General features: G+C 39.3%; 2 protein-coding genes and 1 pseudogene across 3 annotated transcripts in view; 2 read left to right on the forward strand and 1 right to left on the reverse strand.

The window, feature by feature from the left end:
- Positions 1-5,268, forward strand: part of prkag1 (protein kinase, AMP-activated, gamma 1 non-catalytic subunit) — a 12,248-nt gene extending 6,980 nt beyond the window's left edge. Inside the window, exons 12-13 of the mRNA XM_081381814.1 lie at positions 1-86; positions 3,119-5,268. The exon at positions 1-86 is cut by the window's left edge and continues 14 nt beyond it. Of these exons, the coding sequence (XP_081237940.1) occupies positions 1-86; positions 3,119-3,129 (97 nt within the window). The 3' untranslated portion in view covers positions 3,130-5,268. The remainder of the gene's footprint in view (positions 87-3,118) is intronic.
- A 9,376-nt stretch (positions 5,269-14,644) lies between these two features.
- On the forward strand, positions 14,645-21,151 carry LOC308699092 (E3 ubiquitin-protein ligase TRIM35-like; annotated as a pseudogene). Its single transcript has 6 exons — positions 14,645-15,043; positions 15,154-15,249; positions 16,026-16,256; positions 16,383-16,405; positions 16,478-16,596; positions 20,651-21,151. The product of its transcript is annotated as an E3 ubiquitin-protein ligase TRIM35-like (transcript).
- A 1,782-nt stretch (positions 21,152-22,933) lies between these two features.
- On the reverse strand, positions 22,934-47,506 carry acvr1bb (activin A receptor type 1Bb). The gene is made up of 9 exons (XM_081381779.1): positions 47,407-47,506; positions 35,095-35,340; positions 34,415-34,654; positions 30,985-31,215; positions 29,070-29,237; positions 28,054-28,210; positions 27,146-27,270; positions 26,922-27,052; positions 22,934-25,864 (listed from the first exon to the last, which is right to left on the reverse strand). Exons 1-9 carry the CDS (start codon positions 47,468-47,470, stop codon positions 25,739-25,741), a joined length of 1,488 nt encoding a protein of 495 aa, XP_081237905.1. The 5' UTR covers positions 47,471-47,506; the 3' UTR covers positions 22,934-25,738.
- Positions 47,507-72,089: the final 24,583 nt, after the last annotated feature.

Raw genomic sequence — 72,089 nt, forward strand, 5'->3', positions numbered from 1 at the left:
GATCGTGGATGAGCAGGAAGTGGTGAAAGGCATCGTCTCTCTGTCTGATATCTTGCAGTCTTTGGTGCTCACCAGTGGAGACGACGGTAACACTCAACATACTAAATAATATTCATGCAAATTAAATTCATTTTCCAAATGACAGTTCATCATTTTACATTCATTTATATAGCACTTAATAGACTACACTATTGATGGGAGACATGAAGCCGTTTTGAATCAGTTAAATCAGTTGCTTCACAAAATGTAATGTGATGATGTAAATTGAGTAAAGTGCAGCACTGTGTTCATTTTCAGTTTTGATTCGTGTTTGAGTTTGCGTTTGGGAACACAACATGCATCAACCATCTTCCCAGATTTGTAATGAGAATCATTTAACAGTATTTTTGGTTTCAGCATATTCACACATGATCTCTCACCGGTAATAAAAGACTGTATGTGTGAAAGGGGCTTGTGTTACTGTGATCAAATTCATTTATGAAACTAATTCAATTTCAGCTGTAAAGCAGCTCTTCAGAAGACAATAAGTGTCATTTTTCAGCTTAGTTTAGTGCCACTTATTCAATATTACTGAATATTAAAGGGTTACTCTCGCCAAAATTGAACCTAGGCTCTTTTTGTTAATCTACCCGAGACAAACTTTTGTGTAAAAGCATAATTAGAATGGAAACGCCACTTATAAGTTTGACCGTATTTTCGTTTTCGGTCAGATTGCCTTTTGAATGGGAGTGCTTGGGGCACGACTATGATAGCATCAAAATCTCTATTTTTAAAACACTAATGCGGCTCGACACAACATGAAACTGTGCTGAAGTATCACCAGAGGCTCTACACATGAACTCCAGCATTGAGAACAGTGTTTGTGTACACAGATCGACTACTTTTGACTGACAAAATTCCAGCCACCGGAAACACTGAGTCGTACAAAACATTTCTTTTTAGTAAACTCTGTGTACACAAACACTAACACTAACACAAACACAAACACACAATTCGTAGACACTTTTTCTCTTGCGACCCTCAGACAATTTGTAAAAACCCGGTGAGAACGGCGAGCTTCAATGAATGGCTGAAACCGTAGCTCACCACACATATACACCTGAAAGTGAAAACTACCTAGGTCGAGCACGTCCGACGGCCTTACGTAAACATATCACCAGAATGATTGACAACTAGGAGGACCAATAGTCTTGATGATCCAGCCGGAAAAAGAAAATCCTCCACTATAGACGAATCCGACGAGCGTTCTGTGTAGGCTGCCATCTTGTGGCGACGCCATTACTGAGCTGTTACTAGTATATAAACAAACCTCCGTGATAACGCAAACGCACCCTCGATGTATGGAAGTATGACTTGTTGGGTTGATGATGTTAGACAGTGGCCTCCAGTCACAGATGAAGGTACAAACGATCTTACTGATTATTTATGAAAATAGCTTGGCAATAAGTATGCTAGCTAGGCAAGCTAACGAGGAAACTATTAAAAGATCTGTCCATTTTGCAACAATAAATAAATGAATGATATCAAATAAACGAATTCATGTTTTTCATTTGTGACTATTATTTATCTCATTTTCACATTTCAAAAGGAAAGGGTAAGGTACAGCTAACTGCTAGCGTTGTTGGTTCTCAGAGTGAGAGTCACAGTCAAGCAAATAACGTTACAGTAATGTTACTACTGCCCCAACGCGCCCCTTCGGTTGTTTTAAATGTATTTTCTCCTTCGCCTGGCATCCGATGATCAACAAAATGCCAACTACAGGTCACTGATAGAGGGTCAAAAAAATTATCTGAGCTCCGTATGGGTTGGTCAAATAATGCACACTCTACCAGATGATAAATACATAGTTCTTAAAGGACCTGTCCGATTTTCACAGACCATTAACAACACTTATACTGTTCAAATAACTCTGCAGAGGAAGAATAGTAAAGTTGTAGATGTAACGTTAGTGACAGTCGTAAATCGCGGGCTGTTTATTCCAGTGGACGCAACCAAACCAATAGGAGGCAATGGCGCAACGCTACCCAGCAACAGCTCAGTAATGGCGCCCGCTTACTTCCGGTAGTTTCGCCGGATTCGTCTATACTAGAGATGCACCGATTACAATTTTCTGGGCCGATTCCGATTTCCGATTTTTCATTAAGTTTGACCTGCCGATACCGATTTTGGCCGATTCCGATTTCATTTTTTCTAACCACTTTACAGCACACACAAATATTTATTTTATATAATTTCTGTAATAGAACATTTTACAATTTGCATAGTTCACACACATCTAAAGTGCAGTGTTGTGGAAAAACCATTTCCTTTTCACATTCAATATCCAATAATTTTATATAGCCTATATATGTATTTAGCAAACGAAACGTCTGTATGAAAACAGGGAATGGCAATAAAATAATATATAAATACAAAATAAAATAAATATAGCCTTGCAGTATAAAGATATTTCTCAAAGCACACACACACAGGCCTATTGCAATCACTTGTACAAACTGAATAATAAAACAAGTTTAAATGGGTACATTTTCTATAAATATTAGTCTTTGTTTTCTTTTCTGACATAGCCTACTCCAGTTCTTGTTAAAACACGCAAATTCTGTGCGTTTTGGGCACTTTTTTTGTGAAACCCTATTTGGGCTATTTTCCATCAAAAGTGTGCTTTCCCTTTAATTGAGCGTGAGCAGTGCAGCAAATAGACTCGGCGCAGAAACACGCGCTTCACTGCTCGCGACGCTCCTGCTTGACGCTCGCGCTGCACCTGCTTCCGTTGTGAATGCACTCATTGATTAACATATGCACGCCGAAAAAAAATATGCGCTTGCGGTCTGAACGGACGTAATTCACGAGGTTTTCTACATGTGCTCCGTGTGCACGTGTGATGCTGATGTTGCGCGATGTTAATTATGCGGCGCCCGAGTGCATTTGACCGGCATAAAATCGGCATTTGTCAGACTGACCGGCCGGTCGCCGGTTATGGCCGATCACGTGAAAATCGGCCAATTCCGGTCACCAGCCGATCAATCGGTGCATCTCTAGTCTATACCTTTAATTTATGTGTGATTTTGATGATTTTGCTCTATTGACATCCTGGTGTTTTCTCCTGTGTTCCCCTCAGGCAGTGCTTGATGGACGATGAGTGGAAGAGTTTCCTTCTCTCTCAATAAGCTGGAAGGTGCTACAGAAAAAGAAAAACATCCATGATATGCAACCATCTCAAAAACAGGAGTTGATGAAGCACCACAGATTTATTAACGGAGATCCGGCTGCTCTCGTCAAGAAAGAGACATGCTCAGAAATGCAATTGCTTTTCTAAGAAGAAACTCGTTTAATAATTGAGCCCTTTGTACCACTTCAGGCAGTGGGAAAGGAAATATCATTTTAGCTTCAAATTATTTTAGTTATGTCGCTCGGCACACTGTTTCTGCTGAAGAGACATCCGTCTTTCACGTCATTCTCTTCGGTCCTCACAGAAGGAAAGCACATGGAAATGCAGATGAGATTGAGGTGGAGATGTGATTGTCTGCAGAAATGAACCGGGAAATAGTCATTCTCGTTTTGCAGGAGTTTTAAGTGTCGGTGGAGAAGAAAACAAGTATGTTGATTCATATTGAGAGACTGAAACATTCCGTTATTGTCCCGGACGCGGTTTTGCAGGGTTATATAGTGTGTTTTTTCCTAATTCATGGGCATTTGATATTGAAGAGGTTTGTTCTCTAAAGCCAGATCAAATCTACACTACACACTGAGTGTTCGGGGAGTTTCATCGCTTCAGTCTGAACCATGTGAACATTGAGCAAAGGAAGGGAAAGCTTTGATAAAATGTTTTGATATTAATCACTGAATATTTATATCATTGGAAAAACAATTACTCAATATTATTTTCATCATGTTTATTATCATAGATAAATTTAGTTCTTTATCTTTGTGGCCAGACTCTTGTTTTTATGCCTGATGCAGACGTGCGTTTCTTTTCTAGTTTATATTGCTACTGATTTTACTCTGCTTAGTTGTTTTAAGGTCCATTTATAGACCATTTATGAATTATAAGCCCCACACACACTTTCATAACCCAAAATGAGAATATCAGACAGCATCTCGACGACTCACACTTTTGTTGTTTTTATTGTAGCTCGTCTCGCTACAGAAAGTCTTTTGATTGTAATGGATTTTGCTGGTATTGCTCTCTCTGTAATCATTTTTATGCCACACGTAATAGATATGTAAATACACCTGAACTGTTTTCTAATTTTCTCATGTCAAAGATGTTTTATTGAAGGCACAAGAAAAATAAAAATGTATTCATTTTAGAAGTCGGTGCAGTTCTTATGTTAGAAGGTAAACTAAGCAAGATCACTAATATTATTTGGCATCTAAGGATGTGCAAATTTAAAAGTGTTTTTTTTTTTTTTTTTTTTGTAGTTTAAGAATAATACAGCCATGTCTAAAAATGTCTTATAAATTTGGATTCCCTCATTAACAACTAATAATAGACCATGATTCACAGCAGCGCCATCTTTGATTTTTAGCAGGAATGAAGCGAGCCTGTGAGGGATGGATATGCATCTCTTCAGTGGGTTGTACTGTTATTTAATGTGTTTTTGGATTGTTCTGCTGACAAAACACTGCAAAATATCTTTCCAAGAAATTTCAGTAGACAAAAAACACCTGACAATATGAGCTGGATGATGGAAGATTGATGGAAAATTATAAGTGATGACAGTGATCTGACGACTTTGAAAATCGTGCAATGTGAACTCTGCAGTACAGTGTTTTCAGTGGCATCTGCTGTGAAAAAGTTCCTAGATCACTTATATCGTTCACTCGAGTGACAACCATGCAGGGTGCATTACCAAAGACACGATCTGAGACAATGTGTTATTTTCACTCTGCACAACTATCTGGGGTATCATTCAGTTGCTGCTGTGTGCACATTGCACAATGTATCGGCAACAGGGGCGAGTTCACACAGCACGATCGTAGGCCCAATTTTTACTCGCTGACAGATTTTGCGAAATTGGAGGCAAATTTAGTTTTTTATAAAGTTTAGTTGGATTAACTCCATGAAAGGTGAACTTTTTAAAGTTTTCAATACCAAAGTTCATGTCCATTTCACCTAAATTTGGTTTATTTTCTTCAACCAAATAATTATTTCATTTCAATTAGTAAATAATTCTTTTATTTCAAATGTTTCAGTCATGTTGACAACTTTTTTCATTCCTCTTAATTAATTTCTACTGCAAATAAAAAGCGATCTGATGTCAACCTATTGGTGATTAGTGACCTTTGACTTTTGTTAAACTAATTCTTTTTCAACATTTGTAATAGTGTTTCATTGAGAACACTTGTGCATTGACAAAGTATCAGCTGAAGTTGTCTGCAATTACAACATTCAAATGCTTGTTATGCAGTGGAGTTGGGAGGGGGAATCTTTTGTGCAACAATTTCAAACACGTTTAGATACAATTAGACATCAACACTCATCATACAAACTTCAACAACGGTGATAAAACAAGCTACTAAAGTTTATGACCTTTTTTTTTTATTATCAATATTTGTTTTTTCATTGCTCTTTTGTGTTTGATTCAATGTTGCATTATGCAATTCATTCAGTTTGTTGAAATTTAACCTGAAGAAATCCTGATGTTGTTCTTTGACCTGTTTAAACACACCCAAAGTTGATCATAATCTCCACCCTCCTACAACACTAACCAGGAAGAAACTGACTTGTTATTTCTCCTTTCTGTCATACTGATAAAAGCAAAAAGGATCATCGATCAATGAAGGAAGAGAAACACTTTCAAGAAGGATTTTTGTAAAGCTGGTTTCTGAACAGAGCAGATCTTTGTGATTCTCGTGGTTATTAGGGCCCAAGCCCTGAAGGGGCGAAGGCCCTATTGTTTTCGGTAGGATTATTATTATTATTATTATTATTATTATTATTATTATTATTATTATTTTGTCAACCTTTCAGGCACTTTTGGGGCCCTTAACATGCTCGAAAACTCTTGAAATTTTGCACACAGGTCAGAACCCGCGGCCATCAGGGCCGGACTGAAGCTGGTACCCGGGCGTGGCAGGGGGGCTCGACAGCGCCCCCTGGAACGGGATCCGAACACTTGTCCATAAATCAGACACGCTTGCATGTAATAATATGAAACTCGGTACACATATAGATCTCATCGGGCCGAACAACTTTCGTGCTCTAAGTTTTACGCCAGCCCAACAGGAAGTCGGCTATTTAGGGTTGTTTGGAAACGCATGCTGTGGAATTTAATGTACTCCTCCTAGGGAATTCATCGATTCGCCTCCAAACTCGGTGTGCATGAAGTCAAGACATTGAGGATGCTAAATTGCGGACGGATTTTTGATATCTCGAACGGTTTGGCCGTGGCGAGGAAACAAATTTATGGCGAAAAAATGAAACAGGAAGTGTGTTATAACTTCTGCATACATTAACTGATCTTGATGAAACTTCAGCAGTGTGTTCGTTGTAAGAGGCCGATCACATGGATGTGACTATTGTGAGTCAAAGTTATAGCGCCACCAACAGGCAGCAGGAAGTACATCACTTTCAAAATGCTTTGAAATCAGTGTCTTATTTTTACCCGATTTGCTTCAAACTTTATGTGTACAATGTAGACACACGGCAGATGTAAACCTGTGAAAGGATTATTGATATCTTAGATACTGTTGCCGTGGCAACGCATCAAACTTTAATATTCTTTTTTTATGCTTTTGAGACTCTTAACATACTTGAAATTGCATGAAACTCGACAGACACATCACATTTATTATCCAGTAGACATGTGCAAAGTTTCAGAAACGGGCGTGGTGGAATGGCTCAGTAGCGCCACCTTTAGTCATAAGTGGGGGGGTTAGTTTTATCAACAGCAACAAAACTTGGTATGTGTATTGTTCTCATCAAGACGGACAACTTTCTAATTTACATGAACCATCTCCGACCAACAGGAAGAGAGATATTTTGGTTTGAATGTGGATTTTCTGAAGAATTTTCTCTCCCTCTCTCTGTGTCTGTGTGTGTGTGAGGGGAGGGGGGGATTTGACTATTGCTTTTATATTGTTAATCAAGGTTTCAGGGGCTTTTGGGGTCCTTAACGTGCTCAAAAACTCTTGAAACTTTGCACACAGGTCAGAACCCACGGCCATCAGGGCCGGGCTGAAGCTGGTACCCGGGCGTGGTAGGGGGGCTCAACAGCGCCCCCTTGAACGGGGTTCTAAAACTTGATCCATATATCAAACACGCTCGCATGAATAAATATGAAACTCGGTACACATATAGATCTCATCGGGCCGAACAACTTTACCCCGGTCAAGTTTTACGCCAGCCCAACAGGAAGTCGGCTATTATGGGTTGTTTGGAAAACACTTGCTGTGGAATGTGAAATACTCCTCCTAGAAAATTCACTGTGTCCCCTTCAAACTCGGTGTGCATGTAGTCAAGACTTTGAGGATGCTAAATTGCGGACGGATTTTTGATATCTCGAACGGTTTGGCTGTGGCGAGGAATCGAATTTATGGCGAGAAAAGAGAAACACGGAAGTGGAATAACTTCTGCATACATTAACTGATCTTGATGAAACTTCAGCAGTGTGTTCGTGGTAAGAGGCCGATCAGATGGATGTAGCTATTGTGAGTCAAAGTTATAGCGCCACCAACTGGCAGCAGGAAGTGTGTCACTTTCAACATGCTTTTGACAAAATTTACATTCAATAGCTCTGGCCATCAGGAAGTCAGATATTTTGGTCTGAATGTGAATTTTTTTGCAAAATCAGCCTCTGAATTTTTAGCCACTCCTCTTAAACTATTTATTTTATTCGTACCAAACTTTTTTGATGAAACTACATTAAATATGCTAAATTGTGAATGGATAATAAATATCTCAAACGGTTTTGCTATGGCGAGGGATTAAATAATGTCCAAAAAGGAAACACTTAAAATCTTCTAAAAATGTAATTATATACCATTTATTTCTATATAAAAGTATACAAATATCACAACTAAACCCATTTTATTCTGTTTTTGCAATTCAAGAAGAATGAAAAAGTTAAAACAGGCTATTTAGTGCTATTTGGTTCAACAAAAAAGCAAACATAGGGCTATACTGCCCTCTTGTGTCCAAAAGGATATCAAAATAGTATATAAAACTTTTTACCAGGTAGGCCAATATTGTATTTAAATATACATGTATTAGGTATGTGTCTGAGGATATTTTCCCACCGGTTAATCGACGTGTGACACGAGTGGGTGCTTTTAAATCGCTAATATAATAGTGTAAGAAAAATAATGATAATGTTGCACACACAAATCACACACAAGTGGGAAAGAATGATGCTTTTAAACAACACTAAACCGCCATTAGGTGTCGCCAGGCATCCATCTTAATAAGCGAGTCATTGACTCATTCGTTCAAACGATTCGTTCGAATGAGTCGATCATGAATAAGACAGATGTTTCTGGGTTGATCATTCAATCTTTGAGTCAACCGATTCGTTAAAAATGCTGAATCGTTCAGTTATGAGAAAACACGTGATGCGTGATGGTTCTGCCGTGATCTTTGTTTAACTATTTTCGCTGCTGAAACAGAACAAAAACAGTCAACATTGCATCTAAAATGTAAGTGACTTAATTGTAACTGTTTATTAACCTGTTGTATGAAATCTAGGGGTGGGAGAAAAAATGTATTCTTAGATGCATCGCGATGCGGACGTGGACGATTCTGAATCGATTCACAAATGTCAAAAAATCGATTCTCTAAAAAAAATTTTTTCTAATAACGTAATATTGACGGAAGGCAAAAGGCGGAACTCTAAGCGGACGTGCGTGCAGTCTGTGGCGCTGTAGGATTGAGTGCGAAACAAACACAAATGAATCTTCCAGGTGAATTGTTCAAACATAATTTCTCACAGAACTGAACATTCCAGACACCACATCACCAACCCCAGAGCCATAAAAGAAGGCTCCAGCCAGCCAGTCTCCGTTGACCAACGAAAACCCCCAGCTAAGAACTTTATGGCCATGCAAGCTTCAAAGAAGATGAGCCTAACTAAAGAAAGAACTGGTCAATGTAAGATAGCTTGGAAAAGAATGATTGGCTCAGAGATAGCACAATTCAGCCCGATCAAGATAACAGCAGAAGCTGCTCGAGCCCACAACATTCCAGACTACCCCCTCCGTAAGGACCTCTGATAGACCTCAGGGTGTAAAATCGTTTCAAACCACAGAGCTGAGATTTTACCTATAACATAAATAAAATCATTCAAGAACAATTTTCAATGGACTTATAGATCAAGCATCATGCAACGACATGATTCTATATTGTTCCTACAATAGATGGGTGTATCTGATATGCTTAGATGCCATACAATTCATGTAATTGTTATAATTGTTAGATTTTTGAATGAAAATGTGTTGTGTTTCATATCGATGTGATCATATGTTCTTAATTCAAAGGATGGCTTGATTGAAATCTGTGGAAAATGTTTCGGATTCTTATAATAGTAATAATGTCTTAGCTGTGGCCTCTGTACTCTTTGCTAGAGCTTAGAGAGTAAGGAGAGCACAGATAAGCTTGATTTATGATAAGAAGTGAAGAGAACGCCACCTCCTAAACAAAGACAGTGTCTAATTGGTTAGAACTGATCCAGGAGGCTGGGCGGACATTTGAGTTTAAAATCTTAACACCAGAACAAAGTTTAGAGTTTCAGTGCAGAACCAAAAATGCAGCGGGAGATGAAGATCTAAGACAGACAAGTAACCATGTAAAACGCGCAGACGAAATAACCCAAATCAAGATCTGAAGAACATGGGTTAAGCTTCATTCAAGCCATCATCTACTCTTCTCAATTTCCTTTCTTTTCTTAGTTTCCTTTCTTTTCCGTTGTGAGTCTCGGTTCTAAGTTAAGTTTTGCGACAAGATTTCGAGCCACGTTTCTTCTGCAAAGCCAGCTTCAAACAAAGACTTTCATTCCGCCAGCACGCCACGTGACTGACCACGTGACCCAGACATCAGGCACGGAGACCAGCCAACAAACGGACCGGGAAAACCCTTTACACGCAACAAAAAGGGAATCCCCAAAAGCAAAGACAAGCAAGTAGAGCTTAGATTCTCTGCCCGAGCCCGAGCCCGGACTCGACCCGACCCGACCCGCGGGCCGGGTCGGGCTGATATTTCCCGCCACTGTATTCGGGCCGGGTCGGGTCGGGCCCTTGATAGGCTAAAGCACGTTACGTGTCATGCGCAGCGTCTCGTCCACTCTCACGCCCGTTTCACACATACTCCGTTTGCAGTGCGTATGCGGTGCGTATTTTTTTCCGTACCCATGTTAACAGGTTAGAGCTTTCACACTGCTCACGGATGCAGTCCGGCGATCCGTTCCAGTTGCGGTGTGTGTGTACAGCAGTGCAGCGATCGTTTCCGCACCGAGTCTATTTTTGCTGTGCTGCACGCGCTGAATTAAAGTGACAGTGCATGTTTCGTGGTCAAAATGAACAGATTGACCTAAAAATGTAGCAATTTCACCATAAATGCGATTAATTAAATAAAATGTAGTAATCTCAACATAAATGTATTTAAATACTTTTTTTTTTTTTCACTTTAAGACCGGGGTAAAGCAAGGAAAGCTACAATTTACCTCAACAAGGTGACATAATGAACAACACTTGTCTCATTCGTGGAGGTGGAAAAACAAGTTCTTTGTGATATGCAAGATTGATATTGTATTCAAATTTAAATGAAAAAGAAAAGGCATGAGAGTCAGCTGTTTTTGTCAATTTTAAGTTTTAATTTAAAATGTTTGCGATTTAATATAAAGTACATGGTTAAATATTTGCCCACTTGCTTGAGCAACTTAATATAAGTAAAAGTAATCCATTGAATAATAGGCTGACGTTGTTTAAATTGTGTTTAAACGGGCATACGTCTGTTAAAGAGTGTATATGCGTACAGAGACAATCGGAATGCTGAGACGTTAAGACCGGGGTAAATCAAGGGAAAATACCATTTACTTCAACAAGACAACATAATGAACAACACTCGTCTCATTCGTGGAGGTGGAAAAACAAGTTATTAGTCACATGCAAGATTTATTGTATAAAGATTTAAATTATGCAAAAAAAGGCAAGGGTATGAGTCTGCTGTTTTTGTCAATTTTAAGTTTTAATTTAAAATGTAGGCTATGCGATTTTAATAGTATAGCCTACATGGTAAAATATTTTTACCACTTATTGCTTGAGCAACTTAATATATAATTATATAGAAGTAATGCATTTAATAATATGTTGTTTAAATTGTGTTTAAACGTGAATACGTCTATTAAACAGTGTATATGTGTACAAAGAGAATCGCAATGCTGACAAAAAAAACTTTTTTTAAAATAAAAGTTGCTGATAACTTCTGGATTTGAAATACAAATAGTGAGTATGTATTTGTGGTATAACAGCAGCGAATCAGTTACGCACTGCAAACGCAGCATATGTGAAAGCACTATTGCGCCTGCTGCTCCTGCACTGCATACGCACTGCAACACGCACCGCATATGCACTGCACACGGAGTATGTGTGAAACGGGCGTTACTCGCAGTCTCGCACGCGTGACGCATCACACCTGCTGTGCGTGCTGTAGGCTACTATTCTGCTGCTTAAGTGCAACATGGAGCTTGAAGAAGCAAAGAAAAAAATTTAAACAGAAGAAATAACTTTGAGCAAGTTTGGAGGAAAATCGGAGGTATGGAAACATTTTAAACTAGTCGTGCGGAGTGACAATATGTGTTGGCTTTGTCTCGTGCATTAAATGCGGCACGCTGCTCGCCTATGACAGCAAAAAAAACGGGGACTTCGACGATGAACAGACACATGAAGCAGTCTTGCCATGGCAGAAATTATGATAGTAGTCAGCCTCAGGCCTCAATGTCCTCTTTTGTTACTTTTCCGATCCATTCAATTATTTCCGAATAAACAATGTTTACATGCTTCTTCCTTGTCGCATTATTCATACGATAATTAATAAATGCACGCACATGAACTTGATAAATGTTACTGATATGTTTACTATGCACAAACAAATGCCTTTCCTTTACATGTGCAAAATTCAGAATTAAATGAATGTGCTGCAATTTGTACAAAAAGAGTGTCTGTAGTAACCTACGTGTTTTAGCTATTAAATAAGCACATTTAGTTTAAAGTTTGTTAAGTTTCGTTTTGAAGAAAGCTTTTCTTTAAAGTGAATTTCGTTTTGTATAAATTGTATCTTAATTTTAATACATTCCAATTGCCTGGATTTAATACATAAAAAGCAATAGGCCTATAGCAGACAAATTAATATAATCATGACATGCAATCGCCGGCGCGTCGCCGTCACTTAGCCTACAGTACACCATTTGAAACTCGTAACACACGCTGTCACCGAATTTACAAATCTTGCTTGTTGCTCACACACATATTATGTTGAAATAACAATATGTTGTAGTAACATTATTAATCTTTAAGAATATTTGATTGAATGCTGAATGTTGTGTTTGTTCAATTTAATAAAATTAAAACTTTAATTGTGATAATTAAAATAACTGAATATTTAATATTGAGTGGGCAATTTTTGCTCATTTATTAATAGTATTTATATAATATATATAACTGCGCAGCTCCCCCCTGTAGCTTAAATGATCTAGCACAGCAGCACCTGCGTTAAAAAATATTTTGGCGCCGCCCCTGGTAATAACGGCCCACATATGGTCGGGTTTAAATCGGGCTCGGGCTCATAATTACAGTGAATGTGTCGGGCCGGGCCGGGCTCGGACACAACGTGCTCGGGCTCGGGTAGGGTCGGGCTTGATTTGTTGGGCCCGATCTAAGCTCTACAAGCAAGTACTGCCTCCAGACTCTTAAACTGAACTGGTGTATTTGATACTGATTTAATAACCTAGGAAACGATAAAAGGGTTAAACTAATGATTGATGGTTCATTCAGGTTGTGTTTTATAAGTGCATAGAAACTTGGGACTACATCATCTCACTCTTAAACTCACTCTTAAAACTTAATCTTTCCTTACTCTCTTTCTTTCTGCAACGCGTATGAATGTGTGTGTCTGTGTTAGATATTAGTTGTATGTGTTAGAATAATCAATAAAGTCTTGTTTGTATTTTAAAGAGAAATATTACTTGTGTTACTGTGCTTACAAATTTAATGTCTTAAACTTCTGATCTAAGTTACCTTGCTAACTATATAGTGTTTCACTATAGTTCGGATATTTATATCCGTTGCAGAGTTGATAATTGCAGCCAGTTCAAATGAACCGCGAACGAGTCATTTGCTCGGTTGTAATAAGTGACTCTTTTGAATTCCCTATAAATTAATTAATAATTCCTTTGAGCTAAATTGTAATCACTAAAAATTACAAATATCTTACAGCGCGCACATAACAGAGAAGTTTCTTCTGCTCACCAAGGCTGCATTTATTTGATTAAAAATACAAACAAAAACAGTAATATTGTAAAATATTATTCCAATTTAAAACAGCTGCTTTCTATTTTAATATATTTTAAACTGTTATTTATTCCTGTGATCAAAGCTGAGTTTTCAGCATCATTACTCCAGTCGTCACTGTCACATGATCCTTCAGAAATTATTCTAATATGATGATTGATACTCAAGAAACATTCATTATTATTTTAAATATCGAAAATAGTTGTGTACAGTCTTTGATGAATAGAAAGTTCAAAAGAACAGCATTTATCTGAAATCTAAAGCTTTTGTAACGTTAAACACTACCGCTCAAAAGTTTTGGGTTAGTAATAATTAAAATTTTATTTTTTGGGGAAATAAATAAAATAAATCAGTACTTTTATTTATGAAGGATGAGTTAAACTGATCAACAGTTATTGAGACATTTATAATGTTAAAAATATATATATTTGAAATATATGCTGTTCTTTTGAACTTTACATTCATCAAAGCATTTTGAAAAAAAAAAAATCTGTACACAACTGTTTTCAACATTGAAAATAATAATGAATATTTATTGAGCATCAATCATCATATTAGTATGATTTCTGAAGGATCATGTGACACTGAAGACTGGAGTAATGATGCTGAAAACTCAACTTTGATCACAGAAATGAATTACTATGTAAAATATTTAAAAAATGAAAACAGCTGTTTTAAATTGGAATAATATTTCACAATATTACTGTTTTTGTTTGTATTTTTAATCAATAAATGCAGCCTTGGTGAGCAGAAGAGACTTCTCCTAAAAACATTAAAAATCTTACTGACCCCAAACTTTTGAACAATAATAAATATATATATATATATATATATATATATATATATATATATATATATATATATATATATATATATATATGTATGTGTGTGTATGTATGTATGTATATATATATATATATGTATATATATATATATATATATATATATATATAAATATAGCTGCGAGCAGCGATGGAGGGCCAAAGCCGGCGGTACCGCCACCCCGGTGCCTTTAGGTAACTAAAGGCACCGGGGTTGCGGTGCCACCGGCTTGGGCCCGTAATCGCTGCTCGCAGCTATATTTATATATATATATATATTTTGTTGTTGAAACCATCATTCAGAAAGTGAAAGTAAAACAGTGAAAATGGCATCACTATCTGAAGATGATTTTTCTTGCCCTGTGTGTCATGAAATCTTCAAATCTCCTGTTCTTCTGTCATGCAGTCACAGTGTCTGTAAAGAGTGTCTTCTACAGTTCTGGAGAACCAAGGAAACTCAGGAGTGTCCTGTCTGCAGGAGAAGATCCTCAAAAGATCCTCCTCCACTTAATCTTGCCTTACAAAACGTGTGTGAGTCGTTCCTGAAGGAGAGAAATGAGAGGTGTTCATCTGGGTCTGAAGAGGTTTGCAGTTTACACAGTGAGAAACTCAAACTCTTCTGTCTGGAGGACAAACAGCCTGCGTGTGTAGTGTGCTTTACTTCACAGACACATGATAATCACAAATTCAGACCAATAAGTGAAGTGGTTTCATCATATAAGGTAAGACGGATTTACATACGAGGATAAACATGTTTAAGCTCATTTTATGCATTACATATATGAACATATTATAGAATATAGTTTTAGTAGATTTTAATTTTTAATTCCAGGAGGAGCTCAATACAGCACTGATTTCCTTACAAGAGAAACTTAAAGTCAATAAAAACATTAAAGGAAAATTTGAGAAAACTGTTCAATACATCTAGGTGAGGATTGATTCTGACATATTCACACATTTTATTAGAACAGCTGAATTTATTTGTCTGACAAACACAAATGTTGGATGGACAATTCAAATGATGTATTTATTTATATAATATAGTATGTATACAATAATTATTATGTACCCAATATTATGTAATATTATGATGTAACAATAATTAGAATGTACCCTCCAATAATTAGAATGTAAGGCCTTAATAAACACTGAGTGAGCTATTTTTTCACATAAAATATCAACATAAAATATCTGTATTACTGTCAGGTCCATATCTCACAATAAGCAAGCAGACTGATTTACCAAATAATCCACAGTGAAATGTACCAAACAAACAAATAATGCTCAACTGAGACACTCACATAAATAACAACTAACATTCCTAACATTAGGATCCTTTGGAATGTAATGTTATTTTTAGTCCAGTGATCCTGTATCGCTCTTCTACAAGTACTTAAATTTCAGAAGATCAAGGAAATTTTTATTTCTCAATTCATGACCCCTTTAAAAATAGTCAGACATGGTTGCAAGCAACAATGTTTATTTTTAATTCAAAATATTTGATTGACTGAAAGTTCAGTTGTTATGTGATTTATATTATTTATTATAATATTTAATTTTTATATTTAGTATTACAATATTTATAGTTTTCCATTTCATTTAAGTTGTAGTTAACTAACCCACATTTACCCACTCTGCTCTTCATGCTACTATAGAATACGTAGCATCTTTGAGATGACTGAAGTGAATGTGATTTGATTTCAGTCTCAAGCTGAACACACAGAGCGTCAGATTAAACAGCAGTTTGAGAAGCTTCATCAGTTTCTCAGAGATGAAGAAGAAGCTACAGTCACTGCACTGAGGGAGGAAGAGGAACAGAAGAAGCAGATGATGAAGGAGAAGCTGGAAGAGATAAACACACACATCTCAACTCTTTCACACACAATCAAAGACATGGAGGAGATGATGAAAGCCAATGATGTTTGCTTTCTGAAGGTCTGATTTCAGATCATTGATTGATTGATTGATTGATTGATTGATTGATTGATTGATTGATTGATTGATTGATTGATTGATTGATTGATCGAGTTCTTGATGATAAATGCTGTGTTTGTTCTGCAGAAATTTCCAGTCTCAATGGAAAGGTGAGTGATCTGCTGGTCTCTCTGGTTCTGATCCAAAGCCACTGCAGTTCTGACTCCTGAATGTTCTTCCAGAGTCCAGAGCTCACAGCCGGATCCACAGATGGCTTCTGGAGCTTTGATTCATGTGCCACAATACTTGGGCAACCTGCCGTTCAGAGTCTGGAAGAAGATGCAGGACATTGTCCAAACCAGTGAGTCTGGAAGATTTGTGCTGTTACATACACACTGTAAAATGATGCCCCTGCAGCTAACGTTAAAATGTCCAGTTCTCTTAACATTAGTTTTAGCCTTTTTTTAAGGTTAGTGTGATGTTCCTGAATCATTCTTTCTATTTTTATTAACAACTCAATATTATAAGAACATAAAAATCCATCTCATCTCTGGGTCAGAAGCATGCTTTGCGGTTACTTCCACCCCGAATGAGGCACCGGTACTGCAGTTTTATCCCGTTCTGAGGAGCTGAATGTTGTAGTTATCAAAACAGACTCGCCACTTCATGTAAAGCAAACAGCCTTTTGAATCGTGTCCCTCTCTGCCCTCACTACATTATGAGCGGGTATACACGCGGTTAAAGTGTTTGTTTTGGGGCGGTGCATGCACATCAGTGTGGGCTGACATGTGGGCTGACATTCATAAAAATGAAATTAATGAATTTAATTTTTTCGGTGCCCTCAGGGGGCAGGTCTGCCAACCCCTGCCTTCATGCCGGGGCGCAGAGGGTCCCAGCGAGTTTTTACCCGAGGGTTGCTCACTCCCTTCGAGGATGGCTCTAGAGCAGTCAGGCCAGTTGTTCCCTGCCGGTGCGCCGCTTCAGGGCACTGTGCCTGCTGTTTGAAATACACCAGAGGCCAGTCTCGAGAAGCTGGTATCCTTAGTAGATCTTCTGGCAGATTGGAAACTTCTACCAAATATATCTCGCTGGGTCCTGCAGGCGGGGTCCTACCCACAGTGGTTGCCCCAAGCTCTTCTGCAAAAGGAGGCTATAGAACGGGTTCCTCCGCCCAGCAGGGAGTCCGGGTTTTACAGCCGGTACTTCATGGTCCTAAGAAAGGATGGGGTGGTTTCGTCCGATTTTAGATCTGCGCTGTAAGGAAGCTCAATAAAAAAATCAAGATGCTTACTGTTAAGCAAGTCGTGTCACAAATCAGGTCCGAGGACTGATTTGTCATGTTTTATATCTAAAGGATGCATACTTCTACATATCCATCCTTCTAACACACAGGAAGTTCCTGAGGTTCTCTTTCGGAGGCGAATCGTACCAATATTGTGTTCTTCCTTTTGTAGGACAGCCACTGTAAAGCAGTTCCAAAAACTGTTAGGTCTGATGACAGCAGCGTCCAACGTTATACCTTGCGGCCTGTTGTACATGAGACCATAGCAGTGGTGGCTCAGGACCAAAGGGTTCTCCCCTAGGGGAAACCCACTCCACATGATCAAGGTTACGTGGCGATGCCTTTGTGCCTTAGTTATGTGGAAAGAACCTTGGGTCCTGTCCCAAGGGCTCCCAGACGACGGATGCCTCCCTCACGGGTTAAGGGGCGATCATGGGTGCTCGCCCAGCCCAAGGTCTGTGGCAGGACCATCATCTCTCGTGGTATATCAACTGTCTAGAAATGTGGGCGGTGTTCCAGGCTCTGAAACACTTCCTCCCAGACCTGGGGGGCCATCATGTGCTTGTTCGGTCAGACCACACATCGGTGGTCTCCTATATAAACCATCAGGGGGGGCTGCGATCTCGTCCCTTATACAAGCTGGCTCACAAGATCCTCCTGTGGGCCCAGGGGAAGCTACTTCCAGGGTACTTAAATCAGGGGGTAGACATCCTGTCGAGGCAGGGGCCAAGGCCCGGGGAATGGAGACTCCACTCCGAGGCCGACCTGTTAGCATCCCAAGAGACCACACATTGTCCACTGTGGTTCTTACTCAGCCATCCAGCCCCTCTGGGGTTGGACGCTATGGTGCAGATGTGGCCGAGGTCATGTCTGTACGCATTTCCCCTGATTGCTCTACTCCCAGGAGTTCTGGAAATGGTTCGCCAGGATGGGGTCAGTCAACAGCTAGTAGCCCCGTTCTGGCCGGCCCGAGTATGGTTTGCGGACTTAGTGTTTCTCCTTAACAGCTCTCCTCTGGAGATTCCGATCAGGAGGGACCTACTCTCTCAGGCAAGTGGGTCGATCCTTCACCCCCGCCCAGAACTGTGGAAAGGCCTCTAAGGGTGCCCAGCTCATAAGTTCTGGTCTCTCAAACGAGGTTGTTGAGACCATTCTCCACTCCAGAGCTCAATCCACAAGGAAATTGTATGCCTTGAAGTGGAGACTTTTCACTTCCTGGTGTGGAGAGCACCAACTGTACCCGGTTAACTGCCCAGTGGGTGCAGTGCTGGTGTTCCTGCAGGAGCGCTTCTCCACAGGGTTATCCCCCTCCACACTGAAGGTGTATGTGGCGGCACTAGCTGCTTACCACATCCCTTTGAGTGGAGTATCTTTGGGCAGACACCCATTAATAACTTGTTTCCTTTGTAGGACTTTGAGGCTGAGGCCAGCAGTCCGCATGAGGGTGCCGACATGGGACTTGGCTGTTGTACAAGAAGGCCTCTCCCTAGCTCCATTCGAGCCCATTGAGGAAGTTTCTGAGAATATCTCTAAAGACTGTCTTTCTCCTCGCTATTTCGTCTCTCAAGAGAATTGGAGACATTCAAGCACTTTCGGTATCTCCCTCATGCATGGAATTTGCTCCTGGTATGGTAAAGCGTTTTCTTCACCCTAAGACAAGGTTATGTTCCTAAGGTTCCTACTAATACTGTAAGACCTAGAGTACTGCAGGCCTTCTGTCCTCCTTCAGACGTCAGACATAGAGACACTTTATCTGCTCTGCCCAATTAGGGCCTTAGATGCTTACGTCCACAGAAATGTGGAGAAAGTCTGAACACTGTTTGTTTGCTTTGCCACAAAGTGGTGCCATCTAAGCAGAAGATGAGCAAGAGGGTGGTCGAGGCCATCTCATTTGCTTATGAGTCGGCCAGTCAGCCTTCACCTTTGGCTGTAGGAGTCTTCACTTCACTAGGAGTATGGCTGCTTCCAAAGCATTACTGTAAGGAGTTTCCCTCCAAGATGTTTATGATGCGGCAGGCAAGTCCTCACCGCATACATTCGTGAGTCTTCACTAGCTGGACCTCGGCTCCAATCACGTAGAGGCGTTCCCACGTCGCTTCGACGCAGCGTCGCATTCCCTCTTCAGGGAACTAGGGTTACATACATAACCGAGATGTTTTCTGAACACACTGTTAAAGTGCCAGAGAAAATAACTAACAAGAATCAAGAACCCAACCACAGGAAACACTGATCAGCACAATGGTGTGCACAAATGTTTGTTCCTATTTCCTTCAGTGTCGTCACTAATGCTCAATCATCACTTAATTGTCTAATAAACTCCAACACTGCTTCAGTTTAACTCTTTAGTGTGGACACATATGAACACTGAGCAGTGTTTATGAAACAGGGGATTTTGCTGTGTAGCATCCAATCTCCAGCATTTTTTTTAGCCAGAAAGTTAGTGATCCTTAATATTTTAAGAATGTCATTTAAAGAATGTTGTTCAAATAAAGTTTTCTGCCAACATCATGAGAACATTCATCAAATACTAATGATGATATATGATGATTACATGAACATTGTTTTGAAACATTCTATTAACATTACTAGAGGAACGTTCGTTCATAACTTTTAGAGAATTTTGCCAGAACGTTAGCCAAAGTTATGAGAACATTCCCTATTAGCTGGGGCATGGGGGAAGATTGACAGATTTTAACATTATGTGTTACTAACCAGATGAGCTACTACACCGAGATAAGCCGTAAATAAGAGAAGAACATGATATTTACAGTTACAGTGATAGAGCAAGTCTCCACAGTTCAGTTTGTTTGATTATTTCTATCAGTGTCAGTTTTTGTTGACATGGGATGCTAATCTAAAATTTCTCAAGCAGACATTTACTATAACAACACTGACAGTGATCTGAGGAAAATGTTTGATCAATAGGATGAGTGTACATAAACAATAATCTGTGAACGGATCAAGGTCATGGGTTTGATTCCCAGGTAAAGCAAGAACTGATAAGAATGTAAATGTGTACCTTGAAATGCAATGTAAGTCGCTTTGGATAAAAGCGTCTGCCAAATGCATAAATGTAAATGTAAATGTTATATGAACATCGAAATAAAAGCAGCTGTTGGTTGTGTTTTATCAGCTCCTGTGATTCTGGATCTAAACACGGCTCATCTATGTCTCGTCCTGTCTGATGATCTGACCAGTGTGAGAAACAGCGGGAAAAGCAATCAATCACTTCCTGATAATCCAGAGCGATTTGGTAATCATTCCTGTGTTCTGGGTTCCGAGGGTTTTAACTCAGGAACACACCGCTGGGATGTGGAGGTTAAAGAGAGTAAATGGTGGAGTCTTGGAGTAACTACAGCATCAAATAAAAGGAAGGGAGGTGTTTTCTTTAACACTGATGTCTGGAGTGTGCGGTATGATCCATACGGACCACGTGAATGGTCTGGTTTTCATATTAAACAAAAGCTTAAAAGGGTGAGAGTTGATCTGGACTATGACAGGGGAACAGTGTCATTCTCTGATCCTGTAACTAATACACATCTACACACATTCACAACCACCTTCACTGACACATCCAGTCTTCTGGTGTAGTAATTATTCCTCTCTGAGGATCTTACCATTCAATAGTTTGTAAACGTTACACCAAAGGTCTGTATTGAGCTGCTTTCACTGGCGGTGAGGAAAGGGGCATCTTTTACAGTCAAAATTTTAAAATGAAATAGAAAGGCTAAACTTTAATAAATCTGCACTGATCAGCTTTACTTGCCGAGTTTAGTCTGGTTATCCCAGAACACATGCTATGGTTTAAGGTTGAGACACTGTGATCAAAAACAGTTATATATCAATTATGACCATGCCTGTGAATTCGACATTTGACTCAATAACTTTATAATTCATCAAAAGAAAGACTATATGTATAACTGCAGAGTTTGAGGTCTTTCCTTATTATCTGGAGTGGAGTTTAGGTGTGACATCAGTCAGTTAGCTAAAAATGTATTCATTTAAACAATGTAATAATTTAACGGATAAACAATGAGCTCATTGAAGTAATGAAGTAATACTTGTTTGTTAACAAATGATTATGACATTTAGAAAATATAGCATTGGTGCATGTTGATTCAGAGTTTATAGTTAATAAAGGTATAGAGAGAATTGAACATTTAAGCTCAAATGTAGTCATTTTATAGCTTTATCTATTGATTCTAAAGCGCATTTTTATTACCTTTATATATGTTTTCATTTAAACTGTGCATAATAATAACTGATAAACTAAAATTGTACATGTGATCGATTAGGGCCTAATTTAAGGGTAGGCCTATAATAATTACACAAATAATATCTAAATCATAGAAAATTATTATTCTAAATAAGCATTACTAAAAGACAGATGATTTTGTCTTTAAAAAATGATTTGCTGTGTCGTGACCTTTAATTTGGAGACGTGTCACTTTACTCACAGATGATTGGTCCAAGTTCGGTTTTACCTCTTACCTGGAACATAACCTGCCCTGGACCAGGTTAGCCAGGAAGCGTAAGTTACTATGGCGATGAACACTGCTAAAAGCCATCTGCTAAAAGTTGCACATACCTGGCTAGCCACCTAAACCGGCTTCATGGTATAGGCCCTTGGTGAGGATACAATGATCAACACAAAACTTTCCATCTGGAAAGTGCTTTACATAAATTAATAATAAAAAAAAAATATATGCAGAAAAATGTTCAGAAACATGGTACTATTTTTGTTGATGTTTATGGTCAGCTATATTATTTTTACCCATTAGGTCTCATTCACAGATGAATTGTATCTTGAACTTTTAACTGCACTTTGTCAACTAAACTGCTGTTGTCAACTAAAGCAAACACTGATCACCACCATGGTTCAAATGAAACACTTTCAATAAAACATCAACATCTAAACCTCAATAAGAACTTTTCCAGACATTTGACAGAAATAAAGTCAAACTGTTTAGTAAGTGAAGATTTAATTGACAATTTAATCGATTTGATTTGCCGTTGATATGTTTGTCTTACATCAGATGCTTATTATTTATATTAGAAATGAAAAAAAAGGGAATAAAAAGTTGTAAATCATTCATTAAAAAGAAAATACAAAAGGGGCAAGATGATGTAAGATAAACTGATTTACTGAAAAAAAGCAAATGTTTTGGTCACGTGACTGTAAATGATTTATTTTCAAATGTTTCTATTGAAATAAAAGAATTATTTATTTGGTTGAACTATAAAAGCCAAATTAGGTTAAATTAATATAAACTTTGGTATAGAAAACTTAAAGTCCTCTTTATACTTTCATAAAGTTATTCCAATATCATTTGTATGTTCAAGTAACTATGTCAAGTTGAAAATATTTAATATTCTAAATAAAAAATTTGAGTAAACAAATTTCTTTTTTTTTTTTACTGTGAACTTTGGTATTGAAAACTTAGTTCCCTTACTTTCAGAAAGTTATTTCAAGTAAATGTTGTAAGTCCTAATAACTTTATACTTGTCAAGTTGAAAATACTCAATATTCTGATTAAATTATTCTATGCAATTTAGTAGTCAAATGACTACAAAATTACATCTAGTGTATGACTTCAAGATTACATCCGCTGGAATCTTGAATAACACTCCCCACATTTACAGGTCTAAAGTGACATGTGGACGCAATAATGAACACTTGACAAATGTAGGAAAATCTGTGTTTATTACCATTTAATAATTACCCATGTACATGACTGGAAACTGAAAATTCCTGAAAAATCCATGTAGATTTGGAAAATACAGGCAGATTATACAGGTAGGCTGTGAGGTCAGAGGATAGAGGAACTTCTTTATGATAGACCAGAACTGGGACTGTTTTCAGTAATCACATTGCTGTCGATCTTTTATCCAGGCGACGGACGAAAGGGACGAGTCGTTCACGGAGACCTAACGCTTTCTGGAAGCTATAAATATATGTACAAACTCTCGTTTAACAGGAGAAACAAATACAGGTCCATCCAGAACTCTTATTGTCGATTCTTGATCCTGACAGATTTGATGGTCAGCAGCTCGTGCGCGCCAGTGTAGTCTTAGTTCTCAGGAGGGTCGAGACTCAATCTATCCAGTGTTACAATCACATTTCACATACGCTGACATGGAAGTTTGGATCAATATTACAAAAAAAAAAAAAAATGGGGAAAAAAAATTCTAAAAGAAACCATCTTCCAACTCTATGCAATCATATTTGGCTTTCTCTGGACACATTAAATAGAGTAAGGTGACTTTGAATTGTTGCAAATGGACGAATGAGATTATAACAGTACTTATTTCGATTGTCAAACATCAGACACGTACTCTAGACATTAATCCTGAAACATCTGGGAGATAAAAATCAATAATAAGATGAAAGACCACAGACCCAAACCCCTGTACAGCTGCTTCAAGACAATTCCTACGGTTAAAAGCGCTATACAAATTAAACCTGAATTAAATCTGAACTGAGTCACATAAAAAAAAAAAAAAAAAAAAAACACAAAACAGATTAAATAAAATACAGCTAGCTACAACCACACAAATGTCTACAGAATCAAAGTTGATTATTAAAAAAAAGGTCATACATTATAGAAACTATATTTACATCTTGCATATTTCATACAGAAGCGGAGAGGAACAGAAGGGCAGTAGTATCCACTGAGTACAAGAGGAAATTTGGAGTCATAAATACAGTGTATTAGGAGTAAAGAGGCTTCAACGCCCAACTTTTCAAGTCAACTTACATTTTCAAGTCGTTTTTTTCTCATTACAGGCCCAGTGCATGAAGAATGAGATCATCTTCCTCTAGAACTCATTGTGCCTTTGAGGAATAGTTCACGCCAAAATTAAAATCCTGTCATTATTTATTCACACTCAAGCTTTTCTTTACAGTGAAAGTGAGTGGATTCTGGGAGTGTCAAGCTCAGAAAAAGACTAAAAAGCATCATAGATGTAGTCCATATAAATTCAAAGTACTTCTAGCACAATAGTGTTCTGATTTTTCTCGGAAAAGAGCAGCGTGCACATTCTGCTCACTGTCTCCTTTTGGGTTGCATAAAAAAAAAAAAAAAAAAGGGGGTTTGGAACAATATGAGGGTGAATAAATGATGAGCATTTTAATGTTTGCTTTAACTATTCCTTACAAAACAGTCTCCTCAACTAATAAAATGTGCGTTATCGTCAGTGTCCTCGCCATTTTTAGTGTCATTTAATGCTACAGTGAGAAGCAACAAACAGGTTTAGCTATGAAAAACAAAGTTTAACAAAAGCCTGAACTTTACCCAGCAGTTCTGGTTGGGTTTCACGGACCGGTGACCCGCACAGCTTCACATCTCAGAACGACCCTGTCCAACGCTCGGGACGCACAAACACCATCAAGATGCCAACACTTTAGCTTAGACGAAGGATTCGGAAAAGAAAAAAAAAAGAAAAAAAAAAAGGGTGTGCTATTTACACTTCCATACTTTTAAAAAATATACTATGTACAGTAGCTTTATTTGCCCATGGAGGAGAGAAGGAAATCTAACGGCGATAAAAAAATAAGGACAATATGAAGGATCTACAAGCTAAAATAAATAGACATCCGTACCGTACCGTTCAGTAGTAAGAAAAGACGTTTGTGCCAGTGTGCGATTCCAAAAATCAAGATGGCTATAATCCACGCTCATGAAACCTCCGTAATAAAGTGCAAATAAGGTTGTTTTGCTAACAGCTTTAACGTGGTTACGAAACACTGGGTAAGAGAAGGAAACACATGACTAGCAGTGCCATCGGCCCACCTTAAACCAAATTAACCCCGCTCTAAACCTGTAGTTTGTGTATTTCACCTGGTTTAGAGCTTAAACTGGTTAACCAAGGTGTCTGATCTAAGAGAACGCAAAAAGCCTGCATGTGTTCACCAGAAGTTAAAAGGGTTTGGAAAATGATCTTTGGGGAAAATTGATTTGAAGAGAAATCATGAAAGTCACATGACAGAGTTGGGTGGTAGTAGTGGATGATGTGTGTCAGTATTTTCAGAGGGAGAGACGCTAGCGTAGGTTCAGTAGTTTTGGCGGTGGGGTGAGGTAGGCCCCGTCACAACTGAGTGGACGGAAATACTTATTAAACTGGCAGGATAGTTTAGAGTGGTAGCATGTCTGTACACGACGTCTTTCCTAGGAGTGTTACGCTCTCTCTCTCTCTCTCTCGCTGAAGGTAGTGTTTGCGCTCAGATTTTCATGTCTTCGTCCACGCTGAGTTGAGACAGGGTTTTCTTGATACGGAGAGCCGTCAGTCGCGCAGCGCCGTTCGCGTACCAACACTCTCGCATGATCTTCCCCATCACACGCAGCGCCTGGAGGGAAGGAAAGGCATACGAGAGTGAGTTTACCCACATCATTCTTATACTACAGATATTATCTATTGTAATATTGCACAGCATGACAACTAGCACTTTTTAAACATCAAATGTCTGATCATTTTTCAGAAAATCATCAAATATGTGCTTATGCTCAATCATTCAACCCTGTTTATTTTGTTGAACTATTTTTAATTATATGAAATTAAATAAAAAGATAAAAATTTGGGATCAGTTTTTATTTATTTATTAATATTCTTATCCAGCAAAGATGCATTAAATTGATTTTCTTTTTAAAAGTGACCATAAAGACATTTATATTGTAAAGATTTTCTATTTCAAATAAACATTCTATTCAAAGAATCCTAATAAAAATGTATCACGGTTTCCACAAAAATATGAAGCACAACTATTTTCAACATTGATAATAATCATAAATGTTTCTTAAGCATCAAATCATCATATTAGAATGATTTCTGAAGGATCATGTGACTCTGAAGACTGGAGTAATGATGCTGAAAATTCAGCTTTGATCACAGGAATAAATTACATTTTAATATATATTTACATAGAAAAATGCAAATCACAATATTAATAGAAAATAGAAAATCACAATATTACTGTTTTTACTGTATTTTTAATCAAATAAATGCAGCCTTGGTGAGCAGAAGAGACTTTTTTAAATAATAAACTTTTGAAAAGTAGTATAATTATTTTTATGTATAATATAATGTTTATTGCAATATAGAAAGCAGTTATGCAGAGATAACTATAAAATCAATAGAGTATATAATGAATTATATATCATTTCTGAGCTGGACAAACAAGCACCTCATTTCATTGACTTATTTAACAGTTTCAAGCTCTATTTTATACCTTCCTCATGGAAAAGACATAATCATCTTAATCCATAAAAGATCATATATAAATTTAGTAGGAAAAAAAACAGATCATTGGGAAATCATCATGATATTAACATCAAAATGACACATGAGGGTCACTGTAAGGTGAGTCTAGTATGGTAGTTAGCATGGGTTGTTGTGACGTCTCTCACCTCATAGCTCTGCCACCAGTTCGGTATGTTGGGTCGTAATCTCTGGTCACATACAACTTTCCTCATTTCTTCTATGGATGGATCGGAGGGCACCAGGTCATAGTAGGGCAGTTGGTACTCTTCGTGAATTCCTGAAGGGAAACAGCAGAGGAGCATTAATAAGAGCAATGGCTAGCATAAACAATGTGCCTTTGGTAAAAAATGGTTTTGATTAACTTCAGTACCTCCAGCATTGCAGCGGCGAGCAATCTCCCAGTACACGAGTCCTAAAGCGTAGATATCAGCGCATTTAAACGAGTCAAAGTGACGCATGTTTATACTCTCCTCTAGAACCTCAGGTGCCATGTACCTGAAACACAACAGAAACAGACATAAACACGAGGAGGATTACTTAAGCCCAAAGTATACTTCCATTTTTTTATATGTATACATACAGTCGAACGTGTAGCCTTACAAAGTAAGAGGTTAAAATGAACAACAGAGCTATTACATTCATCTGCTATTCATTTCCAGATATAATATTTACACTCAAATAAAAGCTGAAATGTTTGTATATAAGGTCGTTTTAATAAACACTTCTTCATGGCAAATTTATTCAAACATGCATATATAATTAACAGTAAATAAGCTCTTCTCTAATGTTTTTATAGCTAACTAACGAACTGTGAACACTGGGTGACTTTCCTGAGGGTAAATGCAACATTATTGTTCACAAGCTGTTTTACTGAAACCTTTCCACGGTTGAAGCGCAGACTGTGATTACGAGTCATGATGTTGTACTGTATCTTTCAACATACCTTCTGATATTCATGCATGTTTTTCGATATATGACTTGTATTAAAGTGGAAGAAAGGACTCGTGCTCCGCACTGCTGCTTGAACCGAGGCACTGCAGCGATCCGTCACATTTAAGAGCTTCAAAACGCCATTTTGTGATAAAATGTACAGAATCTGAAAGCTGAGACTGGCCGATACATCGGTGCATCTCTAGTAAAAAACAAAGTATTCTTTGGGCTTTAAAGTACATATAGTAGAAACCACAAACCACACGTGTTGGGTCAGATTATCGTCACATGCGTGTTCATATACATGTTTTTCTTGGCTGTTATTTCTGCACGTAATGTACGGCGTACCTCTTAGTGCCGACGCGTTGGTTGGGGGCGATATCGATGGTGTCAGAGACCGACTCGTGACGAACTGCCAGGCCGAGATCAGCGATTGCACACGTGCAGTTTTTCTTCACCAGGATGTTCTTGGACTTCAGGTCACGGTGAGCGATGCCAGGCTTTCCTGTCGAGAAAAAAATCAACCTTTACAGATTCATGTACGCACACACATCTAGTAAACACTTTTCTCTGGTCAGAGAGGGATCGCAATATCTCTGTTCCACACCCTTAAGAGCGCCACATACACAATCAATCAATCAATCATTTATTTATAGAGCACATTTAAGACACAACCGAAGTTGACCAGTGCTTTACAAGGAATAAAAGAGACACAAAATTAATAGACAACAATATACATACATAAATACCAGACAATACAAAAAGCACTCAACACAACACACAACATTTTTAGGCATCATGACAGTGGGCCTCAAAAAACAAAAAGCTGCCTAAGTTGGCATAGCAAGTATCCATCAATGATGTAACCATTCCAGAATGGCAGAGACGACAGATGGAGTCAAGGGAAACTGATTTTAAATATATTTGAGTCAGTACTGAAAGGGACTGAAAAATATTGATTATTGCACCCAATATTTGTGTGATCTCTTTAAGTTTGTTCGTTCTTATTAAAGTCATTATTTTAACAAATGCTAATGTAAGACTCTCCTAAAATTACAGGCACTATTACTAGGTTTGGCACAATGTTTAACAGTATAATTATTACAAACATATATTAACATGTATATAAACACACACACAATATTTGATCAAATTTGTGACCCTAGACCAAAAAAACACATGGGTAAATTTATTTATATTGAGATTTATACATCATCTGAAAGCTGAATAAATAAGCTTTCCATTGATGCATGTTTGTTAGGATATGACAATATTTGGCCGAGATACAACTACTTGAAAATCTGGAATCTGAGGGTGCCAAAAAAATTCTTTAAACTTCGTCTAATAATATGACGCACACTCACCCTGAGTGCCCAATATCTCCATATGCAGATGTGCCAGGCCGCTGGCAGCCGTCAGAGCCAGTTTGATCATGCCCTCGATGGTGACTGAATATCGGTTCAGATAGTCAAACAGGGATCCATTCTCATGATAGTCTGACACCAACCACAACTGAGTCCATGTGCCATTATCTGTGACAGAGACAATTAAATATTATTATACCCAGATCACAACATCATACAGTATTAATGCACTGCATATTAGGGCTGGGAAAATAAATCGATTAATTGCGATTCATGGATCGATTCCAATATTTTATGAATGCGTCGCCATTCTCTCTCGAATCAATTCTGAGCTTAGTTTTTAACAGCAGATGGCACTCTAGGCTAGTTTTTAACCACACGCTCAAATGAGTGCTCGCCTGAGTCTGAGAATGTATTAGTGATGAGTCGTTCATGAACGATCCGTCCTGTAAATTATTTTTGATTGCATTATAATGATTTCTTAATTCAGAATATGATCAAGATTGCGTAGGTGGATGTGTTCGGGGAATTTGCCAATTAAAAGTAGGGATGGGACGATTACCGGTTTCACTATAAACAACAATAAAATGTACTGACGGTTAGTAATATCGTTTAAAATGTAATTATCATTAAAACCGTGTTTGATTATCGCGATTTTAGATCCTATTCAGCCAGCAACAGTCTGTTTATAAATCCATTATGTACAGCGTACAAAACAATCGTTCAGACAAGATGATCACAACAATATTATCAAACTCTGTAAACAATAAATCAACTCCGATTTAATTTTCAATACAATTAAAAACGGAGACGCAAGACGGCAGGTTGTATTTGAATGAAACGAGAGAGCGCGTCCGTTGTGATACATGGTGTAACGTCTGTCAGAGAGTTTGAAGTCTGCCCAGATACAAGACAGTGCAAATAAACCGGTAGTTCCACGAGACTTTTATAGATGTTTTCTCTCAGTTAAGCACACTCTTCACATACACGTCGAAGAGCGAATGTTAAAAGGGAAAAGAAAACACTCGAAAACACGCTACAAATCAAAGTGTAAGTAAACACATTATAAAACCACGGTCAGCAGTAGAGCAGTCATCTTCCTCTTTGCGCGATCAATCTCACTCTCACTTTGCGTGCGCGCTCACATAAAAACAGCATGCATACAATAACTTACGCCATAGAAGAAGTTATCTTAAAGGCACATCCACATTCATGTCATGAACACTACTTAACACTAGGTGGCCGTTACAATGGATGTGTGCGGTGTTATAATGCGTTGCTATTGACGACCGTCATTATAAGGAAGGAAATGCTTTAAAAAGTGCATAGAGCTGCTTGTTTTATTTGTTGTTTGTTGATTTTCAAATATAAAACTTGTTGAAATGTCTTCAGTGTGAGCATCAACTCTTTTTGAACACTTTCATCTCGTTTTAACAAAACCGTGATAATATTGATAATCGCGATAATTTTGGTCACTATAATCGTGATATTACATTTTCATACCGTCCCATACCTAATTAAAAGTATAACATTTAAAGCCCCTTAAATGAACGAAATGACTCGAAAAAAGATTCGTTCATTTTTACGATTGAACAAGAGAGTCAGTAAAATGATCCGAACTTCCCATCACTAGAATGTACTTGCACCTCAGAATGCTTTTATGACGTGAGATTAATGTAAACACCCTTGTAATTCGCTTTTCAAACTTTATGAATGATTAATTTATAGGTTCAAGTGGTGTGTGTAAGGCATTGGAAGCAAGCAGAGTACGGCTGTTTCTAAAGCACGCACTGGCCTCTGCTGTCAACAAAGAAGCTCAGAATCGATTCGAGAGAGAATCGTGATGCATTCGGAAAATCTCAGAATCCATCCAGAATCATTTCTCGATTCCCCTACTGCATATTCATTAGTTTACCTTTGTTGTCGGCAGCAATGAAACCCAGAATATTCTCGTGGCGGAGCATGATGGTCTGGTAGATTTCAGCTTCACGAAACCAGGAGCGTTCTTCACGAGAGGAGAAGATCTTCACCGCGACGTCTCCTCCTCTCCACCTCCCCCTCCACACCTCCCCAAAGCGCCCTTTACCGATGATCTCCTGCAACACTATTGTACGGGCCACTGTCCTCTGGACAAACAGTGGCAGACCTGCAGCACACAGAGAGAAAAAGAGAAAGACTTTATAAAACAACTCACAATATGCTGGAGGAGAAGATTATCAGTGAACTACTTGTATGTTAATCTGTTCTTCACACAAAGCATCACATAATTTCAGAAGATTTGTGCTGCATCTGATATCGCATACGCATACTATATAGTAGTGTTGTCTATGGGATCCGCTGATAGACGCCTGGTTTCAAACTCTCCCGTGTGTATCTGTGCAAGTGCTCGGTGAAGACAACATGTTTTTGAAACGTTGATCGTTGTAACCAGTCACAGAAATATATAAAATATAGCCAAAAAAAATTAGGACACACCTCCAAATCATCGAATTCAGGTATTCCAATCACGTCCATGGCCACAGTTGTATAAAATCAAGGACCAAGGAATACAGACGCTTCTACAAACATTTGTGAAAGAATGGGTCGCTCTCAGGAGCTCAGTGAATTCAAGACTGGTACTGTGATTATAGGTTGCCACCTGTGCAATAAGTGCATTTAAGAAATTGCCTCACGACTAAATATTCCACGGTCAACTGTTAAGTGGAAGCAATTGGGACCAACACCAACTCAGCCACGAAGTGCTAGACCACGTACAATTACAGAGCGGGGTCAGCGCACGCTGAGGCTCACAGTGTACAGAAGTCGCCAACTTTCTGCAGAGTCAATAGCTACAGACCTCCAAACTTCATGTGGCCTTCAGATTAGCTCAAGAACAGTGCGTAGAGAGCTTCATGGAATGGGTTTCCATGGCCGAGCAGCTGCATCACCAAGTGCAATGCAAAGTGTCGGCAGTGGTGTAAAGCACGTCGCCACTGGACTTGCGAGCAGTGGAGACGTGTTCTCTGGAGTGACGAATCACGCTTCTCTGTCCGGCAATCCAATGGACGAGTCTGGGTTTGGCGGTCGCCAAGAGAACGGTACTTGCCTGACTGCATTGTGACAAATGTGAAGTTTGGTGGAGGGGGGATTATGGTGTGGGGTTGTTTTTCAGGGGTTGGCCTTGGCACCTTATGGCGCTTTTCCATCACCAGTACCAGCTCAACTCGGCTCGCTTTTCGCTCCGTTTTCCATTGCAGATAGTACCTCCACAATAGTTCATTGGCACCATTTATTTTAATGGCATATTTTTTATGAATGAAGACCAGTATCACTGATATAGCTACTTAAAGTCTCGATGAAAATTAATTTTTCCAAAATTTGAAACATTTATTAGGCTTAAAAAAAATAACTACTTTTAATTTAAGTGAACTTAAAACAATCCTCACTTAAACCCCTAATAAATGTCATATTTACTTGTACCTTACCCGTCTAACCGATGTGAATTATATAGAAATTGAATACGTTTATAAAACAGTCCGCACTGCATAAATTATAAATGAAAAATAGATTAATCCTTAAGCGTTGAGCTGTTAGTAATTTTCTGTTCCCATTGTTCTTTGGTTAACTTTACAAACAGAGAGAATTGCTGTCACTTTAATACCTGCCGCTGCTGACAGGGTCTCACGCATCTCATTCTCTACTCTTTACTTCCATTTTAGATTGTATTTAACTCATTTGACTGTTCTTGTGAAGATACTTGATAAAACTGACATTTTGGCATAAATGTGTGTGTTATGGTTCGTTCAAGCGCGAAAGAGAACTCGATGGCGCGCTGTCGACTGCGATACTGGCGCGCGTCTTTCTGTGTGTGTGTGTGTGTGTGTGTGTGTGTGTGTGTTTCAGGAGGACATTCACTGACAGCGCGTTCTCTTTTATCTTCTCGCGCATTGATAGTTTAAAACATTTGCGTGAAGGAGAGCATGATCATAACCCAAAGGATGACAGAAAGAACGGATGCTGCGATAAATATTTAAACACGTTAAAGCTGGACAGATATTAAATCGCATGCGTTTACGTTGACAGCACTAACGTTAGGCTACTTGTCATACATTGCTGACAGAAAATGCTGCGGTTTAAAGTGGACTCGTTTTCATGGTAGGCCTACACAGAATGTTTTTTTTTTGTAAGCTACACAGAATATTTAATTAAATATTAAAATGTAATATTTAGCCAAGTCTGAAGTTACCAAGGAGCAGCATATGTTAACGTTAGCTCAGTTATCAACAGGTGTAGACAGAAAATATGATTATCCTGACCTGAGCTAATTTACTGAATCAACCAACTCACATCTCCTTTCTTTCTTTTCATCCATGATGACATTAAAGTCCCCTGTTGTAGTTTCTGGCATTTCATCGCTGTCTGTGCCGCAACCGCTACTTGCTCATTAGAACATTCAGTGAGCTATTTTACACAGGCTCGGTCCTGCTCCTCCGTGGCAATGACGGCGTGCGGTTAAACATCATAACAAACGAATTTGAGTGGAGGTGGGGGGGACAACGGGATTTTGGAAAGTGTCCCCATAGGAAATTACGCCCGTGGGTAGGACATCATCCCCAAGCATCATGAACTAGCGCTCCTTTCACCGACAACGCTAACGTGACGTATAAATCTCAATCACACTGTGTTGCCAGGCCCCGCCCTGCTCTGCTTCTGATAGGCTTGTAACGTTAGTAGAGCTGCGTTCCTTTCATATGATTGGTAGGTGAAATCACTTGACTCGAAAAAGTACATTCTGTAAAATATGAATGTGTATAGTATGAATGAAATTCAAAAGCACTACATCTGCCATGTTGTCACTGACACGTGCCGGTGCCCTACAGCGTCAGTTGTGCCGCTTCACTGTCATTCAAAACTCCTCTCCTGTGGCTTCATGGGATAGTAAAGTGTCCATCGAATGCACAGAATCTCGCTGGAAGCAGGTCATCTGGGGACTTTTCCCCTACTGTTTTATGAATACTATGAATTCGGACGTACTACTCGGCTCACATACAGTTTTTCACCTACTATATAGTATGGTAGTAAACACTACTGGTGTGCATTTTGAGACAAAACAATGGCACTGACATATTTTAAGATATATCAGTGCAAGTTGCCTTCCCTTAAAACAGCTCAAACATGCATTTTAGTCTTGGACTAAAGCTTAAGCTTTGTCTGGTATACTAAAAACTAAATCTAAACTGAAAAGATAATGAAAATCTAATTCAAAATATTAATCAAAACTATAATAGAATATAAATAACACTGTCGCATACATGCATTAATAAATTCTACAAATCATGCAGAACCTTTTTTCCTGCGATACTAACCTGACCCAGATCCTGAGGTGGAGAGGTCGTAGATGAGGTCCTGTAAGGTCTTGTCCTTGGCCAGGAACATGTGTTCAGTGCTGGGATCCTCCACCTCCAGCCTCTGCCGGTGGCCGTAAGCTCGCTGGTGGTGCTGGAAGAGGAAGAGACCCAGCAGAACCAGCACACACAGAACAAAGACCGGACCCGCCACCACTGCCGTGAGCTCCACCGGCCCCCAGTCCTGTTCTGGACCCGTCACTGACAGAGGACACAATGCATTAGTTGCTTTGATGACATCTAGAATTTGCTGGTTGAATTTCGCATTGATTACAGCTGATGTAAAGATCACTCAGATCTACTATCTCTTCCTAGAACTAGACTTGAAAATAGTCGTGATCGTGCCAAGGAATATGGAATCAGATCCGCCCAAACATTGTCAATTTTTAAATCCACCTTGAAAACGTGTATCTTTTTTTCAATTGCTTTCAATATATCTTGATTATCATTATTGTTCAATATTTTACCTTAGTTCATAGGTTTTTCCATTTTATTGTTCTTTATTTTGCTTTACTTTTTTATGTGTTTTCTATCTTATTGTTTGTTTCTTTGGCTTTTGTAAATCACTATGGTCAACACCAGTTGTTTTAACATGCTACATAAATAAAAATTGTATTGTAAAGTAATGTAATGGCGCTCACCTGTTGGTACTCTGAGGGCAATGCTGTTGCAGTAATCTGAGTAGCAACAGTGTGTGTTCACCAGTCCCTCTGTGCTGAGGCAGGAGATTGGCTGGCCCGGAGGAATCAGCATCTCTTTCTTAATGCAGAGTCGCACTTGCTGCTCCTGTCCTTTAATGACAGAGGTGGAGGCCAAGCACGCCCCGTTGGTCTCGCACTGAAAATCATCCTTCTCACAGTGTGGTGCAGTGCAGTTACAGAACAGAGCTGCAGGGAGAATCAAACACAAAGATTACATGAAATATTATATTTATTAGGACTTACCATTAGTCGACTAGAGATTTGGTCGACCAAAAATGCTCTTATGTTAACTTAGATAAATGTTCGTTATTATCAGGCGCATATCCATGTGTGGAGAGAGCTTACTGTATGACATACATCACTTGCATTCAACTTAAAATACTCATATCATTCAGATAAGAGCAATGCAAACTGTAAAGGGTCTACTTTTATTTCTGTAAACTCATAACAACAAAAAGTTCAGGATGCACTTCTGCCCTCTCGGTCTCAGTGAACTTGAGCACGTCAGGAAAATGAACCGAAGCTCAATGCATACTTTCCTCACAAATTATTAAAATGTTTAGTCTCCTTCTGTTTTTTCATGACACTAAAAATCATAACATTTGCCGGTGCGCTGTGGCAAGCTTTATGTGTGTGTTTGAGCACTGATTAGGCAATGTGTTATATAGGCAATTAGGTTCATTTTATTTATGGCTTACTAATATAAACGCATGATTAGTTGACTAATCGCTTAAATGAGCGACTACTAGTCAACTAGAAAAATCTTTAGGCGAGAACAGCCCTATTATTTGTGAAGTCTTTTCAACAGCAGGAGGTGGCAGGGATCAGTAGAGTCATATACTGTGAATAAAGCAGCATCATGTCTGTTTATGTAGGGAGAATCTCAAAAAAGGTTTAAACCAGAGGCAGACTAGACTGAGACAATTGTTTAGCGTTATTTGACTTTTGTATTAGTTTTATGTAGCTATTATTTGTCATTGTTTGAGCATGTGAATTTAACATAAAATAAAGTATGGTGGTATGGAAAGCACTCCCTTTTCACAATCCGAATCAATTTCTGATAAAATACACATAGGACAGCATAAACCTCCCCACAATTTTTTATGGCTAAAAACCCAATCATCAGGTCTGTCCATTACGAGCAGCCAGACAGAGAGGATTCAATCATACTGGAACCAGAACACATTTAAATGGAGGATGTAGACGAACCAAAGTGGCCCCAGACGTCCCTCACCTGCGGTCCACAGTCTCAACGCATCTGAGCTGCCTTAGGCAATGAGAGCTGAGCGATAGGCTGCAGGATTTTTCTAGAGATGTGCAAAACTGCATTTTTGATTTGGTGAGATCTAAACCAAAGAACTACAACGTGTTCATAAAGCTGTATGGAGCATAATGAAGACCGTCTAAATATGAGTTTTCTACAATTTTGAATTTTAAAATTAACTTCATGGTGCAAGATGAAAAAAGAAAACACCCCCCAAAAAATACACATTCCAAAGTCATCCATCTGGAGTATGATTGACCTTACATATACACCTTCTCAGAAATGGTTTTAAAGTGCTGATAGTCCAAAAGCTACTGTTGCATGCTAAAAACCCTCTCCAAGAAGTGTATTCAAAATGATCCTTTTTTAAGCACTACTAAAGATACTCACTCGCTGAATTCTCTGGCCATCTTGACCCATCTCTGGATCTTTCCTACTGTCCATATATTGGATTTCTTTTTTATTCGACCACTATTTAAATCGCAATCACACTTCCTTAAAGGGGGGGTGAAATGCTCATTTTCACTCAATCTCCTGTTAATCTTGAGTACCTATAGAGTAGTATTGCATCCTTCATATCTCCAAAAAGTCTTTAGTTTTATTATATTTATAAAAGAAAGATAGGCTGTACGGAGTCTTTCCGGAAAAAAAAGAGCGGCTGAAGGCGTGCCGTGTGGGCGAAGCTAAAGCTGTGCTAACGCGCCGAGCTAACAACACACAGAGACATTTGAAGCAGTTTTACTCACCGCCCGGTTCCAACGCACGACCGCGAACCTTTATCATTGTGACTGCTCGATCCTTAAGCATTAGACGATCTGCAAATCCGTCGATCTGGGCTTTGTTTATGAAACAATCATCGTCGAAATGCAGGGAACAAACAGTCTTGCACAACTCCGTCCACTGGTCCCTTAACGCTGGGTTCTTTGGGAATCTGTGCAGGGTTGTCTTGCCCTGGCAACCAAAAACCCACTTCTTTGGTGACATTGACTTCCCTAGAGCCGAGCACAGCGCTTTGATGGGCGAACTGCTTTCGCTCTCTTCTCTCTCTGGTCTACGGTTGCGCGCGCGCCCGCGTCCTTCCGGAAAAGTGCCCTTAGGACCCGTATAAGGAAATTCCGCAACATCTGACGTCACACATGGCCATACTCGAAAAAAACTTTCCGAAACTTGTGACAAACCGGAAGGAGCATTTTTGGAACAGAAATACTCCTTCAAACGTACAATTTAAGTTTTGAAACTTTGTCCATGTTTAGCATGGGAATCCAACTCTTTAACAGTGTAAAAAACTCAGTATGCATGAAATAGCATTTCACCCCCCCCTTAAATAACCTCCTACCTGGTTCCCCAGATATACGCTCAACAGCGCCATCCCCAGTACGGAATAGGAAAAACACAAATCATTGACGACTGTCACAAAATAACACCCGTTTATTTTCAGCATCTCTGTCCTCCTCTGAGCCAATCATAAAAATATATCACATTTATAAAAATCATAAAAGATTTACATATTGAAATCTAAAAAAAAAATACTGCAGAGTGTTTGATTACAAGGGTCAGATGATCTGAATGGTTTTTGCTACAGGTCAGGAAACCATGACTAACATTAGAGCTTTCCATGGAAAAAAGTAAGATGCAACAGAACTGTAAAACAAGGCTCTACTAATCACCGGCAGGTAATGATTGTGTACAGGAGTTATGCAAGAGCTGCTGATGTGTAACTTTCATTTGGCACTTGATTCACTCTCTGGTAAAGCTCCTACACAACGTTATTATTGAATTTTTTTTTGTGACATGGATAATTAGAAAGTGTGAAGTGAAATTTGAAAAAACAGTTGTTCAAAATGTTCTCGGCACAGCTCGGTTTTGACAGCGCTGAACGCAGGCTGCGGCGTGTTGCGATCATGGCGTGACTGAACACAGCTCCAGCTCATGCCAACAGGAACCATTTCAAGCCAAAACAAAGAGTGATTAAACAAATTAAGCCTTGATCAATTCACATTAAGAGGATCTGGTCTTACAGTATACTCTTGCAGTACTGGCCAGGTCGTGTCTAAATGTTCTGCTCTCAGCATCAGATAAGCAGCGTGGGAGATTTCTACTTTACTAGTAATCAGTGTTTGTCAATGTTTGCATGATGTAGGAAGTTGCGGAAAGTGTAAATTTAACATGTGGGCTTGGTTTTCCACTGATGACGTTTCATCACATCAGTGCCAGTGGATTGGAAGTGTAGAGGCATTATGGTTAATAAACAGGATTTCCTGTTATTTACTCTCATTCATACAATATGACGCAAAAAGAAATGCCATCACTCTGGGAGTTTCCCCTTGGGCTACACACTGACTGAAACTACTGGTTTACAGATGTTACCACATTGTCATTGTGGTAAATGTTGCAGTCTATGACATGTTTACAGTGATGCATCACAGGTCTGTTCTGATAAAATCAAATAAAAAGCTAAATGCCAGTAACAAAACGCAACTAACTCATAAAATCATGCTTTTAGGATTGCAAAATAATTAGGTTTACCAACAGGAAGGAGAAAACAAATCCCATATCTTTTGTTGAATTCACAGTTCAATCAAACTCTGCAGTACTTTGGTAAATTTTTTGTGCAATTGGGAGCAAAATTGTGTCTTTTTTTAATATTATATGCAATTAATCATTTTGCATAATGTCAAAATATGCCTCTGCAAATTAAATAAATGGAATTTAATTAAGACAATTTTTTTACTGCTGTATGCCAATCAATTTTAGTGCTGTGTTGAGTCACAGAAGATCCCCAACGTAAAATATTTTCTTGCTTTATTCAGTCTAGACCAATTTGAAAGTAACAACAACAACAAAAATCACACCAAAGAAAGCAAAAAGTAGATCCATTTAGTAAAGTAGTAGTAAATAAAAGTACAGTAAATCTAATAGCAAATCATAAGCTTAATCTTTTGAGAATGACCTCACTGGTAAAGTCTGGCTTCACAATACCGAACTCTCAAACTGACATGAACTTGTTTGTACTTGCACATGTACAGAAGTAAAGTGCTAATAAATTTCCAAACTAAAGTCCCTGAAACCTTATTTGATTAGACCAGATTTTTAGGCAAATTAGACTAACAATAGGCCTTTTTATTTTCTAGACTAGACGTCACTTGCTGAATTAAACATACACAATAGTGAAGTCATGTGAAAAATGATCGTACTGCTGTTTGTAAGGTTTGTTATATGCCACATCTCATATTATTTAAGAAAAACAGTAGGCAGTCTAGGCTACAGTGTATTTGAGCTGTAAACTGTACACTAATCCATTCCAAACATATTTTCACTCAATGATAAACTGAAATCCATCACTTAAATGGACCAAACAAAACCATAATAGATCCAACAGAACATCCATAAACAGCATGTTTAGTAAATATGAGACACTATGATTCAGTGTTGGTAATTTAAAGTCAAGTGGCCGGGTCTTGTGACTTGACATTTGACCTTTTCTATAAAATATCATTGCTTACAAAGAATTTTAAAAGAGTAAAAGATGAGACAAACTTTACTGCCACATTTGTTTGATTAATTATATCACAGTTAATTCTGCACCGTTATATTACAGTTAATGCCCTGCATCGGATAAAGTCTTTGGTCTTATGTTGAGCTTGAAAATTGTTTTTATTGTAAAACTAAAATATGATGCAATACCAATTGGCAAGACAATATGGAAAACATCAATGGGACTTTACGGGTTGAAAACAGGAAACCATTCATATCCGGATTGGAATATTAGCCAGGCTAATATGTAGCTGTTCTTTAATCATGGAGGCCCAAGGGGGATAATTAGGAACTTTAGAGGTAGTGCAATTGGATTAGTCTGATTATTGCGCACAGTTTCATTCTCCAAAAGGGAAATACACACAGTTTTGATCAAGATTTTGTATATCCCGACTTACAGACCCATGCAAAGCTTTTAAGGTCTTTACTTTATATTCAAAGGACAATTAAATAATTTGGCATTTCCGTGCATTAGGAAAATAAAACACAGAGAGACTCGCACCATCAGACATGCCGGAAACAAAGGAATATCCACTCGCATTCATGTCAAATTATTTGAACACATTGATTAAAAAAAATTATATCTAGATCAACAATCCAGAAGACCATTGGGTTCCTCGCATTGTCCACTAACAACCAACAGTAAAGCAAGAGAAGTCACGCTGCACTGTAAGCCAGGTTTCTAAACTATACTAGACACAAATATCATAAGCCATCATATGACTTTCTTAGTGTGGCATAAATATAAAGTTCACACTTTTGGTCTAAAGAAAACAGCTATGACATTTTCACAATGTGCTCCTTTATACTTGGCAACCATGAAGAAGGCATGACTAAGACACAAATATCCAGATCCCCATTCACATCCACAGTGATTTGATGCAACATGACGCATGTCGTCAACCTAGTTCTGGTTGACAATATATTAGTTTTCATGCTGCTAAAAAAATTTACTGAAAGGACAAATATTGTCAATAAATTGTACCACTGCATCAGATCAAAAGATTTGCTCCTGCAAGGACTTCAGATGAAGTAAGCTCAGAATCAACATGCACCAATGCGACATTTTTCTATATATCCTAATCATGTTAACAAACATGCATTAATTACTTTAATGAGCTTATTGTTTCCGCCTTAAATTAGCCTAATACATTGATTAAATTAATACATTATTAGCTAACTGTGTGATTTGTATATGTTTATTTCTGAAGTACATAACCTGGACACGGTCACCTCTGATCACTCTAAATTGTAATGTAGACATGCATTTTCTGTAAAGCTGCTTTGTAACAATATGTATTGTGAAAAGCGCTATACAAATAAATGTGAATTGAATCATTTTAAATTAACATTTTTTGAATGGTCATGATCAAATTTAGTCCGGCTATCACCAGACCAAGCTCAATATTTTAAGATTGAACATTAGTCTGGGGAGTCTGCTCTGTATTTTCTACGACACAAGAGGCGAGATCAACGGGCAAATGACTCTATACGCAATTGGATAGTCCTTCAACCAATCAGACCAACGATCCGGGTGACGTACTTTACCAAAGCCGGTCGGTAGTAAGGCAAACACATCCTTCTTTTGTATGATTTTTTCCAGGGCAAGTTTCTGTTCTGTTTTCAAATCTTTTAAATCTTTTAAAACAGCGTCATCAACGGGTTGCTGCGCTTCGGTGGCCGCCATGTTGAACGTAAACAAAAAGCTGCTTGCCGTCGCTTCTCTATCGTCATCGTGTTAAACCCGCCAATAGATGGATAAGCCAGTTTGTGATTGGTCCCCGCAGATTTGCAGAAGCAGGATAGAAAAATGTATAGGTTTCCAGCCTGAGCTGCAGGGCGAAATCAAATCTGGATTAACCCAGTCTAGATCAATCTGTGAATTCAAAGGAATTCAATGCCTGCAATGCTGCCCAGGCCCGAAGGCAGTGACGCAGGCCTAAACACACTCCTCTACCACTTTCTACTGTTGAGATTTTGGTGCAGCCGATCAGTGTTTGAATAACCGAAGGTTTGCCTCATCTATTCAAAGAACATTGTTCTCAAGAGTGCTGTGAAACATCCAGGTGGTCTCAAGAAAACTGGCATGCAGGAATGTCACTTTTCTTGGAGAAAAGTGGTTTTCTCTATAGTGACCACCCTGAGAATCACTCTAGCGAAGTGTTATTATGGTAGACTTAAATCTAGCCCAGTTTCCACCAAAGAAAAGGCTGTTCAGAACCAGTGAAACTGTCTCTGCTCTGGCATCTTTAAACCTGCGCATCTACAACCAGGACCGGCTAATGCCAGCGGCTGGGGAGCTCAGATAACGTCCTTAGATAATGATTTGCTTATTTTTATCCTCTTGCAAAACTCTGGCCACTTTATTTCCCCAGTCCATCTGAAATAAAAATTATGTTATTTCCAAATATCACATGTGAATTATTACTAGTTTGAGATCTGACAGGTGACTTTGGCACTGCTGCACTATCAATGATGACAAATTTGTTATTTAGCCTATAATGTAAGAGACTGAAACTCAAATGACTTTCGAACACAAACACATCTTCCTGCTTCTGCCAACTACACTTTCGAACTGACTAATACGCACTTTGTTTGGCGCAAATTATACGCCTGAGTCTCAATCCACAACACTCCACTGTGGAGATAGTTGTATTACCAGTTTATGTGTACAGTGTTCTCTTCACAGTTGAGACATTTTATCTATGACTGAAATAATTATTAACAGTCATGCATCGGATTAACAAAAGTGACTGATTAACTGAACTACAGTAGTCAACATCTGAAGTGGATCAAAACCTTTCATCAAAGTTATACATGAATTTTGAACAACCCGTTCTTGTCTTAGGTCAACTTTGATGAACTTTTTTGATCCACTTCAAATGTTGACTACTGTACATCGGAAAACTTCAGCATTTTAAAAAGACATTTGGTAATATTACAGTAATATGTTGTCATTTATCAAAACCATATAACAAATTAAATATGTATGAGCAGAGTAATCCCTCGCATGCTTCAGTTGTGTGTTCAGATCAGCTTTTCACTTCTCTCATTAAATATGATACACAATCTTTGTTTGCTCTGTTATAAATTGAGATTAAAAAGCATTAGCTGCTGTCTGGGGATTACTAATGTTATATATGTTTCTGCAAATCTGGGTGAGTAACAACATGCTTCTCATAAAGTCAGAGGGAAACATTGCAGTATAACGAGAACATAAACTGTAGGTGCAAAAAAATTGACCCTTTACACATTTCCGGGTTTCTCAGACGAGGAAGTCGTCATGGTTGGGTAAACTTCTATAGTGGGGAATGAGAAACTACATTTTTTGTGTTCACATTTGCTCAAATAGCAAAAGAAAAACTACACACTAATGTTTTCACAACTTACAAAAAAGGAAAAGAGAGAGAGAGATCCTTCTCTCAAAAGGCATATTGATCAATAGATAAACAGAACGATAGATGCACTTTATTAAACCTTTAGGGAAACTCCGAACTCTTAAAACTAGTGTGCGTGTTCAAGCCTGTAGCCTTTAATATGCAGAAAACATTAAGGGTCTTTTTACAGCGGGTTAAGGAGAAACCTTTACAGTAATAAAGAAAGCCCCCTGGCTATGAGTTACCCGTATCAAACCAAACAGAGACAAAGACTAACTGTATTTCTATATGGCGTGGAGAGAGAGTCAGACAGACATATCCAAGAGAAATGGGGGTCACTGTTCGGTCATATCCTTATTTTGTCCCCTCTTAACAATTAACTGAGATTTAACCCATTCTAGGGCTGCAAAATATATCACAAATGTATACATCGCGATATAATAATAATAATAATAATAAACTTTATTTTATATAGCGCCTTTAAAAGTTACTTCTCAAAGCGCTGTACACAGACAAGTATACAATGAAGGGGTATAGTGCAACTAACATACAGAGTATACAATCAACCAATACACTGCTAAATCACATAAAAGCAAGTCTAAAAAAATGAGTTTTAAGCAAGGATTTAAAAACACTAAAAGATTCAGCATGCCTAATCTCATATGGAATAGAGTTCCAGAGTTTTGGAGCAAGGGAAGTAAAAGCTCGGTCACCCATAGAGCGCAAGCGAGTTGAGGGAACAGTCAGAAGGCCAGAGTCAGAGGAACGGAGATCACGCCTTGGAGTATAAACAGTTAAAAGTTCAGAAAGATACTGAGGTGCTAGGCCGTGCAAGGCCTTATAAGCAAGCATGAGTATTTTAAAATCTATTCGAAACCTGACAGGGAGCCAGTGAAGGGATTCCAAAATAGGAGTGATGTGCTCTCGAGTCCTGGTTCCTGTCAGGATTCTAGCAGCTGAATTTTGGACAAATTGCAATTTATTTAGGGTTGAATTCGAGACTCCTGCTAGTAAAGCATTGCAATAATCAATACGAGAGAAAACAAAAGTATTGATCAATTTTTCTGCCACAGTAAATGATAACATGGGGCGCAATCTTGCAATATTTCTGAGATGAAAAAATGACGTTTTAACAGTGTTCTGGACATGAGGGTCAAATGTTAAATGAGCATCAAAGATCACCCCCAAGTTTCTTAATTTTGTTTGGAAATCCAAATCAGAGCCATCAACATTAAATTTTAAAGATCCGGCTTTACGTAACTTGTGAGTAGAACCAATGAGCATAATCTCTGTTTTATCACTATTAATGCAAAGAAAATTTTGATTCATCCAAATTTTTATCTCAGAAATGCAATGTTCCAGAAAAACAATAGCTGCTGTAGTTTGATCACCAGGTTTTGAATGGATGTAAATCTGGGTGTCATCTGCATACAAATGAAATTTAAGTCCAAGAGATCTAAGGAGCTGACCAAGAGGAAAAATATACATGTTAAAAAGTAAAGGACTCAAAGTCGATCCCTGAGGAACACCAAATTTGACTGAGCGAATTTTGGACTTGTATCCACCCATGGCAACAAACTGCCTGCGGTCTGTAAGGTAAGATTTAAACCAGTTTAATGCCGTCTCAGTGATGCCAAACACAGATTCCATACGAGTGAGTAAAATCGAATGATCAACAGTGTCAAAAGCCGCACTGAGGTCAAGAAGAATCAGAATTGACAGGCAACCAGAGTCCGCAGCAATTAACAAATCATTAGTAACCTTCACTAATGCTGTTTCAGTGCTGTGATATTTGCGAAAGCCAGATTGAAGGGGCTCAAATAAATTGTTTTGTGCAAGATGAGTATTCAGTTGGGAAGCCACAATTCGCTCGAGAATTTTTGCTAAAAAGGGGAGATTAGAGATGGGACGGAAATTATTGAAATTGTCCAAATCGGCATTTGTCTTTTTTGGTACTGGAGTAACGGCAGCAATTTTAAAAGCAGCTGGTACCAGACCAGAGCACAGAGAGTCATTAATAATACTCAGAACAACAGAGCTAACCGAAGGAAAGTATGTTTTAAGCAAACTAGTAGGTACAGGATCAACTATGGAGGTGGCAGCCTTCATTAGTGAAACTTCTTTACCCAGAGATATCAAATCAAGTGTGGAGAAATTTGGGAAAAGAGTGCCAGAAAAATGAGAACTACTGAGAACAGAACCAACTGAAACAGAAGTGATATTCATACAGCTTCGCACCTTATCGATCTTAGAGCTGAAAAAATCAAGAAACCCATCACAGAGATTCGCTGCAATGGGTTTATTGCCAGAACTGTGACCATTAAGCAGTCTGTTAATGACTTGAAACAATTGTCTGGGATTACTTTGGTTATTAATAATAATCTGCGAAAAATACTGAGACCTAAAGGAAGCAATCTCTGCCTTATATTCGTTTAAATATATGCATATCGCAAAAGCTTGCAATAACTGGGGTCATGAGCAAAAGACAGAGAAAATCGCTCACTGCTCTCGGCTAAATAACTTTTGTAGCTTTAATAAGAATCAGTATATATTTCATTCATACAGTGAAAACTAAGCAGTGTTTATTTTTACATTTGATTATTGAGTTTCTGTTGTTACATAGCCCTAATGTGGGCCTTCCTGAAACCCTAAACCCTGTGGTTTACACTGATGTTAAAATAACACTTCTTATGTTTCAGTAAAACACTGATGTTCACTGTCAGAAGTTGTAGGGATGTTTTCTTGTCACAAAAAGAATGTGAAACATACAGTATGTAGGTTAATATATTTTAAAGATAATTTAAGTTTTTACACTCAAGCATTATCGTATCGCATATCGAATATTGCATTATTTAATTAGTTATCATATATCGCAATTTTCTTCAATATTGTGCAGCCCTAACCCATTAATTCCAGTCAAAGTCCCACTTAGGAAGTTCATAACACTGATTAAACACTGACTATTATCATAACCTGTGCTCAGAGGTTATTGTTACTCAAAACTATATCATCATTCAAAGGAAATCTGCAGACCTATACTTCAAGCTTCAGACCACACACACGCCTTCTTCCTGTCCTGACATTAACATGTCGTTTCATACTTGATTTTCCACTGTAGATACAGTGAACAGATCCGGAGAGCTTCTCTCTACTACTTAGCCTACATGAGCAACATGTAAAAGAGGTAGAAAGTCTATTCCTTCCCTAATACTTCCTAAATACAACACATATTAATAACAAACAAATTACGATAAACATTTGGAAGAACTTAGTTCCACCTGTAATAATGGCAGAGAATTGTGCAACAGGTCAGTCGAGGCATACCTGTTTATAAAGCTCTTCTGACTGTTAAAAATCTCATTCAGACACAAATAAACAAGTTTAAAATAATCTGCCAGGGTTAAAATAAAACCATTTTTGTTTACTGTAAACTGATACTGTGATCGTGTTAATTATAAAGCGTCTTATTAATACTTCACCCACGCAAAGAGACAAAACAAATAAACCCAAAATGAATTAACTTAAAAATAAAACACAAACAAGTAAAAGTATACAGCAAATGTTTAAAGGTGTTTTTAAACAGTATTAAACCCATCTGGACGTGTCAAATATGGCGATTCAGGGTGTATGAAGTCTTATAACTTTCTGCCGTTCAACAATCATATTCAGACGCCTATCAACTTAAATCTGAAGCCTTAAATTACTCTTTTTCTCAAGCTTTTATCCGAATTTAGAGCCACGTATTAAACTAAGTTAGCCGGTTAGCATGCTAGCCCTTCACCTTTTTGAGTTTCCAACATAAACACTGTCATCCCGCGGGATTATTGTTATTTAAACTACCCACACATATAAAATATAACTTAAAGCACATTATATATTCATGTTACTGACAGAGAAAGAGAGAAAACGAAAGAAAAAGCAGAGAGTTTAAGGGGCCAGTCGTTAAATCCCAGCGCCATGTTGTTGTTGTTGTATTAAAAGCCAAACGTTCAGCGACTAAAGCACAATTAAACGAACCAAACTTACACACACCTGTAAACAAAACAATGCTGAAACAAACAAACACTTCATCCTCACCATCACACGCTCCGTTCAATCCCGATAAAACGACCAAGAGCCGCAGTATTTGCCGTGGGTCCATCCTCCTCACAGGCTCCCATCGCACTGAGATGCGCGTGGACTCAGCTGTCGAGAGCGCGCCAATGATAACTAGACGAGAGCGCGCCACAGAGCACGCGCAATACCCAGATGGACGTTTTCATGCATGTTTGTTAATAATTGGCATGTACATATTTGTGATTCTAAACTTGTTGACATTTGGACATGAATCACTTTTGATTATATTTAATCTCGCGTATGGAAAATTATAAAGATACGTTTCTTTTTCGCCTTAATTTTAAATTGGCAGTAATAGGTATTCATATTGCTGGGTTTAGACATAAGACTCACTGTAAACATGTAATTAAATACATTACGTTATTATTTATTTTCTTTGTTTTTCAAGATATGGGGCTAAAATTCGTGCTCCTCTCATGCGGCATGCCCTAGTGATGACGTTTCTCTTCAGAAGAGGCAGGTGAAGTGAACTTTGACCTTTCAGATTACCAACTCCATGTCACTTTCATGTCAAAATGAATTCTAGACAAGCGCTCATCCTTAGATGGCTGCTTTTACTTGTTGATAAAGAGATAATATTATGTGGAATATACTATGTGATATTTTATCATAACATTTAAATTAAATATATTTAAAAACAATGAAATATTACACTGTTGTCCACATTCCAAAAAGTATTAGATGACTAATGACAGTGCTAATATTTAGTTTTTTTGTAACACACACACACACACACACACACACACACACACACACATTTCTATAGGGAAGATGTCACATGTTTCTCACAGCCTTAGGGGGGCGCTGTGGTCTATGAGTGTTTCGTTGTGTGAGTGAGCTTTATATGGGTGGAGTTGTTGTCGAAAGGTAATGAGGGTTTTCGCTGTTATCTGATTAATCTATTTAAATTCTAAAAAAATTTGGCCATCCATGCTATTTTAAGAAATGTATTGCTGTTAAAGATGTTTACTAACATATATGTGCAGTTATTTTCGATGGATGGTTTTGTATTTCTGATATTATTTTTTGTGTTGTAAATTCCATGTGGTGGAATATATTTTTCTGTATATTGTATTGTGTTTAACGTTTATCTGAGTATTTTGGGGTTTTATTCTTTGTATTTTGGATGCATCTGACATTTAACTTTAATTGTCATATGCTGAAAGTTTATTTTTTCCAGTGTTAATATAACTGCAGCTAAAACTATATTATTTCGTTTTATAATTTTGTATGCATTTATAACAATGCATACAAAATTATAAAACGAAATAATATAGTTTTAGCTGTATATATATATATATATATATATATATATATATATATATATATATATATATATATATATATATATATGAGTTCAGATGCAAAATCGTAGGCAGACTACTTACAATGCATACAGTACCTGTCAAAAGTTTGGAAACATGAGGATTTTTTAATGTTTTTCTTACCAACAAAGTTACCAGCATTAACACTGACAAATTCTCACTGAATTAATTCAGTGTGGAGGACATAACTGATAACAAAATGATTTTTTTAATGTTTTTAGTCTCTTCTGCACTCACCAAGGTTGCGTTTATTTAATCAAAAATACAGTAAATTGTCACATGATCTTTCAGAAATCATCCTAATATGCTGATTTGATGCTCAAGAAACATTTCTGATTATTATCAATGTTGTGAACAGTTTTTGCTGCTTCATATTTTTCGTGGAAACCATGATACCATTCAAAAAATGTGGTAATATAAAAAAGAGAAAAAATCTTATTTTATTCAACAAGGATGCATTAAATTTAACAAAAGTGACTGAAGAAATTAATAATACAAAAAATATATTTAATCAATGCGGCTCTTTTTAAGTTTCTATTCATCAAAGAATCCTGAAAATGCATCACAATTTCCACAAAAATATGAAGCAGTTTAACTCTTTTCTAACATTGATAATATCAATCAGAAATGTTTCTTGAGCAGCATATCACCATACTGTATTAGAATGATTTCTGAAGGATCATGTGTAATGATGCTGAAAATTCAGCTTTGATCACAGGAATAAATTACACTTTACTATATATTCACAAAGAAAACAGATATTTAATTTTTTTTTTGTATATTTCACAATATTGCTGTATTTCTGGTCTAATAAATGCAGTCTTGGTGAGTTTCTCTTTCAAAAACATAAAACATTTGTTATGTTTCCAAACTTTTGACTGGTGCTGTATGAACATCACAGTAAATATATTCAAATGCTAAGTTTTATGATCAAAGCTCTTCAGTTTTAAAACATATAATGCAATACAATACAATGATTGAGATTGTTGATTGATGATTGAGAGATGAACAAATAAACCTTCCTCAAAAGCCTGATGGTCTGATATTTGAGACTCACATTTGTACGTGATTTTTCTAAATAAAATTAGGCTTTATAGGATTAAAAAAAGACAGCTTTATGACTGCTTTGATAGTTTTTGCATGTGACTTTACTTGCTGGATAATTGCTGTGGGCACTCTATCTATATAACATCTCTTTGGTTTGGTTTGGTATTTGGTTTCTGTTGTTTTGCCCAGATAAACATGTACCTGCTGTCCCGGATTCTCTTCGCCTTGTCTCGTCTAGCAGTGGAAAAGGGCTTCATCCCGCAGCCGAGGAAAGACCCGTTCCCCCTGTTTGCCACGCTGGTGTGGGGCGTCGTGCTCTGGTTGTTTGAGTATCACCCACACACACTTCAGCCTTCCCTGCAGTCCTCCATGAACTACCTCTACCACGACAGCAACACATGGCACGACATCTCAGACTTTCTCATCTATAACAAACCCAAAACCAACTGAGGTAATGCAGGGACAGACCTAGGCTCCTGCGTTAGAAGAACCTAGACAAAATAACAGACCACTTTAGAGTTTCTGTTTCTACTATCCCATTATTTGTACATTTGCACATATTGAAATGGCAGATGTCTAACCTTGACTGTTCTCAAAAGTGTGCTACCTTACATGGTTAGAGGTTGAACTACATGACTCTTAACAGATTATATTCGTTCCACTTTTACACTCAGATGTACTTGCACTTCATGGTAACTAAGGTATCTAAGGACAGAAACAGAACATGTTCATGAGTTCACAAAAATATAATATTTCATTAACTAACAGCGAACAATACGTCTACAGCATTTATTCATCTTAATATTACCTTAACATTTACTTTTAAGATAAAAAGTTGCATCTTTTAACATTAGTTAATGCACTGTGGGTTAACATTAACATTTCTGTTAACTAACATTAAGAAAGGTTAATAAATGGTGTAAAAAATATATTTCTCATTGTTAGTTAATGCATTAACTATTGTAAGCAAATGAGGGGGTTTCCTCTGCTCGGCCAGGCTCTGTGGGAACAGAAACAGAAGGGTGGTGAGGTTTGAGCAGTGAAACATTGCCTGTTGGAGCTGATGGTGAGCTTCGTCCCAGACCCTCTCGCTCTCTCTGAACCAGTAGTCGACCACTGGAATGTCGGATGGTTCCCCAGACCATGGGAACAGAGGTGGCTGGTTACAGAGTACGCAGTGGAAGGGAGGGAGTCCTGTAGTTGATTGGCGGAGGGAGTTTTGGGCATACTCTGCCCAGCCTAGGAACTGGTTCCAAGAGTTCTGGTGGCCATGGCATGACATGAAGGTTCATAGGAAGGATCTCTTGGATCTTCCGCTCGGTCTGCCCGACTGCATATGGTATCCAGATGAGAGACTTATGGTCACACCTAGGAGGGAGAAGAATGCTTTCCAGACCTTGGAGATGAATTGTGGTCCACGGTCAGACACGATGTCTTCAGGAATTCCGTAATATCTGAACATGTGGTTGAAGAGGAGTTCAGCTGATTCCATTGCTCTGGGGAGTCCTTTGAGGGGAAGAAGACGACAGGATTTGGAGAATCGATCAGTTATTACCAGGATGCATGCATTACCGTCAGAGACTGGGAGATCTGTCATGAAGTCCACTCCTCGGTTTGACCATGGCCGGTTGGGAATGGGCAGTGGTAGAAGTTTGCCTGATGGTAGGTGGCGAGGACTCTTGGCCATGGCGCAGTCTGCACATTCTTGGACGAATCTTCTCACATCCCTGGCCGTGTTAGGCCACCAGAAGTGACCTTTTAGCAGCGAGAGGGTGTCATTGGCCCCTGGGTGGCCAGTGTCCAAAGATGTGCAGGGTTCGTACAAGGTGCTTAAAGTGCTTGAAGTACTTGAATTTGACTTTTTGAAATTTCAACAGTCATATTAATGACGAGGTACTTGAATAGTGCTTTAAAGACAATATATATGAATTTACAAAGTAATTTTGGAGTGTTCATTTTTTTCTATAAAACATAAATGCAGTCTTTTCGCTCTAAATTAACGCCTCAGCCCATCCCCCCTCCTGCTACCCGCCTTTCGTTATCTCACTCATTCTGACGTCACTCACGTGGTGGAGCACATTTACGAAATGGTAAAGACGAAGAAATGGCGGGGATGTGTAAATTTAATCCAGCCTGACTGGGAAAGGAGCAATATAAAAATTGGCTTCTTGAAGACCCAAAAAGTGTGCATCGTGCACACTTAAAAATATGTCACAAATCCATAGAGATTTCAAACATGGGCGAATCGGCACTGAAGAGTCACATGCAAGGGGAGCGTCATGTCAGTACAGTTGCTCGCACTGGACCATCATCCGTCCGAGAATATTTCACCCCCACAGTCCCAAAGCAACAGGTAAGCATTTGATTTTTGTGATTAATATTTTCTGTTTAATTAAAGCACCATCTGGTTTTTTATGGCATTCTTTGGTTTGCGTTATAGCATATGATCATGCTCTCATTCATTTAAGTGCTTTTCAAGCACGATAAGAGCCAAAGTAGAAATCAATTTGGTTCTGAAGAAGTGCTATCTGAAGCGGCATTCTTTGCACACAAACACCCGACTCACTCACACACACCGAGAGAAAAGCCGCTTCTTCTCAGACAGTGCGCGCCAGTACTGTATTGATTGCTTGAGGACGAAACAGAAAATTGTCAAAAATACAATTTTTGGCGAGTACCCTCGTAAGCACAGTCTTAAATGGGTTTCAAAGTCTTAAATGAGAAAACCGGATTTGTGTCAGATTCGCGACATGTGCGTCAGGTCTTAAAGAGACAGCAGTCTAATAAACCCACTGCTGTCCTTCTCATTAATGTTAATCATAAAACAAAAGAAAAAGATAAAATCACTCACTGCTCCTGACTGAATAACATTTGTCGCTTTAATAAGGATTAATCTATATTTTAATAAATGTATTTGTCATGTCCATGTCACAATTAAAACTTTTCCTGTTTTGTTTAAAACGTAACATTAAAACGTATGCATTTCACAAAGGTTTTTTGTGCTCAAAGTAACTTTAATATACATTATGTAATAAGTTGTATATTGTGTTTTGGATACTTTATATCTGTAATTTGAGTGATAAACTTTTTACACTATAAACAATAATTTGATTGCAAGCAAGTCATTAGAATGCATTAAAATAATTACTTTGTAAATGTTATAACCATCACTGCATGCTTGCTAGATTGCTATGACTGAATAAATTTGGTGTAATATAATTTGTACTTTTTTTGCAGAACCCTCAACCTCGTGGAACATCTGGAGACTTGGATTCTTGGGTCAGAAACAAGGATACCTGGTGGGCTGAAATTCTTTGGACTTTAAAGAGTGTTACATCCCACTATTCCAACAAGAGTGCTGAGGATAATTCCACGTTATTCCAGCTGTTTCCAGACAGTGTGATAGCAAAATTGTTTGCTTGTGGTGAAAAGAAGACATCCTACATGGTTAATTATGGTATTGCTCCTTATGTGAAGCTGCAACTGCTGGAAAAAGTGAAAACAGATTCAGGGTATGTCTTGCTGTTTGATGAATCGCTTAACAAGCAACTTCAGCTGAAGCAGATGGATGTGCACATTAGGTTTCTGGATTCAGTTGCAAACAAGGTCACCACACACTACTTGGATTCTGCCTTTATGGGGCATGGTAAGGCAGAAAACTGTCTGGAACATTTCAAGCACTTGACCGAAGAGCTTGATTTGAGTAATCTTCTTCAGATATCGATGGATGGGTCCAATGTAAACCATAAATTCTACCGGGATTTTCAGATCAAAGTATTGGCTGAATGTACAGACAAACAACTGATTGATATTGGGACATGTTCCTACACGATGCATTTCGAAATGCCTTTCTTGAAACTAATTGGCACATTGACAACCAGTTACTTGCATTTTATCACCTGTTTCATGATACACCTGCATGAAGGAATGATTATGTCACAATAACTGGTTCATCACGGTTTCCAAAGAAGTTTTGCTCTCACAGATGGGTGGGAAATGTAGAGGTTGCTTCAAGAGCGTAAGAGGTGTTGCCTCATCTAAGAACCTTTGTGAAAACAGTAGAAGCAGGCAAGAAGTTTACCACTCCAAAGTGTAAAACATTCACAGTAGTGAAAGAAGCTTGTGAGGATCCATTACTCCCTGCAAAGTTGCATTTCTTTGTCTATGTAGCAAAGCATGTGCAAGGGTATCTACAAACGTATCAGACTGATAGCCCCATGATCCCATTTATGACCTCAGACTGGGTAGACATGATCTCCGCTGTAATGAGTAGAGTACTTAAAACTAATGTAATTGAGACAATTAAAGACCCACTGAAGATGTCCAAGTATGAAATGAAAGATGAGGATGCAATAGGTCTGGCTAAGATAGACCTTGGATTTTCCACAGACAGATCTCTCAGACAAATGGCGGGGAAAGTGAGTGAAAAAAGAATTTTGGAGTTCAGAAGTGATGCAAGGCGGTGTTTCCTTCAACTCTTAAAGAGACTTAAAGAGACTTTTGGACAAAACCCCCATTCGCTCCAGTTTTGTGAGACAGACTTCCTGCCTTAACCCCAAGGCCATGGCCCATGATCCTGATGGATGTGAACGAAGGTTCAAAAGGCTTCTGAACCATTTAGTTGAGCTAAAGAGATTTCCAGAAAGCAAGTGTGATGATGCTCAAATGCAGTACACAACCTTCATTAAAGAAGAAGTGGCTAGAAACCTGTCCAAGTTTAGGGACTTTAATATCCAGTCACACACTCTTGACCATTTCTTCTCAGAAACCTTGCAGGGTAAAGCTGAATTCAAATACCTATGGCTGGTAGTAAAAATTGTGCTGATTTTGTCACATGGTCAGGCTACTGTGGAACGACATCGTAATTACTCTCCGCTGGGCTGAGTTTCTTGGAGTTGAAGGTGCATGGATGGATTTTGGCTGTAGTCCCCTGCTGCTGAGATAACACCGCTCCTACCCTGTTGGTTGAGGCATCCACTTCCACGATGAAGTGTTTCTCGGGGTCTGGATGGACGAGGAGCGGTGCACTGGTGAATTTCTCCTTTAGATGTTGAAAGGCTTCGTTGGTAGATGGTAACCAGGACGGAGACTTGGGCTTGTTTCTCAGGAGACTGGTGAGAGGATTATGGAGCTGTAGCCGTGGATGAACCGGTTGAAATTGGCAAAGCCAAGGAAATGCTGGAGCTCTTTGATGGTGGATGGTGTGGGCCAGTTCTTGTCTTCAGTTCTTCTTCATTCCCCTCGTTCATCTGGATATCCGTGTCACTGATGTGGTAACAAAGGAACTGCACTGAGGGTTGGTGGAAGGAGCATTTCTCAGCCTTTATTTGACAACACAGAGCAGAGACAGGATGCAGGTAAGTGAAATAAACAATTATACTTTGGAGTAGTGATGTGACATTTGAACCGAGGCGTCGGAGCGTGTGTCTAGAAAAAGTGGGCGTGCCAGATGAAGCCGCGATTCGAGGCTTGTGTTGTTAACGTGAAAATCACGTGACTAATGACAAACGAGGCCTCGGTTTGTGTGGCTACGTCATCGGTTCGGTCTGAGTGTCGCTACCGGATTAAAAACGGTTCGAAATTCGCGCCACCTTGTGGGAGTTGTCAGCAGTAGTAGAAGCAGTTGTAGTAGTGTCAGAGAGTTAGAAAACTATCATTGTCATTGTTGTTATTGTGTCATATGTGAGGGCTGTATATTATTACATTATCAGGTTAGAATAGTTATAGTTTATTATTATCATAGTAGGCCTATATTATAGTCTTGTTATATTAATTAGATAAGATTATTTGGATTGCTCTGGATTTTTGGATCTGGACTGGACTGCTTTTTGATTTGGATTGCCCTTTTGGATTTGTTTGCTTTTTGTGACTCTTCCTTTTTCCTGGTAATGGAGCCAGCAAGAAAGAGGGAATCCTCCCCTGTCTGGGCTCAACAGAAACATCAGTGAACCACTTGAACCACTGCCATTTTTACGTTCCCCTTCATCCTCTGTTTCTTGTGAAAGGATCTTTTCCCAGGCTAGAGAGATTTTGTCCAAGAAGAGGAATCATCTAAACCACAACACACTTGAAATAATTCTGTTTCTCAATAAAAAAAACTATTTTTATGTTCCTTCCTTCCGGACTATTCTGTTGCAGTTTACTTTAATCTGTTATCTATAATCTGTTAAATTAATAAATTACACTCCCTCTAACATAAGCACTGCACTCAACAGTGTCACTGTTGTTGTTCATACTGTCCCTATCCAAACAATTTATGAATAATTAATGAACTGTGTTTGTTACTCTGGACAAGTAAATTCAGACAGAGAAAGATACATATTTTATATTATACACAGTAATGGACAAATGTCTGATCATGTCTTTTATTATTGCAAATGAAAGGTTACAAACATCAACAGTGAGTACAAAATAAATAAATATTTTTTATTTATACAAATGTTTTTATAAAATATACATTTAAATATAAATATATTTACATTACAAATAAATATTTTTATTTATAAAAGCATTTTTATAAAATGTAAAAAATTTTATAAAAAAATATATTTTTTTTATAAAATTAGGGAGGGAGGGAGGGAGCGAGGGCGCGACACTGGTTCAGAATGAATTAATTTGTCTGCTATTTCTTTGCACAGTAGCTAGGTGTCACTAGTGAGCAATGCTGAATGAAGCTTCGAGTAATGAACCTTTGGCTGAAGCAATGGCCTGCGAGGTCTCAGTGGTTCAGGAAGCCTCATTTTGCCATCACTACTTTGGAGAGCGGTATGGAGATGGAGATGGAGATGGAGATGGAGATGGAGACTCAAGGTTTGTGATATCAAGGTAAGTAGTCCTCTACAAATATACAAGACCAGACAGTGAACTGAGGTGAAGAGTGAGTCTTTATAGTGCTGGTGATGATAGTGATGATGAGGTGCAGGTGTGTGTGATTAGTACTCAGGTGAAGGAGTGCGCTGTGATTGGCTGGTGTGAGAGCCTGGCTGATCTGTAACAGTAATGTTGTTGAAACACCAACCATCCAATTCCATTTGTATTATCTTATCCACATATTATCCTGCTTCAGGTATTGGAATTTAGTTATGTATCAAACAAAAAGGTACGTAGAAAATATTAAGAAATTATTGAGCTAAAATTGTACCCAATAGAACAGGGCTATTCAATTGGCGGCCCGCGGGCCACATGCGGCCCGCCAATCATCTCCATGTGGCCCGACGGCACCAACCTCCCTCCTCCTCTTTTCGCTCCGATTGACCTGGGAAACGTTTTACGTGTGAATATTTCAGCAGTTATTATATGTGTCCCGAATTTATGTCGACTGAACCAGCGATAGGCTACCAATCATTCGTGAATGAATCATTCTTTTGGTTCGATTCTTTCTAAACACGCTTGCATAACGGTCTAAAACTATTCGGATTCATTCGGACTGCTCCGTCACTGAATCATCTGAAGCGGTTTCTCGTTCAGTTCAGTTACAACAAATAGGCTAGCGCTGTTTTCAGTTGTTTCAGTTGTTTAAACACGGCCCAGCGCAGAGTTGTGTTAACTCCCATCCCGGACACTATATTAAACAGCGTTGCAACAACCAGTGGGAAGCGTTTCAGTTCGACAGAAACATTTCTGTTACAAACCACAAATCACTCGATGATTTAATTTGTATTAAATCGGATGAAACAGCCTCAACATTCCCAACAAGACTGATGAGGAAAGCAGGAGAAACATTGTGGCATGAACGAAATTAGAAGACTTTAAATCCCCTAATCACCCTTACAAACATTTACCACATTTACTGTAGTAATTTACCAGTGTTGGGCAGAGTGCAATATTTATATTGAATACTATGTAGTAATAAATAAATATAGTAAATATATACTATAATATTATATAGTATAATAGTAAATATAGTGATTTATATTGCATTAGTTTTATTAGGTGGGTAGAGGAATATATATTTAATGCTTGTTATGAAATTATGTCAGTTTCTTTGTAAAGGTGCGTATAGTTTTTAACTTGTGTTTAGGCATTTTTCATACAGTGGGAGCCTGTGGTTAACAAGTCTCACTGTCAGAATATTTTCATTTAAGCATAACAATTATAAATAAAATAATTATTATTTCTCACCAACAGCTATAAGTTTGTATAAATAATTTATTTGTTCCAAGGAAAATAGTTGTACACAGCTGTAAATTATCAAGTTTTTATTTATTATGGTTTTATATATTTGCATACTGTTGGGTACCACATTTCCAAGTAAATACCACACGTCTTTAGGGTTACTTTAACTTATTTATTGAAACTGTTATGTTTCAATAAATAAGATAAACCCCCAAACCAACCCACCGGCCCACCTCAAATTTTCGATTTGATAATGCGGTCCTTGAATGAAACTAATTGAATAGCCCTGCATTAGAAAGTCGGCATATAGCCAAGTTTTGTAACATTTATTTATAATCACAAATGTATGTTAAATTACAGTACACAAAATTTTTTTCACAAGGCTGTTTGATTGGTTTAAGTCAATAAGACTTGAAATAGATATAGATTTTTATAAAAGCAAAGCCTTAAGTCCTCACGGCTGAAATATTTTGGAGGTTAAAATAAAAGGTTTTGTTTCCCTTAAAGGGCACCTATTATGCAAAATTCACTTTTACATGGTGTTTGAACATAAATGTGTGTTGGCAGTGTGTGAGCAAAACCGCCCTAGAATGATAAAAATCCACCCAGTGTTTTTTTTACAATCTCAATAAATCATAAGCACTGTCTCAGAACACCTTGTTCTGAGATTGCTCTCACTGTGACGTAGAATTGCGCTAAGCCCCACCGACGTGATTTGATTGACACTGTGGTTACCCCGCCCTCGGTGATCTGTACACCATCGCCATTGTTTCATCGACAGCCGGTAATGTCTCCCAAGAAGTGTAGGTGTTCTGTTGTGGGATGTAAGAATGGACATAGTTGTCTGCACTGACATCAGAGCCACTGAAAACGCAGCGGATGGATTTTATTTATGAAGAAAAGGAGCCACTTAAACTTCCTAAATACGTTTATGTTTGCGCGAATCATTTTCTGACTGACTGAGGGTCAAAGTTAATCCTCAAGTGTGGATCGTTGCCTACTGTTCGTGATCCAACGTCACCTCCAGAAGAAGTAAGTGTATTTTATGATTTTTGAGCAAATAGTCATTTCAATAGATGTCAGCCAGTTCAACAACAAATCTGCGTCTAAAGCTATTTATTATCGTCGTCATAGGATGTCTCAACAAACAACGTCAGACAGTTTTATGTCACGTATTATTTTTTTGCAGCAATTACAAATGTAAATAAATTAATACATGCTCTATCTCCATATAGACAGTAACGTTATATAAACGTCTATCCCTGCAGCATGTTTTCTGGTTCTGTATAGCCATCTTCTCACATTTGCCACATAAGCACCTGTACGACAAGTAATGTCAACATGACGCAACAGCAGCCCTGGCATAAATATAATTTCGTTTGTACTAAAAAAAAATAATAATAATAATTCGTTTGTACTTAGCAAACGTTATCACAGTATTTGTGTGTATGTAGTTTCAAAAAATTGTGCAAACGTTATCACAATTTGTGTGTGTGTGTGTGTGTGTGTGTGTTGCACATCCATAATTGCAAAGGGGACGCGATTAAAACTTTGTAAGTACATAAATGTATCAAATAACCATTCCGAGACGTCTTGGTCCATTCTCATTTCGTATTTCTTCTGCCGCAGTCTCTTCATCATCTGGGTCCAGCAGGGCGGGGATATGCAGCTCATTTACATTTAAGGTGGTACACACCAAAACAGCTCTTTTTAAAACAGGCCCCAAAAATGACATTTTCAAATGGTTATAATAAATTAACTGTGGGGTATTTTGTGCTAAAACTTCACAAATACATTCTGGGGACACCCAAGATCAATAATACATTTTGTAAAACAGGGCATCATAGGTGCCCTTTAATGTGATAATTAAATAACAATAAAAAGTTAATAAACATTTGGTTTCAGCAGATTCCCAAACATAAAATAGGTCATGTCTATAGAAACTTGAGGCACGTTCAAGTTCAAAACGATGCGCAACGTTTTGCTACGGTTTCCGGGTTGAACGTCATGTTTCCTGGAAACGGCGTGCAACGGGGTTTGAGATACGTTTTCTCTTGTTTGGTGGGTGTGTCAGAACTGAAGTCCAATCCGCAGCAACATGTATATAAAGCACGCGGTATTAAAGGCACACTATGCAGCTTTCCGTTTTTGTCAAACAACGACCCCTAGAGTCGCTGTGGACTACTTGTATTTAACGTTACTGTCGTAAATACCACTCGCGCAGAGCCGTCTCTGCACTCATGGCCTGATCCCTTCCGCCCTCTATACCGGTCCCTGTTGTTCAGTCAGATGGAAGCTGTAATGAGTGGCAATAAGGTGTGGCCCCTTTAAGAGCTGCGCGCGCCCTGTTGAACTGTCGTCGGCAGTCTGTGTTGTATGTGCACCTCGAACACCCGTATGCGGGTTATTTCAGTTTGATGCTCATTCTTATCCTACTTTTGTTTATCAAGTAAAGATGTGGATGGTAGAACAGGTGACAGTGCAAGTTGTGAGATGCCAATCGCCTCCGTGAGTCTGTCTGGCCTCTGTAATAACTTCATCTGTGAGCTATCCCTATTTCTCCTCCTGACAGAATGTGTTACAAAGCGTCGGACATAGAACAGGCACAGATAACCTCTGAAGATGTCTATTAGTCCATCAACAAGAACGATATTTACTCGAGTCTGACTCCTTGCTCGGTCAGTCTGCCGTTTCCTCTTTCTTTCGTCCTCCGCTCTGACAAGCTTTCCTAGCTTTGTGTGCAGTGCCGAAAAGCAATTCGTTACATCACGAGACCTGATATCACGCAATACTTCCTGACGGCGAGGCCGCCGACCCACCGGCCCAAAGTTGCAAGTGAGTTTTTTCCGCTCTCGGGCACCAGGGGGGTGCGAAACCACCACCATTTTGGCTATTAAACACATATTTATACCGACTTCATCAGGCTCCGAAAATTCTTCACATAGAACACAAAGAATGGCCCTCTCAGCTGCCATAGTTGCAACTCTTGCGTCATCAGAACAGTGTGTTCAACGCATCACCGTTTCTGTTTAAAAAACGTTGTGCAACATTTTGTCGGGGCTGAACGCAGCCTTGGTTTCACTGAATAATTCATTGTTCACTTAATAATTTTAAGCCGTAGGCTGGAAAGAAGCATCCGTGGGATAAAGACTTTGCTTGTTTCCTGCTTGTTGAAGTTGTTTCCTTTCAAAAGCATCAGACACTTTTGGTGTGATTTTAGTTGGACAGTCACATGTGTAAAGAGGAACCGTGCTGCTGTTCACTATAGGACTGGTGTTATACATGCCAATGTGTCTAGCAAGGCCAATATAAACCGCTGGTGTATCAATAACCTTGTTTGAAGTTTTTGTGAGTCATTTCAGAGACCTGCATTATGAGACGGCAAAACTGAAGTTGTATATAGGGACTGGCCTCAAACAACGGTGCCTGCATTAATAAACCTGGATTATTTCCATTTATAGCCTATAAGTGTGACGTTTTGAGGTCTTTGAGTTCTGTTTTATGAATCTGTTTCTATGTTTTCAGTTTCTGTGATCCGTTTTCCCCTGTCTTTTGTGATTTTGGTTTAGTCCTGTTTTCCCCGGTCTGTTCAATTAGTTCATTTGTGTCAGCTGTGTCTTGTTTATCATCCTGTTTGCCTGTGTATATATACCCCAGTGTTTTACTCAGTCTTGGTCTGTCGTCGTCAGATCATGGTTGTCTTTGTATGGTTAATGTTTGATTCCTGGAGTTTTGTCTTTTGATTTTGTAATCTGAAACCATTTCAGTTCTAATAAATAAATACTTTGTTTTTGAATTACTTAAACCTCGTCTCAGCATCCTGCCTGCATCAACCCTGACAAAACGACAGACCCTAACAAAAAAGAAAATGTGCTGGGATCAACTCACAGGGGTAATTAAGGAGAGCCACGACCTGCTGGAGTATACGGTGAAGTTCAGTGATATGGCTAAAGACTGGAATGTATGTGATGAAACCATTATCACAGCATATATGATCGGTGCTGTAAGCGTCGATCCTCGTCAACTCCCCGATTTCTTGGGGTTGAGCTGGAGGGAAGCTGTTACCATCTGCTGGCAAAGTTTTACCCCCCAGTACGCCTCACATCCAACCAACCCAACCGATTCAGTTCCAGTGCCAGTTCCAGTGCCTGAGCCGTTGGTGCCAGTTCCAAGTCTTGTTCCGAAGCCTGTTCCGAGTCCAGCACATTCTAAAAAGATCACCTGGCCCAGAGCACGAAAACTTATTTCTAATAGTGCTGATCTTGGGTCTAAAATGTTTGACCCACCTTGGGTATCCGTTCGGAGAGCACGCAAGTTTTTTCCGCATACCACCAGATCTACTGATCCTCTCATCAGCCCAGCCGAACCTGAACCTGAGCCTGAGCCGGTAGCGTCTGTTCCTGAGCCTGAGCCGGTGGCATCTGTTCCTGAGCCTGAGCCGGTAACGTCTGTTCCTGAGCCTGAGCCGGTGGCGTCTGTTCCTGAGCCTTTGGCGTCTGTTCCTGAGCCTGAGCCGGTGGCGTCTGTTCCAGTGCCTGAGCCGGTGGTGCCAGTTCCAGTGCCTGAGTCGGTGGTGCCAGTTCCAGTGCCTGAGCCGGTGGTGCCAGTTCCAGTGCCTGAGTCGGTGGTGCCAGTTCCAGAGCCTAAACCGGTGGCGTCTGTTCCTGAGCCTGAGCCGGTGGCATCTGTTCCTGAGCCTGAGTCGGTGGCGTCTGTTCCTGAGCCTGAGCCGGTGGTGTCTGTTCCTGAGCCGGAGCCAGTGTCAGTTCCTGAGCCTGAGCCTGAGCCGGTGGTGTCTGTTCCTGTTCCTGAGCCGGTGGTGTCTGTTCCTGAGCCTGAGCCGGTGGCGTCTGTTCCTGAGCCTGAGCCGGTGGCGTCTGTTCCTGAGCCTGAGCCGGTGGCGTCTGTTCCTGAGCCTGAGCCGGTGGCGTCGCGTCTGTTCCTGAGCCTGAGCCGGTGGCGTCGCGTCTGTTCCTGAGCCTGAGCCGGTGGCGTCTGTTCCTGAGCCTGAGCCTGTGGCGTCTGTTCCTGAGCCTGAGCCGGTGGCGTCTGTTCCTGAGCCTGAGCCGGTGGCGTCTGTTCCTGAGCCTGAGCCGGTGGCGTCTGTTCCTGAGCCTGAGCCGGTGGCGTCTGTTCCTGAGCCTGAGCCGGTGGCGTCTGTTCCTGAGCCTGAGCCGGTGGCGTCTGTTCCTGAGCCTGAGCCGGTGGCGTCTGTTCCTGAGCCTGAGCCGGTGGCGTCTGTTCCTGAGCCGGTGGCGTCTGTTCCTGAGCCTGAGCCGGTGGCGTCTGTTCCTGAGCCTGAGCCGGTGGCGTCTGTTCCTGAGCCCGAGCCGGTGGTATCTGTTCCTGAATCTGAGCCAGTGATATTTGTTCCTGAGTCTGAGCCGGTGGTATCTGTTTCTGAGCCAGAGCCGGTGGTGTCTGTTCCTGAATCTGAGCCAGTGATGTTTGTTCCTGAGTCTGAGCCGGTGGTATCTGTTCCTGAGCCCGAGCCGGTGGTGTCTGTTCCTGAACTGGTGGTGTCTGTTCCTGAATCTGAGCCGGTGATGTCCGTTCCTGAATCTGAACCAGTGATGTCTGTTCCTGAGTCTGAGCCGGTGGTGTCTGTTCCTGAGACTGAGATGGTGATGTCTGTTCCTGAGCCCGAGCCGGTGGTGTCTGTTCCTGAGCCCGAGCCGGTGGTGTCTGTTCCTGAGCCCGAGCCGGTGGTGTCTGTTCCTGAGCCCGAGCCGGTGGTGTCTGTTCCTGAGCCCGAGCCGGTGGTGTCTGTTCCTGAGCCCGAGCCGGTGGTGTCTGTTCCTGTTCCTGGGCCGGTGGTGTCTGTTCCTGTTCCTGGGCCGGTGGTGTCTGTTCCTGAGTCTGAGCCGGTGGTGTCTGTTCCTGAGCCCGAGCCGGTGGTGTCTGTTCCTGAGTCTGAGCTGGTGGTGTCTGTTCCTGAGCCCGAGTCGGTGGTGTCTGTTCCTGAACCTGAGCTGGTGGTGTCTGTTCCAGAGCAGGAGCCAGAACCTGTCAATTTCCCCATTAAAATTTTGGGGGGGCGCATACCTGCTAGGGGAACAGCGGAGGGTTCTCTGACGTGGTTCCCAATACCACCATGGCCACCTGAAAAAATATCTCCACCATGACCGCCTGAAGGGTCATCTCCACCATGGCCGCCTGAAGGGTCATCTCCACCATGGCCACCTGAAGGGTCATCTCCACCATGGCCGCCTGAAGGGTCATCTCCACCATGGCCACCTGAAGGGTCATCTCCACCATGGCCACGCCCACAGCCTGCTCCACCATGGCCACGCCCACAGCCTGCTCCACCATGGCCACGCCCACAGCCTGCTCCACCATGGCCACGCCCACAGCCTGCTCCATCATGGCCACGTCCACAGCCTGTTCCACCCTGGTCTCCTGACCAACCTGCATCCGCCTGGACCGTCCTGGAGTCTAGGATGCCCACCCTCCCACCCCTTTGGATGTTTTATACGGCGCGAGGACGCGCCTTTGGGGAGGGGGGAGGTACTGTGACGTTTTGAGGTCTTTGAGTTCTGTTTTATGAATCTGTTTCTATGTTTTCAGTTTCTGTGATCCGTTTTCCCCTGTCTTTTGTGATTTTGGTTTAGTCCTGTTTTCCCCGGTCTGTTTAATTAGTTCATTTGTGTCAGCTGTGTCTTGTTTATCATCCTGTTTGCCTGTGTATATATACCCCAGTGTTTTACTCAGTCTTGGTCTGTCGTCGTCAGATTATGGTTGTCTTTGTATGGTTAATGTTTGATTCCTGGAGTTTTGTCTTTTGATTTTGTAATCTGAAACCATTTCAGTTCTAATAAAAAAATACTTTGTTTTTGAATTACTTAAAACCTCGCCTCAGCATCCTGCCTGCATCAACCCTGACAATAAGCTGCTTGACACTTATGTAAATTCTTAGTCAATTCTTGTTGTTAAATCATAAAAACGTCAGTGGAATTTCGTTTTCATTTAGTTCCTGCTCAGCTACTGTTTGGACGCTCTTGCTTACTGCTCCGCGCTTTGCTCTATCGCTTTTACATTTTATCTCCTATTTTTTTATATTTTATTTCCTTTATTTTATTTCCTTTTATCACCTAATTTTAACTTCAGCAAATCAGCACAGTGCTCATACGACAAAGTTTGGATTACTACAAAAACTGAGAATTCTTTTACCCGACCAGCTTACATTCCGGGAAAGGAAAACACAACTGCCTCAAGGATAAGAGAAAATGCCTCTTCTGGAATCTTCTTGCTGCACTAACTGCCACAGACTTTTACAAAGGATTGCAGTTCTTGAAACAAAGTTACACACGAGACCACCAAACCAGACGGAGCACACAACAGAGCTTCATCATGGACACCCTCAGCATACCAGTGAGTCCCATGAAACTAGTGCTCCTCGACAGGTAGAGAAACAAGCCGATCGACTTACTAATCGATGGCACACACAGGGAGCGAGACCCAAAGGCACTCGAGACATCAGATTGTCACGAGCATCACATATTGCCGCAGTAGCATCCTCTACCCCAGATACAGCTCTGACAAGGATTGCAAACACTGGTCTCCAACCACCGCCTATACATCTTAAGAACAGATTTGAAGTGCTAATGAATGTAAATGAGGAATCCCCAAATGTGATGAATGTGATCGAACACAGACTGAATGGGCCGGTAGCTAACACTGATGCTAACTGGCGCTCAAGGTCGAGCAGACAGCGGCACTCAGCTCAGAGCGCAGCCGAGCCCAGGACTCTGATAGTGGGGGACTCCATAATCAGAAACATTAGCAGCAGGGATACAACTACGTGCTGCCTTCCACAAGCAACAACTTCTGATGTAAACAGGGAACTTCAGAACATTCTGATGAAACATAAGACTGCAAATCGACTCATCATTCATGTGGGGAAGAATGATATTCATAAAGAGCAGTCAGAACTCCTTAGGAAGGATTTCCATGAACTTTTTGAAACACTTAAAAGACTGACAGTTCAAACATTCATCAGTGGACCTCTCCCAGCAAGAGGAACAAACAGGTTCTCACGATTACTTGGGCTTAATACATGGCTGCAAAAAACCTGCAATTTAAAAGGAGTGAACTTCATTGACAATTTCAATCTTTTCTGGAGTCAGAGACAACTTTTTCATCGGGATGGCCATCACCCAAACAAACTTGGTTCAAGAGTGTTAAAGGACAATATCTACTTCTCCCTCAATCATCCTTCTGCAGTGTGTGCCAATCAACTCAATCTGAACGGCACACACACACCTGGACACAGTATGAATGACCACGGGACTTCACTACAGCAAAATGGACATGATAACACCACTCCGCCACAACAACCTGTGCTCACGGACACAATCTCAGCTGAGCCCTGCCCACAGAGCTCACCACAGACAGACATATCAGAACTGCTCGAAGATTCAGCACCCAAGGACGACTTCCTGGAAAACAGCCAGGGAAGCCAGGACAGCATATTACAGCCTCCGATAACACCAGAGCAACAGCCCCTTTCACCAGACACGTTATCCCTCTCTCCAGCAACTCCACTCCTGTGCTTCTCACAGAAAATGGAAGAACTGGTGTATGCTGGAACCAGACTATCCCACTCTTTTGCTGCAAGCCCCCAGATACCAACCAAAAAACGACAGGCACCTCAACCACCCGCACCAAAGCCTGCACCAAAGGCTGCGGGCCCAGCTCACCCTCACCCTCCTCCTGTGAGAGCTCTTCGGCCTCTGCCACAACGCCAAGGCCCACACCCTCCTCCATTTGCTCGAGGTGAACCGGAAACTACTGATACCTGCTCTCAGTGATATGTGTCGGGTCCCCGTTTTGATAACAGTAACTTTCTAAAATGTTTACAGAACAAACGGGAACCCAGTGTGCCTGTATCTTTCTCTATTGCTGTTCTATTACAAGATAGAAAGTCTAAGGCCTTCAATAGCCGTACAGCAAACCTAACTAATCTGGAGCCTATTACACGTCAAACTAATATTGCTGTGGGGAAAAGTAAGACTGTTAAGTTAGCACTCTTTAACATCCGCTCACTTAAAAATAAATCACTTCTTGTCAATGACTTAATAACCACAAACAATCTGGATTTTATGCTTCTGAATGAAACCTGGCTAGAAGACAGCTGCAGCAATCCTCAATGAAGCTGCCCCTCCTAACTTTACTTTTATGAGTGTCTGCAGAGCTGTTAAGAGAGGTGGGGGTCTAGCTGCTCTTTTTAAAGATATCTATCAATGTAAGCAAATATCATTTGGGAATTACCTTTCTTTCGAATATCTGGGTATTGTGTTAAAAGGTGCTCCACGCATTTTACTTATCATTATTTACAGGCCTCCAAAATACTCTCCAGCCTTTGCTGAGGACTTTACAGAACTGTTATCACCAATTACATCAGAGTTTGACTGTTTTGCCATTGCTGGAGATTGTAACATCCACATAGATAGTGCAAAGAATAATATGGCGAAAGAAATCAAAAGTGTTTTAAAAACTTTTGATCTGACTCAACATATACATGGACCCACACACAATCGTGGACACACTCTAGATTTACTTATCAGTAAGGGTCTAAACATTTCATCGATTGTTATTAAGGATGTAGCACTGTCTGATCATTTCTGTATTTTCTTTGATATATTGATCTCTCCTACTATTGAAGCTAGATCTGTGTCTGTCAAGAAGAGATGCTTAAATGAGAACACTAGTGTACTATTTATGAAGGCTATATCCTTAACACCAAGTATATATGCTGACTCTGTTGATTTTCTCCTTGATTCTTTTAACTCAAAAGTTAAAAGTGTAATTGATGATATTGCTCCTGTGAAAGTCAGGAAGAAGAGTGGCAGACAAAAAGCACCTTGGAGAAACTCAACAGCAGTGCAAAATATGAAAAGACAATGCAGAAAAGCAGAGCGCATGTGGCGGAAGACAAAACTTGTAGTCCATTATAACATCTACAAAGACAGCATCCATGCTTTTAATATGGAACTAGGCAAAGCTAGACAGACTTTCTTCTCAAATATTATAAACAGTAATTTAAACAACACACGCACTCTTTTTGCTACTGTAGAGAGACTGACAAACCCCCCAAGCCAGATTCCCAGTGAAATGCTCTCAGACAACAAGTGCAGTGAGTTTGCTTCTTTCTTCTCTGAGAAAATCAATAATATCAGAAAGGTGATCAGCACATCCTTGAGTTGCTCTGGGGTCAGTCAGATCAGACCACCTGAGAAAGTAGTTATTATGTCTGATTTCAAAGAAATTGATGGCAAAATTTTGGAAGAAACTGTACAGCACCTTAAAACATCAACATGCGCTCTTGACACTCTTCCCACATTTTTTCAAAAGTGTGTTAAACAGTTTAGAAGCAGATCTTCTAGAAGTGGTAAATGCCTCACTTCTCTCTGGGAGTTTTCCAAACGCCCTGAAAACTGCAGTTGTCAAGCCCCTCCTGAAAAAGAACAATCTGGATAAGACCATATTAAGCAACTATAGGCCAATCTCAAATCTTCCTTTCATAGGCAAGATCATTGAAAAAGTTGTCTTCAATCAGCTGAACAAATTCTTATGCTCGAATGGATACTTTGACAATTTTCAATCTGGTTTCCGACCGCACCACAGCACAGAGACAGCGCTCATAAAGATAATAAATGATATTCGGTTATATATTGATTCAGGCAAATTATCAGTGCTGGTACTACTCAACCTCAGTGCTGCATTTGACACTGTCGATCATAACATACTTCTGGACAGGCTGGAAAACTGGGTGGGGCTTTCTGGTATAGTCCTACAATGGTTCAGGTCATACTTAGATGGGAGAGGTTATTATGTGAGTATAGGAGATCATAAGTCTGAGTGGACATCCATGACATGCGGAGTCCTCAAGGCTCAATTCTTGCGCCACTCCTGTTCAACCTGTATATGCTCCCAATGAGCCAAATAATGAGAAAGAACCAAATTGCTTACCACAGCTATGCAGACGACACACAGCTCTACTTAGCCCTATCGCCTAACGATTACAGCCCCATTGACTCCCTGTGCCAATGCATTGATGAAGTCAACAGTTGGATGTGTCAAAACTTTCTTCAGTTAAACAAAGACAAAACTGAAGTCATTGCGTTTGGAAACAAAGATGAAGTTCTCAAGGTGAACGCATACCTTCACTCTAGGGGTCAAACTAAAAATCAAGTCAGGAATCTTGGTGTGACACTAGAGTCAGACCTTAGTTTCAGTAGTCATGTCAAAGCAATAACTAAATCAGCATACTATCATCTGAAAAATATTGCAAGAATTAGATGCTTTGTTTCCAGACAAAACTTAGAGAAACTTGTTCATGCTTTCATCACCAGCAGGGTGGATTATTGTAATGGACTCCTCACTGGCCTTCCCAAAAAGACCATAAGACAGTTGCAGCTCATACAGAACGCTGCCGCCAGGATTCTGAGCAGAACCAGAAAATATGAACATATCACACCAGTCCTCAGGTCTTTACACTGGCTCCCAGTTAGATTTAGGATTGATTTTAAAGTATTATTACTGGTATATAAATCATTCAATGGCCTAGGACCTAAATACATTGCAGATATGCTCACTGAATATAAACCCAGCAGATCACTCAGATCACTAGAATCATATCAGCTAGAAATACCAAGAGTTCACTCTAAGCAAGGAGAGTCTGCTTTTAGCTATTATGCCAGCCGCAGCTGGAACCAGCTTCCAGAGGAGATCAGACGTGCTCCTACTGTAGTCACTTTCAAATCCATGAATTGCCATTGTGTATGAAATGTGCTATATAAATAAACTTGCCCTGCCTTGCCTTGCCTAGTTAAAGTTTTATTAATTTTGTTTTGTTTTTGTTTAACAAATTTCCATTTTTTTTATTATTATTATTATTATTATTATTATTACAGCTTTTATTTTTTTTTCAGTCTTCGTTATTTTAGAACATCAAGTTAAACTAAATGAAAATGAAATTATTTTATTTAACATTTTCTTTTGTATGTGTTATAAAATATAATTTTGCTTTTTATCAGAACATTTATCAGTAAATGTTTAATATGTGCAGGGATTGTTATGTCACAGAGAGTATTTCCTAATCCAGATCTAGTATATGATAGATTCTTGGTGCTTATATTCACCATATTCACAGTGTGGGTGTGTGATCTCAGTGTCAGGCTTTGTAAATGCAGACCTTTCAGTCTTTATAGAATGCAGATTTATTATGCACTTAAACAACAATGAAAATATCACACACAAAAAAATCTATTATACCACTTCATGGCTCATTATTAGTCGTCAGTGAAGTTACCACATGAAACCTGTTAAGAACAAAACATTTCACCTCATAATCAAAAGAAAGATTGCATTTTGTTAATTGCATTAATTTTGCTTAAAGGGGTGATATAATGCCGTTTCGACAATATGTAAAATAAGTCTCTGATGTCCCCAGTGTCTACACTGTAAAAAAATATTAGTCGTTTTAGAGTTTTAGTCTGGTGGAGGACAAGTAAAATCATGTCCTGTCAACTTGCAGTGTCTCGCTACACAATAGGGTGAGTTTTAACAACCTCAACTTGAAGGGAAATAGACAACTTTAAATAACATGTTGATATAACAACAGCAGGTTATAGGTTCTATCAATTTTCTCTGCAATGCGCATGTGCCAGAAACTCAATGTCCTGATGGCGTACTATTTTAACGAATTTGAGCCAAACCATCCACCATTTTCTGCACGAGAAGATGAAGGAGCCCGCGTTTGAACAATTACAAATGGACTTTATGGACTGCAAATAATTAAATGAGTAAGTATAACCATAATGTTAATTTAGGCTTGTTTCGTTAGCGCTTACCCTCCTCGTTAGGCTTGTTTCGTTAGCGCTCACCATCCGCGTTTTGATTTCAGGTGTAAGCCCGTCTAAATCGGTCCAATGATGGTATCCGATAGAACGCGTGAAGGTCTCTGCACGTTACTGTCGCATGGCAAAGTAATTTAGTTCCAATGAAACTTATGACTCCATTTTATCACAACCTCGAATTTAGGTTAGTATGCCAATTGGTTAATGGTCATTTATATAATAGTTTAGCAGCACATTTGATTATTCTTTTCAACTCTTTACTTATATTTTACACATTCATATTAGGAAGCTATGTCGCTTTGAGGTCATCACGCCTTCTGTTTAACACGGGTCTCACAATGTTTAACGTCAGTTTTGGTCACTAAACAGGTAATTGGCTATATATCTGAGATGGTCGCATTCACGCTTACACAATCAAAAAAACGTTGGTATAGCCCCCATGGTTTTGCATACACTTAAATTTAAAGTACAGTTTACTTCAGGCAGAGGTATGGCCACTACTACAGATATAAGTTGACCAATATTACTTCTCTTATAATAGCTTTGGATTGTTTAATCTACTTGGGAAAACAATTTCAGAGTCACTCAGAATAAAATCAAATGTAACAACTTTATTATGTCAGGTAAATGTACCATGCCAATTTCATAATCAGTTCAAAGATAATAAATACAAAACATCAAATGCTCTGGAATAAAGAAAAAAGATGCAAACCTGACATTAGTAGATACATGATGCTGAGTGTCTTGCCCATACTCTGCATCACAGGCTAATTTGTGCAACAAATCGCCCTGAGCCTCTTGTTGCATTTCTTTACTGGAACTTCTTTCACGGGAAACAATTGCTAGCAATGGGAATTTGCATTTAGAGTTGACACCTTTTGGGCAGGATGCCATTTGCCTGGAAGACACACCTGTGTGCAAGTTATCTCTAAACTCTTAAGAACTTTTTTACCTTTTGGTTTACATCTTTGTGAATGAGACATTTGTACCAATCGCACTGAGACATTACAAATGATACCAAACATATATAATACTGTATGATAATTATTCACATTTAACCATATAGATGTTTGGGTGAATTTCAGGTGATCTCAGCATGAGAGAGAGAAGGAACGGGGGAATGGGGGGTCAAGGCAAAGAGATGTAGATTAGGATGATTCTGAGGTGAGACTCGTGTCTCGATTGGTGATGCTTATTTCACGAGAGAGTTCTAATGTTAATTTCCTTTATTTTCTCAGAGAGTTTCCTCTCTTCCAGTTTTTCCAGTCTTATACTGGCTAAATTGCAATCGATGACA

The sequence above is a fragment of the Scardinius erythrophthalmus genome (genome assembly GCF_964197995.2).
Source record: "Scardinius erythrophthalmus genome assembly, chromosome: 12".
NCBI lineage: Eukaryota > Metazoa > Chordata > Actinopteri > Cypriniformes > Leuciscidae > Scardinius > Scardinius erythrophthalmus.

Bases quoted from the DNA above. Each gene is read 5' to 3' on its own strand.
- acvr1bb (XM_081381779.1), bottom strand. From the start codon at position 47,470: ATGGACCCACGGCAAATACTGCGGCTCTTGGTCGTTTTATCGGGATTG. The intron at 35,341-47,406 runs GTGAGGATGAAG...TTCTCCCTGCAG, and splicing joins ATTGAACGGAGCGTGTGATG to CTCTGTTCTGTAACTGCACT. The intron at 27,271-28,053 runs GTACGCCGTACA...GTTGTGTTTCAG, and splicing joins CAACGCGTCGGCACTAAGAG to GTACATGGCACCTGAGGTTC.